At 43.9% G+C, this 61,806-nt stretch overlaps 6 protein-coding genes and 1 pseudogene across 6 annotated transcripts; 1 reads left to right on the top strand and 6 right to left on the bottom strand.

Moving 5' to 3' along the window:
• Positions 1–4,327: 4,327 nt before the first annotated feature.
• LOC139818219 (uncharacterized) lies at positions 4,328–7,870 on the top strand. Its single transcript, XM_071786831.1, has 4 exons — positions 4,328–4,801; positions 4,910–5,234; positions 7,592–7,803; positions 7,862–7,870. Exons 1-4 carry the CDS (start codon positions 4,328–4,330, stop codon positions 7,868–7,870), a joined length of 1,020 nt encoding a protein of 339 aa, XP_071642932.1.
• Positions 7,871–9,222: 1,352 nt separating this feature from the next.
• Positions 9,223–9,825, bottom strand: LOC139818218 (uncharacterized). Its single transcript, XM_071786830.1, has one exon. It carries the CDS (start codon positions 9,823–9,825, stop codon positions 9,223–9,225), a length of 603 nt encoding a protein of 200 aa, XP_071642931.1.
• A 16,370-nt stretch (positions 9,826–26,195) lies between these two features.
• Positions 26,196–27,338, bottom strand: LOC139817506 (uncharacterized; annotated as a pseudogene).
• A 3,335-nt stretch (positions 27,339–30,673) lies between these two features.
• LOC139818217 (uncharacterized) lies at positions 30,674–32,161 on the bottom strand. Its single transcript, XM_071786829.1, has one exon. It carries the CDS (start codon positions 32,159–32,161, stop codon positions 30,674–30,676), a length of 1,488 nt encoding a protein of 495 aa, XP_071642930.1.
• Positions 32,162–32,184: 23 nt separating this feature from the next.
• On the bottom strand, positions 32,185–33,156 carry LOC139818216 (uncharacterized). Its single transcript, XM_071786828.1, has one exon. It carries the CDS (start codon positions 33,154–33,156, stop codon positions 32,185–32,187), a length of 972 nt encoding a protein of 323 aa, XP_071642929.1.
• A 10,705-nt stretch (positions 33,157–43,861) lies between these two features.
• Positions 43,862–45,103, bottom strand: LOC139818215 (uncharacterized). Its single transcript, XM_071786827.1, has one exon. It carries the CDS (start codon positions 45,101–45,103, stop codon positions 43,862–43,864), a length of 1,242 nt encoding a protein of 413 aa, XP_071642928.1.
• A 116-nt stretch (positions 45,104–45,219) lies between these two features.
• Positions 45,220–47,142, bottom strand: LOC139818214 (uncharacterized). The gene has a single exon (XM_071786826.1). It carries the CDS (start codon positions 47,140–47,142, stop codon positions 45,220–45,222), a length of 1,923 nt encoding a protein of 640 aa, XP_071642927.1.
• Positions 47,143–61,806: the final 14,664 nt, after the last annotated feature.

Below are 61,806 nucleotides of genomic sequence, written 5' to 3'. Positions count from 1 at the left end.
GACTCATTGGGAGGGTAGATACGGCGCGGAGGCTATGATTGCGAAACCAAATTTTCATAGCCGAAGCGTCTTTTCGGAGAATTTAGTAGCAATAGAAATGCGAAAACTCGAGGTGAAGTTCGACAAACCAATCTATGTGGGTATGTGCATCCTCGATATATCCAAGACATGTTTGTACGAATTTCATCACGAGTACATGTTACCGTTGTATCGCGACAAGTGTAAAGTCACGTACACCGATACTGACAGTCTCATTTATCACATCGAGTGCGACGATGTGTATGATATCATGAAGCGCCACATTCATAGATTTGACACTAGCGATTACGCGATTGTAATAATACATACGGTATCCCACTCGTCAATAAAAAAGTTCCGGGCTTAATGAAAGACGAAAATAACGGTGCGATAATGACCGAATTCGTCGGGCTTAGAGCAAAGATGTACGCCTTGCGAGTGGACGGTAAGAAAGATACGAAAAAAGCTAAAGGTGTTAAGAGTAACGTCGTAGCCAGGTCGATAACGTTCGACGATTACACGCGGTGTCTGCGCGACGAAATTGAAATGACGCGACAGCAAACCTGCATAAGATCCAAAAAACACGAGGTATACACCGTGTCCGAAACGAAAATAGCTCTAAGTCTATACGATGATAAGCGATACATTATACCCGGTTCTACCGAAACGCTGCCATGGGGACATTATAAAATACCATTGTAAATATATTGTAAATACCATTGTAAATATATTGTAAATACCGCTGTAAATATTTGTAATTACATTTAGATATTTAGGAAAATAAATGACTCATATGTATATATATGTATATTTTTATACTGTAATAAATTTTTACAATACATTATTCTTGTGTATCCATGAATTGTGTGAATTATCAAATCCTAACCACTTTACATAAACCTCATCCCCTCTTTTGCGCAAAACTTTTTCAACGAGATACACGTCGGGATTAGCAACGCGATGTAACTCGTATTCGTAGAAGCCGCCGGCGACGGGTTTTCCGCAGAAATCTTCTAACAGATACGTCACAGGATTAGTTTTCTGCACTTTGACGATTCTAAACACCTCCGTGGTCCAATTTGGCGTGTATCCTTTTTCGAAGATTGTCTTGAATTTACTCACGCGTACCGAATCGCCCACTTTGAATCGCGCGGGAGCAGCGATCTTTACGTGGCTGTACACCGTTGTTAGCAGCTTGTCGGCGATCGCGGGGGTAACATCGATGAGTCGCATGCCGATAGTTCGATGCTTTCGCGCGTTGTAATCCGATACGAGACCTGGCAGCGAGTCGATCCATTTGTAATTTCCATTGCGCGTAAACATTTTCCACATGTCGTTCTTGAGCGTGCGATTGAATCGTTCGACGACCGATGCCTTCATTACGGAATATGTCGAATAGTGATTGATATTATGTTTCTTCAAGAGTTTCTGCACGTTTGCGTTGTAAAATTCTTTTCCCTTGTCAGTCTGCAGATTTTTCGGGCATCTTCCGCCGTCTCGAATTATTTTCGCGATCGCCGCAGTAACCTCGGGTCCGCTCTTGGTCTTGAGCGGTACGGCCCATGCGTGCTTGCTCAGCACGTCGATAACGGTGAGTATGTAGTGGTAGCCTCTGTTAAATCGCGTGTATGGGCGCATCTCGACCACATCCGCCTGCCACAGGTCATCGTATCCGCGCACTATGACGCGTCTTCGAGAAAAATTTCTTCTCGCAGGAGCGTGTAATTCTTCCACAAGCTTCCGTTTCTCAGTTGATTGCTTCTTACCAGCCATGACGATGACGTGCAACTGACGCAGATATCAGATGTACGTTCTTATCTATTCGCGATGATTCGCAATTACATCATGAATCATCTTTTGAAGTTCGTTTAGGGTAGTTTGCACGGTATTCTGGAATGCGGCCATCTTTCTCTCCATTTCATCCTGTCGATCTTTCAAAATTTGCACGCTTTGCTGCACGTAACGTTTATTGGCTGCATCGCCATCATCTACAGGCGGCGCTATCCATCGAATCTTGCGCGATTTCGCGTCAAAGTCGGTGGCGACCATGCAAAGAGCGTTATCGCGCACGTAATTTCTTATTAATCCTCTCCATTGATAGTACGGTTCCGCACCGCCTCTTCCGAGCGATATACCAAACTTGTTGATCGGCATTTCGATGTTGATTGAATGACTCGCTGTCGCGCCACTTAATTTATAATAAGTCCAGCCTCGCGAAGTTCCTCGATAATCGACAGGATTTCGTTATCGTGACCGGTGTGACCCGCTAGGCGCGAAGCTTCGAGCAATCGGAGACGATCTACAAGCTCGTTGGGATCGTCCCAATGAACATAATCGATCTTGTTGTCGTTTAATGTCATGGCACGCGGTATACCTTTTCCAGCTTTTTTACCCGAAATCGACGATGCAATTATATGGTCGATCTTGTTGCCTGTCATGGCACGCGGTATACCTTTTCCAGCTTTTTTACCCGAAATCAACGGCCCGATTATATGTGTGTACTTGTATCCCCCGTTGCCCTTTATTTGAGCGTGGGCATCATAATTGCGTTTATGAGCACTCGTCATCAACAGAATGCTCTTGTATGTTTGCATATCGTCCTCTGTGTAGATATCATGATCGGGATATTTCTTAAAGATTAATTCGAAAAGACCGCGTGTGCCATTGTATCGTATGCCGTCGATAATTATCTTGTCCGCGTAGTTCACGTCAAAACGTTTATTACCGAGCATCATTCCATCGTTGGTGAATTTAACACCGTACGCGATGTCCATACCGCTTTCTTGATCGCCGCTCAGAACTGCCCCGACATACTTTTGGCTCAATGGACCCAATTGATCTCGCAACGTTTCTTGACCCTCAGATGTTTGCAACTGCTGTCGAACGGACGTCACGAGTGGGTCATTCGAGGTTTCGAAAACATCTTTGTTTGCGAGCACTGTGGGTTGTACGGAAGGTGCAGAGGTTATCGGTGGTTCATTCAATGGACCTTTCGATCGCGGACGGGGAGCCTCGAGAAAAAAAAAACGTCGAAGAGACGCTAAAAATCCCCAAGGGTGTAACTACCAATGTACAACTGCAACAATTGGCAAAACGTATGCGCATTCCATATTTTAGAGGTATTTTCATGCGCCACTCGTTACCGATCGGCGGTATACGTCGAAACGAGAGCGGTATTGTGAATTTGGATAATACTGAGGGACCGGGTACTCACTGGGTGGCGTACGCGAAGAGGGGAGATCGTGCCATATATTTCGACAGTTTTGGCAATCTTCGACCACCGAGAGAATTGACGCAGTATCTAGAGAACAATGTAATAGAGTACAATCGCACACCTTATCAGCGATATGATCAGAGCAATTGCGGACAACTGTGTCTGCGTTTTCTACAGTCGGTTGACAATCAATTTAAAGACCGGCGTTACGCTGTTTAATCTCAGTATTTATTCAAACATGTCACTGACATTTACGCTCACCGGCAAGAGCAGCATCCTCGCGGTAAGCTACTTTCCCGCCGTGGATTTGAGCGATGGCGATTACGAGCTCGGTCTAACAGATTTTGAAACCTATCACACGATACCGAATGTAAATTCGTCAAACAATAAATTCTACTATGACGACGACAAGGAGATTACCATTCCCGAAGGATTGTATGAACTGCGTGATATAGACATGTATCTGAAACGCGCTCTTTTATGGGACCAATCCAATAATGTCTCGACAAACGAAGATGAACCGCACCCATTGATTATTATTCATGCTAATAACAATACGATGAAGAGCGAGATCAAGTGCGCTTATCGGATAAATTTCACAAAACCGAACAACATTGGATCGCTGCTGGGATTTTCAGCGAATCGCGTGCTGGAGCCGCGACAATTGCACGAATCGGATGTTCCGCTAAATATCATCAACGTAAACATCATTCGCATAGAGTGTAACGTGACCGCGGGTGCGTACAGCAACGACAAGTACGTGCACGATACACGAGTTTTCACCGAGCGTGCCACCAGGATATAAGATATCGGAAACGCCGGCACAGATCATTTACCTTCCGATCATCGTACGGAGCATTTCGGACTTGACGCTTCGCGTCGTGGATCAGGCCGGTCGATTGATTGATTTTCGTGGAGAAGAGATCACCGTTAGACTGCATGTACGAAGACGACAGCGATAACGTGAGATGCTCGTACTGAACGAAGCTGAGCAGGTGCAACAGACGAGAAACAAAAAGACAATCCGATCGCCAAAGAAGAAACTCACTGCGTCGAACATTGAATTTTTGAAATCATTGGGTTTTGTCGTACGAAATGGCTAATATCTTAAACATTGGAGGTGAACCGATCTTTGACGATAGCGTCGTCAAGATTGAGACACACACGTACAATCCGTACGCCAACACAACGTTTGGACATAACGATGAGATAAGAATACCCATACAACAGCAGGATTTATACACGTTGCCGTGCGAGAGCTTTCTCTACGTTGAAGGACGATTGGTAATAAAGAGAAAAAATGACGAGTCTGTGACAACGCTTGCGAATAATTGCGTGGCGTTCATGTTTGATGAAATTCGATACGAGCTCAACGGTGTGGAGATTGATCGCAACAGAAACGTTGGCATAACCAGTACCATCAAGAACTACGTATCGCTATCGTATAATGATTCTCAACTCATGCGGAATGCTGGCTGGGACGTTACATCGAGCATACCGGAAGGATACTTCAACTTTTGCGTACCGCTCAAGTTGTTGCTGGGCTTTTGCGAAGATTACAAACGCGTGGTTGTTAACGCTCGTCACGAATTAATTTTGATACGAGCGCGTAGCGATAACAATTGCATTGTAGGAAATCCTGCGACGGAGCCGGAAATCGAATTGTTTAAAATACAGTGGCGAATGCCTCACGTTACATTAAACGAGGTCAATAAGCTATCTATGCTACGGGCCTTGGAAAGCGGGCGATATCTTAGTGTCAGTTTCCGTTCGTGGGATCTGTATGAATATCCCATGTTGCAGAGCACGACCAAGCATTCGTGGGCCGTCAAAACGGCGACTCAGCTGGAGAAGCCGCGGTACGTTATCTTTGCGCTGCAGACCGGCCGCAAGAATATCATGTCTCAAAATGTTAGCGTATTCGATGATTGTAATTTGACCAACGTGAAACTTTATCTAAACTCCGAATTTTATCCGTACGATGACATGAATCTGGATTTTGGTAAAAATCGATACGCCGTTCTTTTCGATATGTATGCGCGTTTTCGTAAAACTTATTACGGATACGATTCCTTCGATACGCTTTGCAGCTTGTATACATTCCTAGTGGAAGGACCTTTTGTTGTCATCGATTGCTCGCGACAAAACGAATCTGTCAAGAGCGCCACCGTGGATGTGCGAATAGAATTTGATTGTAAAGAAAATGTACCTGCAAATACTACCGCCTATTGTCTCATCTTGCATGATCGCGTAATCGAATACTGCCCGCTGTCTAATGTAGTGCGCAAACTCATGTAAATTGCAATATCAGCAGATATTGCAATATAAGCAGATATTACAATATAAGAGACACTGATGTACCGCGATAAGATACAGATTGCTCCGTCGTTTCGTCATGATCGTACCGACGTTTGTCGATCTGCAAGGATTCACCGTCGGGATGAAATTTGTCGTGAAAGAGGTGGCGGTTCTGAGAAACGGGACCGTTTTGGCGCATTACATTTTTACATGTCCCATGCCATGGAGTCTCCTCACGAAGTCCGACAGATCATGCGCTTCCTGGTTGATTGCGAATCACCATAGACTACGATGGGAGGACGGAAACGTGTCCTACAGCATGGCGAAACATCTAATTACATCGGCCGTACTTGGAGAGGGCGACGAGACGTCGACTTTTGTGTACGTCAAGGGATGCCAGAAACGAGAATGGCTGGTGGATCTGCTTGAGAATAAAGCGAGAAAACATCTAAAAATTGAGACTTTGGATGCAGATTACGAAGATATCGAATCTTTAAATAATCTAGATGTTACTAATACTGTAAGATGCGAAAAACATGTTAAGAATTGCGCATTACAAAATGTATTAAAAATATTTAACTGGTGGTCGCGACACCAGAAAAAATTATATTTTTTTGAAATAAACTATACATGTATATATATATAAATGTTTTATTTCTTTTTCCTACATACTTTGTGGTATAATATAGATGTTTTAGCTGTTCAAGAGCTGTTTTTTTTAGTTGTTTAAAAGAAGTTTGATAGCGGTTCAATAGCGGTTATACAGATCGCAGTTATACTGATAGCTGTTTTAGTTGTTTGATAGCTGTTCAATAGCGGTTATACAGATCGCAGTTATACTGATAGCTGTTTTTAGTTGTTTGATAGCTGTTCAAGAGCTATTTGATAGCTGTTTTTTAGCTGTTTCATAGCGGTTCAATAGCTGTTTTAGTTGTTTGATAGCTGTTCAAGAGCTGTTTGATAGCTGTTTTTAGCTGTTTTTAGCTGTTTTTAGCTGTTTTTAGCTGTTTCATAGCGGTTCAATAGCTGTTTGATAGCTGTTTGATAGCTGTTTTTAGTTGTTTGATAGCTGTTCAATAGCTGTTTTTAGCTGTTTTTAGCTGTTTCATAGCGGTTCAAGAGCTGTTTGATAGCTGTTTTTAGCTGTTTTTAGCTGTTTCATGGCGGTTCAATAGCTGTTTGATAGCTGTTTCATAGCGGTTCAAGAGCTGTTTGATAGCTGTTTTTAGCTGTTTCATGGCGGTTCAATAGCTGTTTGATAGCTGTTTTTAGCTGTTTAATAGCTGTTCAATAGCAGTATTACAGATTAAACCATTGAAAGTTAATGGTGCGATATCGTTTTCGAGAATATGTCTCGCGGTGACTTCATTGCACACGTGCAAAACTGCACATCGCAGATTTTTCGGAAGGTGCAATTGTATGGATGCTGAGATCATGGTGAAATTAGATATGATAAACAAACGATGTGACAATAGTGAGATGTAGAAGGATGAATTTGATGGTACGCTCAGTAGTCGAGGACTAGAAGTAAGAGCAGTCGGTTGGCGTGCTTGATTGTGCGGCTTATACAGACAATTGGTTCTGGCCATCTTAATGCTACTGTATATCAAGGCCCACCGAATTTAACGTGATATGAGCGAGTATGCAGAACTTTGCAAACCAGTGTTCTATCCTGAAGGGAAACCGATCGTGAAAATCAACGATCCGTTCGTGAGGAATGGGGATCCGCAGACCGTCGATGTAACGAGATATCTGATCCGTCGGGAAATCGGAATCGCCGATCTCCGATCGCATCGGAAGTTTCTCAAATTATATGAATGTCGTGAAATACTAATGTGGCGGGATTTTGATGATCATGAAATGTTTAAAAGAGACATCGTATGAAGCGAAGAGAGAGGCCGCATATATGCGTTTGTAGATTTTTTCCTGGAAAGCATCCGTCGCGAAATCGGAATCGCCAATCGCCAATCGAACTGGATGTTTCTCTATTACCAAATATATTGGGAAAGAATAGAGGACGGTCGAGAAGACGGTGGATAATATAACGTCTAATTGATTTAGACGTGTTAGTGCAACACCGCGGTTTCATCATTAAAGTAAAAATGGATTTCGAAGAATTACAGTTTGAAGGACATGAAATGGAAGTTGAAGCAAACGTTGAAGAAATGGAAGTTGATGATGAAGCATTATTGTCGGACGATTCGTGTTATGATAGTGAAATGTCTGATGAGGATATTCCGGACGAAATTTTCAGAGTGTTGAATCAAGCAGAAGTGAATATGTTACACCCTCTGACAAAGATGTGTTGCATATACTTTTATTTTACTCCAGGACATATGAAGTTTTGTGCGTCATGCATTGTCAGAATACACGGATTGTTCTCGATGTTATACGCTGTTCGCAGACATGCCACATGTCCGTATATCCTCATAGATGGTCTCTTTTGTTCATCTTGTGGAGACACATTATATCTGATTTCACCGTGTAATCTGTGTCCTATGTGTGTTTTTGTGTAAATTTTAACTGTGTAAATAGCCTGTGTAAATAGCCTGCAGTATTTTAGTGTATACATATTATTGTGTAAATTAAGAGACAATGGCCTGAATTCTGAAGGTGACCGAGTTAGGGATTTCTGGTTCAAATCCTGCGGTGGTAAGCAAATTTTCTATGTATAATATAAATTTATTTAAACGCGATTGTGAACGCAAACGGGGGGGGGGACGGGGGCGAGACACCGCGCGAACGAGAAGACGAATGAGGGACGGGAAAGAAACATCTACGAGGGAGAGATAACGCGAGCGTGCCGTGTGACGTCACGCGGACTCCGTGGCGCGGCGAAACGCGAACGCGGGTCCCCTCGCCCCGCGGCGCCCGAAAACGCGAACGCTCCGCGGCGCGGCGAAAACGCGGATCCCCCCCTCGCCCCGCGGCGCGGCGGAAACGCGGTTGCCCCGCGGCGCCGGAAAACGCGGATCCCCTCACCCCGCGGCGCCGGAAAACGCAGACCCCCTCACCCCGCGGCGCCGGAAAACGCGGTTCCTCCCTCCCCCTCCCCCGCGACGCCTGAAAAACGCGGTTCCCCCCCTCCCCCTCCCCCGCGGCGCCGAAACGCGCGGGTCCCCCCTCCCCCTCCCCCGCGGCGCTGAAACGCGCGGTTCCCCCCTCCCCCGCGGTCCCCCCGCCCGCGGTTCCCCCCCGCCCCTCACCACCCCTCATTGCCCCATGGCTTAGAACAAACGTTGCTTACCTACTGTCGAGAGCAATCGATGATCACGAACGGGCCGTTACGGAGAAAAGTCGAACGGTGAGACTCGGCTCGAGATATTCGTATCCGTAATAGCCCTTGCAGAAACGCGCGTACATATCGTACAGAATAGCCCATCTGTGTTTACCAAAGTCCAAATTAAAGTCGTCGTACGGATAGACTTCCGAGTTTAGGTAGAGTTTCACGTTGGTCAATTTGCAGTCGTCGAATCGGCTCGTGTCAGCGGACATGACGTTCTTCCGACCTGTCTGCAGAGCGAAAACGACGTATCGCGGTTTCTCAAGCTGAGTCGCGGTCTTAATGGCCCACGAGTGCTTGGTCGTGTTCTGCAACAGGGGATACTCGTACAGATCCCACGAACGGAAACCCATACTTAGATATCGTCCGTTTTCCAAGGCGCGCAGCATCGACAGCTTGTTAATCTCGCTCAATACCACGTGAGGCATTCGCCACTGTATCTTGAGTAGTTTGAGTAGGCTCCAACGCGACTTCCCACCAGACAATTGTTGTCGGTGCGCGATCGTATCAAGATTAATTCGTAACAAGCGTTGATCATCACGCGTTTGTAATCCTCGCAAAATCCCAGTAACAAGTTGAGCGGTACGCAGAAATTGAAGTATCCATTCGCGTTATTATGTGGTTCCCAGCCGGCGTTTCTCAGGATCACGCTTCTGTCGGACAATACCGTTACGTAGTTCTTGAGCGTGCTGGTTATTCCTACGTTTCTGCAGTGATCAATCTCCACACCGTCGAGCTCGTATCGAATCTCATCGAACATGAACGCGACGTAATTATTCCCCAATACCACGTTATCGGCTTGGTCAGCTGCTCTGGTCACCGTCAATGTTCCTTCGACGTAGAGAAAACTTTCGCATGGCAACGTATATAGATCCTGCTGTTGTATGGGTATTCGTATCTCGTCGCTATACTCGAACGTAGTGTTGGCGTACGGGTTGTACGTGTGAGTCTCGATCTTGACGATGCGATCGTCAAAGACCGGCTCGCCTCCGATGTTAAGAATTTCAGTCATCGTTCAGATGTTTCGTACCGCGAATCCCAGAGATAAAATGTAAAAATTGAACGTTCGATGCATTGAGCTTCTTTCTCGTCTCTGTTTTCGTCTCTGTTTTAACGCTACCGAATGTCGATTTGATGATATCGTCGATCGTCGCAGTTGTAAAGATATTCTTATCTGTCGCGTGCTCCGAGTCGTTCAACACGAGCATGTCACACGTCGGGCGTTATCGCTGTCGCCGTCGTATGTGCAATCTGACGGTGACCTCTTCTCCTCGACAATCGAGCAATCGTCCGTCTTGATCCGTGACGCGTATCGTTAGATTCGTAACGCTTCGCGCGATGATCGGCAGGTAAATGATCTGCGCCGGCGTTTCCGGTATCTTATATCCCGGTGGTACGCTCGGTAAAAATTCGTGTATCGTGTGAACACGTTTGCCGTTGCTGTACGCACCCGCGGTCACGTTACACTCCACGCGGATAATGTTTACGTTGATAATATTAATCGACGCGTCCGACTCGTGCCACTGTTTCGGCTGCAATATACGCTTCGACGAGAATCCAGCAGCGATCCAACGTTGTTCGGTTTGTTAAAGTTCACTCTGAAAGCGCATTTAATCTTGCTCTTCATCGTATTGTAATTTGCGCAGAGCACTATCGGGTATTCCGCGGCCTCGTCTTCGTAGCCGTTCGCGCGAGCGGTCGCCTCTCGCGCGATATTCGCGACCAACGTACGATCATCGTTGGAACGATTTACGCGTCGCGGGCGTTTTCGTGAAATTTCGCGTTTCAAAAACTCATGTATGGCTCGTATCTCGTACGATCCCTCGGGAATCGTAATTTCCGTGTCATCCTCGTCGAAATAAAATTTATTGTTCGAAGAATTCACGTTTGGAATCGTGTGATAAGTCTCAAAACACGTTAGACCGAGCTCATAGTCACCGTCGCTCAGATCGACGGCGGGAAAATAGTGCTCTGCGAGGATGCTGCTCTTCCCGGTCAGCGTGAACGTTATAGATATGTCGGCGGAAACCGTTAACGAATACTGAGTCATCACGGCGCACAGTGGGGCGAACGCCTCATTTGCTTATAACTTCTACATTTTTCAATGAAATAACTTGAAATTTGACATAAATAATATACAATTATTATACATTTAGTGTATGAAATCAAAATTATTTAATTAACAATTTTTCATAAAGCGCATAGATGATTTTTTATATATTTTTTAGTTTTTTTTAATCCGTTCTATTTAAAAAAAATTTTTTTTATTTCATACTTTTTTAGTGCTTCATTAATATGAATAATTAATATGAATAATTTTATTATCGCATATTTTCTTACTGCTTCGTACCCTGATGTTCTAGCGCGTTCTATTTTATGTTCTATTTGATAGTTTTAAACCTCGGGATGTTTAATTTTTGTGAGTTTTATAATAGAAAAGAAACTGTTTTCTTGCTTCTCACATCTATTTCTTGAACTTAATCATCATAATCTACATCATTATCGCTGAAATATAATAGACATTTTGCATCTTCAGTTAATTCTTTCTTTTTATGTCCCATAATTTTTCGCGAATTAGATATTATTGGATCTGAAGATAATTATTAAATTATTAAAAATATCTTCATTATTTTGTATTCGCGACATTTTTCGCGAATTATTTTTTCTATATTTTCTAAAATATTTATGGTTTGCTTCCTGAGCATCTTCAAATAATTGTCCTATTGATACGATAGCATTTTTTATTCCGTAATTCCTCAATTCTCTTTCTTTTATGTCGTTCGGAACATTCTACGAAACTCTTTGATCTATTAAAAGGCATACGCGTACGTGAAGAAGTAGGAATTAAATTCAGTACTTCGTTCGGAAAAGAAAATTCACAATTTAACCAACTTTCATACCTTGTAATAAATTTGTTGTAACTGTAAGAGCTAGCTACTTATTTTGATTTCAAATTCTTCGCGAAAATCATGATTTTTGTTTTCAATGCTTCCAACGCGACTTTGGGTAATTCAGTATTAATACATGATGTTATGTAGCTTATTAAAGCCTCATAATTTGATAAATCAAAATTATTTGCACGCATACAATTAAAAAATTGACGATTCGTTTGGAAATTTTCCATTTTGCGAGCGTGTTAAAGTATAATCTTCTATATATTTTATATAATGTGTATATTTTTCACTGTATTCTGAAAAAGACGCAAAGTGAATTGTATAAAGCAAAACTTTCAAAATAAAAAAATCTTTAATCGACTACTGATCGAGATAAACTGACGAAAAGTTCTTATCTCCGCTGTTTTTATTTCCTCCCCCTCCCCTCCCCTCCCCTCCCCATCCTCGAGGAGAACAAATAATTTAACGTAGAGCAATCTTATTGGCCCATGGATTTACAGAATACGTGACAAGTCGATGAACGAGCCTCGCTCGTCGCTATTATATTATTGACATAATTAATTGTTATAAAATATGGATGTAATTAATCATTACAAAATAGCAATATTTAAACTAATTATATATCCCCCTTCGTCCTTCTTTTATGAGAAAATAATAGATATTTCGTCCATATTCACTCGACATGATCGAACGGCGTCCGCTGAGCTATTCGTGGACGACGTTCGACCATGTCGAGTGAACTTCGACGTCAATTTTCTCATAAAAGGCGGACGAAGGCGGATAAACAACCTTATATGTTCAAAAACTAGACACTTTGCCCTATCAAATGGCGCAGAGCAAACCTTAATCCATTCTAATCCACAAACTTTCTTCCTGTTTGAATATTGAAGTAAGAACTTTTTAATAGTCGAATATGTCGTGTATGTTTATTAATATATAATAGTACTCAAATGACATAAAACTAAAATAAATATGTTTTTTGAACCCTAATAAATAAGTTCTGATATGCATTTAACTCATATTCGCAGTTATGCTTTCGGCGGGAACTTTAGAAAGTAACCTATCGAATTACTAGAATTTCAGTATTCACGAAAATGTCATACTTTATCAGATCATTTTGAGGAAATAACAAGGGATAAAATCAATTATAAGTACATTTATTTATAGTTTAGGATATATATTAACATAAAATCTCATTAAAATTTGAATTATACGTTTTTCATTTTTTCGTCCAATATCCGGTTTTTGATAGATTCGCCCCACTGTGCGGCGCACCGTCAGGCTTTAAATTAGCGTCGATCGTCCGGAGAAATCGCAGGCACAATTGTTCACAGATGCTCTGATCGTATCGCTGATAAGACGTGCAATTGTACTCAATCTTCGTCACGCTCGACCCGAAATATCGCACCAATTTTTTCGGCGGTCGAAGATTGCCGAAACTGTCGAAATATACGACTCGATCTTCCCTCTTCGCGTACGCTACCCAATGAGTACCGGAACCCGCTGCATCGTCCAAATTCACAATACCGCTCTCGTTTCGACGTACACCGCCGATCGGTAACGAATCACGCATGAAGACACCTCTGAAGAACGGTTCGCGCATACGCCTTGCCAGTCGATTCAATTGTACGTTAGTCGTAATACCCGCGGGCATATTTAACGTCTTTTTGACGTTTTTTTTTTTATTTTCGACGCTACTCTTCGCCCGCGTTTGTGCGGGCCGAGATACAGCCCTCGTCCATAATTGTACGGAGCGAGATAAAGTCCGCGACCTTCCACGGCGCGATTGTGACGTTGCATCTCTTCCAGCTGACGCCGCGCGGCTTTGTTATCGTTCACGGCCTTTACGACTCCCGCCGCTCCGCCGGCCAGAGAACCGAGAACTCCCAACAACGGTAGAATCGGCAATACGCCGCCTCGTTTCGCTGTCGGAAGTATCCGTTTTTTCGTTAGCTTTTTCTTCACCGTTTTCGATTTTTTCGTTTTCAAGCCCATTCCGAGCTTCGTCTTAGCCTTCATGGTCGCCCAGACGGCTGTAGCGGCAGCTCTCTCTCTCCGAGAGTCGAATTTCTCGCGGTAATGCGTTTTCGCGTTTCCGCAGCGAGTATCTCGTCCGCCGCGTGTCTCTCGGTGAGATCGCGGTTACGCGAATAGGCTATGTCGTGCTAGCGACACGCCGCGTCTAATGGATTAATGCTTTGGTCGTCTCTCGCCAATCGTTCTTGTAAACGAGTTTCCGGACCGCAAAATTGATAGCTGGGAATGTGTAATTCGAACGGAAGTGCGTTTATCGCGCGATTTAACAGGCCTCCATCATTTTTTTTTTTGTTGACATTCGCCGTAATCCTTTATCATTGGCGCGGGACCGTCGACGTGCGTTCGCTGCCACGGTTGATTGTAATGTTCGTAACAGCGACGATATGTCTAAACCTCCAAATCCGCTCTTATATGTTCCGGAAGCTTGTTTCACACGTAGTGGACGTGATCGCCGCACGTTTGCAGCAGAACGGCTTTCGGCACTAATTGCAGCTGTTCGGCGCTCAAGTCGCAAATATCGGAAAGTCTCGACAGTAGAACGAACATTTTTGCTACTGAGCGATTCGTGATCTATAAATAAGCGTTCGAGTCAGCCAAAAAGTCGGCAGTGTGGAAAAAAATGAGATTCGTGCGACAACCGTTGGCGATTCGCGTGACGAACTGCGACGACAGATCACGGTCGATGGGAGGCAACGCGGAGAAGCGCAGACACGGTACGATGCTGCCGGCTACTATACGCGCGATCATTTGCGGCCCTTTGAATTGCGGTAAAACCAACGTTCTGATTAGCTTGCTGGAAAGTCCGCACGGTGTATGTTTCGAAAACGTGTACGTGTACTTGAAATCGCTGCAACAGCCGAAATATCGATATCTGAAGAATTTATTGACATTGATCGACGAAATCGGCTACTTTACGTTCTCCAATAACAGTGACGTCATTCCACCGAGCGACGCGTGTCCAAACTCGATCTTCATCTTCGATGACGTAGCGTGCGATAAGCGAGACGCTGTGAGAGAGTATTTCTCAATGGGCAGCCACTCGAGCGTCAACTCCTTCTATCTCTGTCAGACGTACGCGAGAATATCTAAACATCTGATACGTAACAACGCGAATCTGCTGATCCTGTTCAAACAGGATGGTACCAATTTGAAACACGTGTACAACGATCACGTGAATACCGACATGTCGTACGATGAATTTTGCGCGTTGTGCCACGATTGTTGGCAACAAAAGTATGGATTCGTAGTGATAGACAAGCACAGCGCGCTTTCAAACGGTCGATACAGAAAAGGATTTAACATGTTCGCGATACCGTAAAAGCGATCAGTCGATGCCGATACCTCGTCGGAGGTGAAATGTTAGCGTTACACAGAGAGATCGACACTCTGATTTTTTTTCCGCGATGGCTGCGATCGACGAGAGCGAGAATATTCGCGAACGCGAGAAGGTCATGAAGAAGATTGCGAAGAAGAGTAATTCGATTCGCAAGAAAATTCGCGCTTTGAAGACCGGTAAGATCGAGAAGGACATTGAGTTGGACACGCACTTTAAACCTCTCATCGGGCCGTTGAAAAAGATCGTTGACAACTCGAGCTTGATCGCGGTGAAAAAAGAGGAGCCGACGGAGAGCGACGCTGACGCGAAAATCGAACCGCTATACGTTACAAAGCGCGGGGAGGAGGAGGAGGAGGAGGAGGAGGAGGATGCTACACCGAAAAGAAAGAGGAAACGATTAGACTCCTGGTCCGATCTGTCATCGAAACCGTGTAAATCTGATCAATCGAAACGATCGATAGTACTACCAATAACCTCTACACCGATAACCTCTACACCGACGCGAACCGTGCAACGTACAAGTCCCGAATTTCTCAAAAACGTGGATGTTCGAAACCACTAACGACTCGATCGGGACGACCGTTCAAAAGCGGTTGCAAACGTCGGAGGGTCGAGAATTGTTTGTAGAAACGTTGCAAGATCACTTGGGTTCACTGAGCCGAATTTACATCGCAGAGGTTTTGGGCGCATGTCCAACAATAGACATAGTGTACGGCGTTTATCTCGGCAAGAATGAATTGATGCTCAGTAATAAACGTTTTGACGTGGACAAAGCGGATAACATTTATATCGACGGCGTACGATACGCCGGCACACCCGGTATTTATGAGTTGATCTTCAGGAAAATACCCGATGACAAGCTCTACACGGAGGACGATAAGATTAAGTACAGGAGCATAATGTTGACAACGAGTGCTCATAAATTCAAACACGATCCTCACGAGCGAGTAAAGGGTAACGTGGGATACAAGTATCAATTTGTAATCTCACCGTTGATATCGACCGGATCCAAGAAGAAAAAATCCGGAAAGGGATTATTCACGCCTCGCGCGATGACGCTAACCGATAATAAGATCGACTACGTGCACTGGGACGACCTCAACGAGCTGGTGGATCGTCTGCGATTGCTCGACGCTTCGCGTCAAGCAGGCAACAATGCCCACGACAACAAGATCATGTCGATCATCGAGGAACTTCGCGAAGCCGGGCTTATTATAAATTAAACGGTGCGACAGCGATCCGTTCAATCAGCGCCGAAATGTCGATCAACAAATTTGGATTGTTTGAGCACAGCGGAGACGCGACGAATGAAATTTCGTACCATCAGTGGAGCGGATTAATGAGAAATTTCGTGCGCAATAACGCTTTGTGTCGCGCCGTCACGGACTTTGACGCAAGGTCGCGCAAGATTTGTCGCGTAGCGCAACCTGAGACTGACGGTGACGCGGTTAACAAACTATACGTTGATCAATTTTTTAAAATGTTAAGCAATCAACGAAAAGAATCAGACGAGAAGCTGACTGCGTTCGAAAAAGATCTGCAAGCGTTACGAACTGCGATAAACAAGATTCGACGTGCGAATATCGTTGAATCAGACGCGACAACGAACAACAATGGACAAACGGTTCAGCAGAAACGACTATCGAAAGGTGACGATTGAAGAGAGGCAACGGTTAATTAACGACGGCGAGGAACGGCAACAAACGATTCGAGAACGGTTGTCGGACGGCTGTCTAACGGTTCAAGAACGGTTTTCGAACGGTTCAAAAACAGCTCAGAAACGATTACGAGCGGTTTAGAAACAGCTGCGAACTACGCGGAGACAGGAAAGGCTACAAACGGCTAAAGAATGTCGACGACGACGACGACGACGACGATGAGTGGTAAGAAGCAGTTAACTGACGACGACGAACGACAACGAACGATTCAGGAACGATTGTCGAACGGCTGTCGAACGATTCACGAATGGTTTAGAAGCGGTTACGAACTGTTCAGAAGCGGTTATGAATTGTTCAGTAACTGCTACGAACGATGCACTAGAAGCAGAAACGGCGACAACGAAACATGAAACCGTTAAAATCGACCGATGCGGATAAAAATATCGAAAAGCGACGGTCGGTGGACGAATTGCACGCACCGGCGAGAAGAAATTTCCCCCGCAGACACGTCATAGTGCGAGAGTACGACGACTGTGGCAGACTGACATCGTTGAAATGCGTCCGTACTCGCGTCCGTACTCGCGTTTCAACGGAGGCTACCACTACATACTCACCGTCATCGATGTGTTGAGCAAGTACGCGTTGGCCGTGCCGCTCAAGGGTAAAGGCGGCAACGAACAGCCGACGCTATCACTGAGATAATTCGACGCAGCGGGAGGTGCCCTAGTAATCTACAAACCGACATGGGGAAGGAATTTTACAACGCCGACGTGCAACGTCTCGTGAGAAAACACGACATCAATCATTATTCCACGTATTCGATGTTGAAGGCGTCGGTCGTCGAGCGATTCAATCGTACGTTAAAGACCAACATGTGGAAGATGTTTACGCTCAACGGAAATTACAAGTGGGTCGACGCGTTGCCGCAACTCGTGTCGGATTACAACGCGCGCAAGCATCGAACCATCGGCATGCGACCCGTCGACGTTACCCCGCGAAAGCCGAAAGACTCTTGGCTACGGTGTACAGCGCGATAAAGATCGCGGATCCGGCAAAATTCAAAGTGGGTGACTCGGTACGCGTTAGCAAATACAAAACAATTTTCGAGAAGGGCTACACATCGAATTGGACCACCGAGGTGTTCAAGATCGTTAAAGTGCAGCGTACCAATCCCGTAACCTATCTACTCGAGGACTATCGTGGAAAGTCCGTCGCTGGGGCGTTCTACGAGCACGAGTTGCATCGCGCGACTTATCCGGACGTATCTCGTGGAGAAAGTACTGCGCAAGAGGGGTGATGAGGTTTACGTTAAATGGCTGGGATTACGCACAATTTATGGATACGCAAGGACAATGTTATTTAATTCGTGCAAACTGTATTTTATTCTTAACATAAAAAATATGCAATATGTAATATGTATTACATGTAAAATGTTTGAAATATGAAATACATATAAAGTACGTAAAAAATATGAAATACACATGTGTAATATCTTTATTAATATTCAATAAAAATTATTCGCCAGTGATGAAATAATAATTCGGTATAGTTGAACGGCCTGACTGGCAAGTTTTATTAGGTATATCACAACGACGTTTCGACCACTATTTTGGGTCCTTTTCAAGTTATTTTAACAATGATAGATCATTGTGCGTCAATCATATAAAATTTGTGGCGGGTCGGAAAAATACGACGGTCTCATGTGAAGGCGCCGAAAAACTAATGATTCATCATTAGTTTTTCGGCCTTCACATGAGACCGTCGTATTTTTCCGACCCGCGACGAATTTTATATGATTGACGCACAATGATCTATCATTGTTAAAATAACTTGAAAAGGACCCAAAATAGTGGTCGAAACGTCGTTGTGATATACCTAATAAAACTTGCCAATCAGGCCGTTCAACTATACCGAATTTTTATTAATATTCTTTCCAATACTGTAATATAATACAATACGTTACGTTATATTACATTCATACATTTGTACGTTATACGACTTACGTTGTACTACTATATTATATATTACGTTACATACATATACTACTGCATACGTTATACTATTACATACATGCATACATACATGTATACATACATGTATACATACATACGTTACAAAGTGTTCGCGAAATCGCTGATTAATCCCGGCGATGGAAGCGGGATGAGAAGGACGCGCGTGGAAGGTGTTAATTAATTATTCTGTAATATAAAATGTAACTCAGAACACAGTCTGAGCCGTCTTTAATACGAGAATAGATATATACAGTCTGACCTGAGAGTGGTGGGCAGTCTTTCGGAGTTTACTAAACATAAGAAGTCTTTGTATATCGTTCGTGAGTGGGCGAGGCAAATTGCCCTCCTCGTGATGATTAGCCCGTGAGCCGGTAAGACACGTGGCGGTCGGCACTCGCGCACATGTGAGCCTGAGTCGTCGTGTTGATGTACCCGAGTAGAGCTGGATGAGCGGTCGCTTTACATGTTAATGCAGTATCTCGGCAGCTGTAATCACTGCGGTGGGCACTTTAATGTGTAGTCACAATCAAAAATGCACAGAGCACACGTCGTGCGTCTGATCACTGCGCGGCCATTTGTACGCCTCTGAATATCGCGAGCAAGACGTTGGCGATGAGCGCGCCCGTGCGTGCGCAAGCTGCCGCGGTGATCGGGCGTCGATACCCGATCGATGCTGCCATCTGATCGGACGGCGCAATGTAAACGGAATCTCGAACACAAAGGTATTCGGTAATGTCCCCACGGTAACGTATCGGTCGAATCGGGTATAACGTATCGCTTATCGTCGTACGGACTCAGAGCGATTTTTGTTTCGGACACGGTGTACACCTCGTGTGACTTCGATCGTATACAGGACTGTTGTCGCGTCATTTCAATTTCGTCTCGCAGACATCTCGTGTAATCGTCGAACGTTATAGTAGGGGAGAGTGGGCTCCCTTGAGCCACGGGGTCCAATGTGACAGTGCGAGTTTTCTGTATTAACGTTCTGCAAAATAGTGACGGTGGGTATAAAAACTTTCGTTTTCAAAACATATAACTTCCATCAAAAAATTATGCCGAAATAAGCATATATACTTTAGTTAAAGGCAGATATGTAATTGGAGCCTTGCAAAGTAAATTTTTACTTGTCATAATTTTTTGATATGTATAGATTTCTAAGGATTCTACAGTTAAAAAAAAATTCATAAGACGTTCGTCGGGATCTAGGTTCAATACCAAAGTGCGCACAAAAACGTTTAATTGTTTTGTATTTGAAATATTTACGATAAATAATATCAATGTTCAGTGGGGTCCAATGTGACGCAGGTTGATGGGGTCCTCTGTGCCACGCTTACAGAACTACACTTTTTCCTATAAAATGAAATAATTTCCATCGATATAATCATCTCCACACTTTTATTTTCTCTTTTTTTCATCCTTTAGTTACAGATCACATGTAATCGAGTCGCTATGAGGCAATATTCGTTGATTTCTACTAAAGTGAGGTTATATCGATGTTCAGTGGGGTCCAATGTAACGCAGGTTGATGGGGTCTTCTGTTCCACGCTTACAGAACTACGCTTATTTTCTCTTTTTTTCACCCTTTAGTTACAGATCACATGTAATCGAGTCGCTGTGGGGCTTTGTTTTCAGTTTTCAATTAGATCTCTTCTACGTGTCACAGAATACCCTACCTTTCACATTACATGTCACAGTGTACCCTACACTATGGCTCAATCGACCCCACGCTTTTGGTCCACTGTGAAAAACGCAACATTTCGAAATATCATTATTTTTGCAAAATATTTCTGAAAATTTACTTCTTAAATTATTTACAAACAAAGTTTATTATATTAAACATCGAATAGTCTCATTTATATTATAATAAAGTTATTAAAAATTATTTTTAATGTGATTTGAAAAAACGTGGTTCAAGGGTGCCCACTCTCCCCTACGCGCTACGACGTTGCTCTTGACTCCTTTCGCTTTTTTACAGTCTTTCTTACAATCCACTCTCAACGCGTACATCTTCGCCCTGAGTCCAACGAATTCGGTCATGATCGCACCGTTATTCTCGTCCTTCATCAAGCCCGGCACTTTTTTGTTCTCGAGCGTTATACTGTACGCGTTGTCGATCGCATAATCGCTCGTGTCGAATCTAACGATATCGCGTTTCACGTTCTCGTACACATCCTCGCACTCTACGTGATATATAAGGCAGTCCGTATCGGTGTACATAATTCTACACATGTCGCCATACAGGGGAGACATACTCGTGATGAAATATGTACAAACAGACTTTCGATACGTCGAGAATGCACATGCCGACGTAAATAGGTTTGTCAAATTTAACTTCGAGTTTTCGCAGTTCAACGGCTATCAGATTTTCCGAAAACACGCTCCTGCTGTGAAAATTTGGTTTCGAGATCAGTGCCTCTGCGTTGTATCGTCCGTCCCACTTTGTCAGTAATTTTACGTCGACGTGATTTCGAACGTTCTCCATCGTTTTCCCGAAAACCGCGTTATTCATCAATTTATATAAATTTTTCTCAAAATCGTTCTTGGCCAGTGTTCTAAATTTTGTATTGAGCTCGATGTAAGTGCGGAGCCACGTAGATTAAGCGAATTGCAATACGCGATGTATCTTTATGACGCAAAGGCCGTGGCGCGTGCACTGCTGTAGGTTGCGATAATGGATGACGTAACGCTTCTTATCGTACAGCGTGGCGAGAAGTTTGTCCTGCCGTTTGCCGGGCGGTTTATCGCGCGTTGGACAGAACGGTAGGTCAGCGTGCGCGTCGTGTATATTCTGCGGATACTCTAGATCGACTTCGAGAATATAACCCGTGGGCGAAGGTGAAGCGATCGCGCTAAACTCGAAATTCGAAACGTCTTTGACCCATCGAAAATCTGCGTAGGGCAGTAGCTGACACATCGCCCAGCCGTACAAGTTGTTTACATCGAAATACATCAGGTATGAGGATGGTTTCAATGAATCGTACGACTGCATATACTTGTTGTTGGCCCGCGCGTATCTGTTTGAACATTGACTCAGACCACCGCGTTCGATGAACATAACCATGTCAATGTCGGTGAGCAGTTTGAAATTTACGCGAGTATGTTTCAACATGGCGTCCCATGTGAAACCTGGCAAAGTGTAGTAGTACGCGGGATCAAGTCCGTAACTCGCTATACAACTGTCGCGGAAATTTTCAAAAACGTCGGCCAATAACAAGACATCGGTCTTTAGATACAGATCGCTGTATTCTCCCAAGGTTCGAACGGAGAACCGTCGCCAGACGTTCGCGGCGCGCTCGTAATCGCTCTCGGATACGGTGTCACCGGTCAAGGAACTGTAAAACGATTCGCGCGGTGGTAAACACGTGTCCTCCAGCTTGTACACACAATCCACGTATTCGTACGGAAATACGCCTTTTCGCGTCAAAAGATCAAAATCCTCGGTCGATAACTGTGAAAATTGAGAACGTACAATTTTTAACTTATCTCTGCATAGAAAAGATGCTAATTTATCGAGGCCGCTACTCAAAAATTTATACGAATCGATAAACCGTAATTTTATGTCGCTTTGCGAATCTGATTTTTCTGTGGTATCTTTAACGTGTTTCGTGAACGAAATGTATTTTTCTTTCGTGATTGGAAGTAAGTCTACACGTCCTTCGTACGCTGTAGCTATTTCCGTGATAATAAAATGCGCGTCGTAACCCGATAAATTATGAAAAATTATTGGAATGTAATGCGAATATGTATAATTTAGATTACAGTTGGAATGCGCGGGACCTCTATAACGACCGGTCAGATGACAATAATCGCGTACTCGCACGTCGTCTGGCTCGAACGGTTTTTCACAAATGTGGCAATGCGTCGCGCTGTGAAATATCTCCCGCTCGTCTCGCGTTAATTCCGTCATGCGAACTTTACCGGATAAGTTAGTCTTTACGTCGTGTGCTAAACGTCTTAGTTCCTCGGCGAACCACGCGACGCAATCCTTATCGCGACGAAACCGATACGCGGATAACGAGTCGTCGTACGAGCACCGTGCAACCGTACACTTCGGGTAGGCAGGCGAGAGCGGGTGAAAGCCCGCAAGAAACGAGTCAGCGGACGCAGCAACCGGAGGAGCGAGCGGAGATGACGACCGCACTCCCGGACAGCGGGCGGAGCGAAAATACTCGCGAGTTCATTGATGTTCGAGCTAAGAAAAAACGGCGCCTGCGCGATGGCGAACGCATACGATGCAAGATGAGAATAAATCTCCCGGCGAGTACGAAGGAGAGACTCGTCGTGAGGAATAGGCGCGAAATCCAGGCGATCTCATTCGGGTTTTCCAGTTTCTATTTAATAAGACCGCATCAGGACCATATGGCTATTTCTTTCTCTAGATATAAGAGTCCGATGCCGAAGAAGGCACTCGGAGATAATATATATATAGAATACCTGTTTATTTTCTTTGATTTTATTTTTGATAACTTTCTCGCCAAAATGGCCATTCAGTTTATTTCGGTTTTAAGACATTCACGTTTATTTAGTTTTGAGATTACATTTACGGTATTATTTTACATAGAATTAAGTTGCGTTGAGAGCCCGTGTGACCAGTTAGATTTAGATTTTTGCGTTTCATTAAAATACAGGCTGAATAGCATAACGGTCGGTAATACGGCAAAGACCGCGCGTGATTGTAGGTTAAGAATTATATCCGGCCGATAGATATAAAACAAAGTTTAGTTGATACTTTGACTCACCGCCGATCAAAAAGGTCTTATATTATTTACCGGTTGTCGATACAGTTTAAGCGATAATGATCGTATAATGATAAGCGCGTTTAATTGAAACGCCGACATAGAGTTACGGCGATAACTCGTATTGGGGGCACGGAGGAACAACCCCCGGACCCGGTACGCGCGTCCATAAGGTGGGCGCCGAGAAAAGACTAAGTTCTTGGGAAAAACCATCTTCTCCGGGAACAACCAGGCCAAAATGTCATTCGAGGACCTGGGACACAGCTCCAGGGGGTTCGCGCCATGACCCGGTGAAAATCCTCGGGAAACGTAACTTCTCCAGGAAAAAAGAGGTCCGACGGACTCGCCAGGACCGAAGGAGCCTCTCCAGGGGGTCGGCGCCATTGTCCGGCGAAATCCCGACGAAACGCACTTTCGCCAGGAACTTATCCATCCGACGGTCTTACCAGGACATGGGACACCCTTCCAGGGGGTCGGCGTCAAGGTCAGACGAGTTCCCCGGAAAACGCATTTTCCCCGGGAACGAACGACGGAATCCGTCGCGAGAGGTCCTGGGACACCTGCCTAGGGGGTCGACGTCGAGCTCCGACGAGATCCCCGGGAAACGCATCATCTCCGCGAACAGTGGCCCGGAACAGCGATACCAGCTCCCGAGAAACCTAGCCAGAGGGTCGGCGTCAACGGCCGACGACATCGACGTCACCCGGACGTCGTCTACAGGAAGAACACCCAAATTCATCATCAGGGGCATCTCCGAGGAGGTGCGCATGGGTCGACGTCGTCCGCGTCGAACAGTTTCCGCGAGTGAAAACCTGGTGCAGCGGTACCGAGGAAGGAAGGTTCTCGCACCGCGTTGCGCGCGGAAATTTCCACGGGAACCTTCTAGAACGGGCATAAGTGAGAGATGCGCAAAAGGGCACGCGAGAAAGTAGTGAAAATCATCGTGTTTTCGCATGATCGCGCCAGATGTGCCGGCCGCGAACAATAGACGATCGAGAAAGTTCCGAGGAGTGGGAACGATCCGGCATAAGTGGGGAGCCCAAGCGAGAGCGACCGCTCGAGGCAGTCTCACGGGTATAGCCGTGGCGAATACACGTATCACACTCTGTACGATCGGCATACGCGTTATACTTTACAACCGAGAACTCCCGCGTACTATCGCGTAAAAATTACTCGTCTTAAATAACAGCGAGGGGCAATTAATTGCCAAATACAATCGAGTGTTAGCAACAATACGCGAGTTGAAATTCGGATACATTGTTAATTAACGGAAGTGCAATTATCGAGTATATAACAACCACGGGCATTGGGTCACGCGGATACGGAATATTGTGCGGACATTATTAATCATTGTATATAACCACCGAATACTCGTTCGTTAAATCAGCGCACGAACATTGTATGATAGAGTGATGGTCACGGCCGAGTGCGTGATCATAGTTTAACAATCACGAGGCACAAAGTCCTCCGATCGGAATAATTATCTGGAATAAAGGCATCGTATCGACTAAACGAATAAGCCGAGATACGCAATTTGAATAATTGTGCAACTTTATTAAAATAAAGCGACATTCACACCGAGGCGAGAAACTCGCGTTGTGAGACACCTTTATGATATTGTGAAACGGCCTGTAATGTTGAAATGATGATCTGGAATTAAAGATTAATTAATTCTGAAACAAATTGTCCTGATTAATTGTAAAAAATTATCGATACTTACCTTCTACTTACCTTGTCCTTCGGCGATGATCCAACGTTGGCCAGCGGCAATCCGGTATGCGATGTAAGGCGAGGATCCGGGGAAGCAGAGCAGCAACAGAGCAGCAATCCATCCGAGGCGGGAATCTGAAAGAAAAGAAGCGAATTAGTACGTAATTAAAACATAATTATCGGGACTTATCCTTATCTGGTATGCGAGGTAAAGCGAGGATCCAGAGACGGATAACGGCAACGGCGATCCATTCCGGACGTCGATCTGCAACAAAACATAAAATAATTATCACATAATTATTTTATAATTACTTACCTCTATCTGGTATGCGATGTAAAGCGAGGATCCAGGGATGAGAAGCAGCAACGGTGATCCAACAGGGACATCAGTCTGAAATAAAATTTAGATAATTAGGATCTCATTATTTTATCCTTACTTACCTCTATCTGGTATGCGATGTAAAGCGAGGATCCAGGGATGAGAAGCAGCAACGGTGATCCATCAAGGACATCCTTCTGAAACAAATAAATCCTATTAGCGTCTTGCGAATAATCGGGGCGTTGATGCGAACACTTACCTTCTCGGCAGTCTAAGGTAAAACCGAGTGGCGACCGTTTGATAGGAATATTATCCGCCGGAATCGGGCTCAACACGTGCCGTCCGGTCACAACCGCACGTAATATCCTATGTTAAATACCCGATGATGTTGAGACGTGTATGTGGACGTTGTCGGATCCGCATCCGTCTTCTCGAGGGTACATTCCAGGTCGGCGTACACGACGAACGGAACTCGTTCCTTCCTGCTGTGATTCTTAAAACTCAGCCACTTGTCGTCCTCGCTCGGTATGGCACAGTTGTTTATTTCTTGACAGTCTACTCGGTGGGCTTCCAATTTCTCGCTCGATCTAAAATAATGTAAACAACTGCAAAAAAAAACACAATTTTTAAATTTTTATATTAAAAATATTTCATAATTTTATTAAAAGAAGTATAGGTACTCACCGATCGCAAAAGTATTTCCGACCATCATGCCTGCTCAATTGCGAGCTAACGAGACGCGATAGGTTCTTTATCCACGCGAAATGTCCCACGTTGTCGTCTCGCGGGTCCTGCACGTACAGCAAATTGACGTGCTTTTCTCTCTTCAGGTCGGTAAGCCGTATCGGGAGAACGTTCGGCGTCTTCTCTCCCTCGATGGTATACACATTGATGGATATATCGTTAAGTCGTTCGAACTTTTTAATCTGTTTCAAAGTCAATGGAAACTCAATGCCATGTAAATTTAATACTGTTGTGTAATGTCGGTACGAGGATTTTCTTTCTGAATTTCTTTCGGCTGGACGTAGAGCAGCCACCACCGACCACGCGAAGCATGCATTGTCCATCGATTGCACGTTGATCACCGCTTTTTTCAATTTAATTTTCTCAGGTAAATTGATGTAACATCCCGCGTGCAAAAGATTGTATTTGTTCACGTTCACAGTCAAATTAAGTATACGCGACAACGCCCACCCTCTGTCGCGTTCCTGAAACTCTTCGAGACGCGATAAAGTAGGCTCGATAACGTGTTGCTCGTACCACTCGCACAGATCGGACGCACAAAAGAGTTCACAGTTTCCCGTGCTGACACTTTTGTTCGCACGTTTGTCAACCATCACAAATTCGCCGTTGAACACAATGTTTATCTTTACACTTGCGTGTCTTTGCATGACGTTCCGCACACGATCGAGCACGACGACTTCAGCATCTTTGAGAAATTTTCGCGGTTCGATGTAATTGATATTTATCACCGCACCGGTCAATACACGGCTTTCGAACGCGGCATCGATCTCTCGTCAAACGAGTCTTTCCGCGTTATCGTCACTATTAGTGCCCGCCGCGTACTTACCACCGATATGTACGAACCGTCTCTGTAATAGAGTCTTTGCACCTTCGAGTCGCGCGATTTTTGCCACTAAAGATTGTCTGTCTACGCGGCTCTCATCTGTGATTGAGAGCCGCGGACGTTTGGAACGACAGTCTTCTTCGAGCTGCTCAATAAATTCCTCGCATCGCCATGTCCATGCAAAATATTCGTCCAAGGTAGCGATTTGGTCGGATCGTTCCAACAGGTTGCGTTCCGTTTTATCGAGATGTTCCATGTTTTGTTTTTTAATACTGTCTTTTTTTCACGCACTATTTTTTTAGATCACGTCACATTCTTCGATGGAGCACTTGCACGTGACTCGATCGCACGCTGAACAATATCGTTTGCAATATTGAACGACATAGTGCGTAAGCATAAAACAATGAGATTGAAAGTAGGGGGCATTAAAGTGATTAAGCTCCCAATTATTATAATCATCTTGGTCACGTTCATAAGTTCTTTCAAGCATCAATAAATAATTAGGATCATTGATAGGGTCAGGGTACATATACATACGTACCGAATTGTTCATCACCACCAATTCAACGTATTTCCCAATACCTGTATGAATCTTAATGTATGTTGCTTCACAATCATCGAGTTTTTGATAAATTTTAGTCACCCAATAGCGATAGTCAACAATAGGTTTAATATAATACGGCACAACGTCAGCACGGCGAGCTGCACGTGATTTTTTCTCGCTAACGCACTCGTCCCGCAGCCGTCGATACACTTTCCGTCTCACGTTAGAATCCCAGTCATAAGGAAAAGCGATATCGATAACGAATCTTTGTCTAGTGATGCCTTGACCGGTTCCGCGTATACCGAGTTCGCGATCGCGAAGAAACTGCACCGGTGATATTCGTCGCACATCCTTCAATTTCACTCCTTGATCTTCTTTACGCAAACCGTTGTCGGTGACATCTATTGTAATATCTTCCATTGCTAAATCCACAGATTTTGGAGACTCTAAAGAATTCTTTTCTTCAATTATCCACACCATTGCGCACGTTATATATAATGCCCCACTCGCGATAATGTTTTTTTTATCACTTCATGCAAATCGGGCACATGTTGCATGGATATATTTGGAACAATGAAGTATTACGACAATCTTTGCAAAATCGACCGTTCATTACCTCGTACGGTTCGGTTACATGCTCTCGATATTCACGTATGTGCTCACCAGTGTCTGGTGCAGCGATCATACACGAATAACACACAGTGATGTGAATCCGGCCCGGTTTTTCGCGCATGCGCCCCCCTCCACTGCGCACACAGAGTGACGCTCGGTCTATCGGTGTGTCGGCAGCGCTCGGCAGTGCCGAGCGGGAGTGAGAATATTACTCCCTCCTTGTCGCTCTCACTTAGCTCGTAGACACGTATTTTTTTGTTTGGCCTACAATTAATATTTCCGAGTGTAATATTTGTAAGAAATTGAATTTGTCGGTAACTGTTACTTGTAAGTTAATTAATATCTTGAAAATATTTAATTTTATATATACGTACGGGGTATTTTCGTTAACAAATATATTTATATAAAAACTATATTTTATATATTTATTTATGTCGAATAATGATACACATTTAATAATGATTCACATTATTTAGTTGCACATTTCGGGCCGATTCCCGAGGCGACGCCGACGTCTTTTATACCCCCATTACCGCTCGAGGCTCAGCGGCCGAGCCGCCGATCGCTCACGTGACGCGTAATCTCAGGCGAAGTATTCTCGCTATTTGTAGAATAAATTTCAATCTACTTTTGTTTTATATGATTCACGCTTGTTGAAGTATAAAAAATTGAAATTTGTACATGTAATATGTGTATATAATGTATGTGAGGTACAAGAGGGTGGCAGTGTGGTCTTGTGGTAAAGCGCCAGACTCGTAATCCCGAGGACCCGGGTTCGAGTCCACCTGACCACAGGAATTTTATATTCCAAACTGCACCCCCCGCACGAGTGGGGCTCGTGCGGAGAAACTGGGCTAATTTTCGGAGGAAAAATGGATGGTGGTTTTTTCATTTATCAGCTCTTCTATATTTGCGATCAGGTCTGTGTTGGTCTTGTTTAAAAATTAAATTTAAAATTGGTCGTCAAGCTTGGGGAGCTTGGGAGTTTTTTTTTTTAAATAAGCTAGGGAGTTGGATATTACCGAGCCCCTAAGAATTAAAGCGTATATCTAAGCTTAGAAATGTTTCAAAAAACAAAATGTGCAGTTTTAGATAGGTAATTTATTTGGCCATTTATATATAATAGTAATAATCTTCAAAGTTAAACACAAATTAAAATATTAACAATTTTCCAAAAAATGAGAAAACGCGGTATTACCGAACAGGTCTGATAATATCGTGCCTATAAAAATTACTTTGGCTTTAGCCAGTGACATGAAGTAGAAACAATAACAAAATGTTTTTTTTTTATATTTATGCATTAATATTGTTCGAGAGCGCGCGGTAGCGCGAGATAGCGCGCGGTAGAGGACGACCACAAAAGAAACGGAGAGGAACAGCAAGTACAGAAATACAAAGTTTAATGTTCAATATGTACACTTATTTACACGAGTTTCCTTTTCAGGCAAAATGCCGTGAGCGCGCACAGAGTCTAGCACGGCGAAAGCGGCGATATAGCAATTAAGCACGCGAGTGCGTAAAGCGGTGATGAGCGGTAAAGCAAAGCGGTTGTATAGAAATACTAGCGGTGTTCTATGATCTGCGAGCGAAATCGATTCCGCGGCGCAGCGGCGGTCCTTTTAACACCTCCGAGGCGAAACTCCCTCCCTGCAGACTTCTCAGAATTTCGGGAGGGTGATTGGCCGTCGGAGTCCTGCGTCATGGAGCTGACGTCACCGGTTTCACGTGGCGACCCGACGGGGTCGTCACCTGTTTTCGAGTGCTTTGTGTATAGCATGGATCGTTCCTTTGTTCTAGCGTTGTTGTTTGACTTTATTATTGATAACAATGTTAAAGTTTCTAGAAAGCTAATCCCGAAAGATCCATGCTATACCGAATATTTCCGTGACAATTCTTGAGCGGCATTTCACGCAAATATTAATTTACTCAATTTACTGCAAGCGTGCATGTGCTGACATGCAGCCGAACGCGACTTCGTCGCGATGCTAAATTTTGCGATCTCAAACATTCCCGCCCGCCTCGTCATGCTTGACGAAACAAGACGGTGTGTTCGATGGCTCGCTCGATGAGGCGCCTGACGTCGCGGTCGACAGAATCGATATGCGATCGATTTCGGCGCGTGGTGCAGGCGAGCACCAGCTGCGTGGTGCGCCTGCGCAGTGTCACAACGTGCGACGATCCCGAGCGAGACACATAAATATTCGCGATATGTGCGTAACGCGAGTTCGGTGATATGTGAAACGTGAAGTGAAGTGATGCGCGAAAGTAATTTCACGACGTGAACTTTGGATAGTGGCAGAAGGCCAACGGAGATAATTAAACATTGGCGGAGGGCCGATAACGACAGTTAAACATGGGCTGAGGGCCGGTAACGACAATTAAACATAGGCTGAGGGCCGAGACCGACAATTAAGCGACCGTAAATGTCGAGTGGCTCACGCATCCGTCGGCGGCGGCTGGTCCTTGATCCAGGGAAGTAGCACGAGCTTGCACAGCGGGCGCACGAGCTCTGAGGTGGATGTCCGAATTGTTGCAACGCGGACCACGCCGTCGTCCCCTGGGTGCAGTCTCACGATCCGGGCGAGAGGCCATCGACTCGGTGGAGTGTTCTCGGAGCGTACGAGGCACAAGGCTCCCACGTCCGGAACGTCCTCGGTTTTGTGCCACTTCGGCCGGGCTGTCATCCCGTGGATATATTCACGCGACCATCGAGACCAGAAGTGATCGCGCATTTTTTGAATGTGCTGCCACCGGGATAGTGTGCCGTCGGCAGTCTCCTCGAGTGAAGGCTCGGGCACGGCCAGCAGCGGGGCGCCGATCAGGAAATGCCCCGGTGTGAGTGCGGAAATATCGTCCGGGTCGTCAGATAAAGCCTGGAGCGGTCGTGAATTCAGGCAGGCTTCGACTTGTGCGAGGAACGTGGACATTTCCTCGAAAGTGAGTGTGCTCTCTCCGATAACTCGTCGCAGGTGATGTTTCGTGGATTTCACCGCTGCCTCCCAAAGTCCGCCGAAGTGTGGTGCGGCAGGCGGATTGAAGTGCCATTTCACACCTTTGGAGGTGACAGAATGGGCGATGCGACGGCCGTCGGCGGATGACGCGCGGAACATGTCTTGGAGAACTCGGTCAGCGCCGACGAAGTTGGTGCCACAGTCCGAGTAAATCTCCTCGCAGAGGCCTCGACGTGCTGTGAAGCGACGGAATGCAGCCAGAAATGCATCCGTCGTATAATCGGAGACCACGTCGAGATGCACGGCCTTGGAGCTGAGGCAAACGAACACGGCGATGAAGGCCTTGTAGGCCTTGTGCCCTCGTCCTCGGCTCGTGCGGATGAGAATGGGGCCGGCGTAGTCCAAGCCGGTCCGGAGGAACGGGCGCGCTGGTGTGACTCGTCTTCGAAGAAGATTTCCCATGGGCGGCTGCGGTGTGGCCGCTCGCCATCGCGTGCACGTGACGCACCGATGCAGCATCTGCTTGACCACGGTCCGACCTCGAGGGATCCAGAATCGAAGGCGGAGGAGCCCGAGAGTGAGCTGCACTCCCCCGTGCAGCGTTCGACGGTGGCAGGAGTCGATCAGCAATCGAGTGAGCCACGAAGATGGTGGGACGATCATTGAGTGCTTCTCATCGTGAGGTAGCGGAGCGTGCTTCAGGCGTCCTCCTGCTCGTAACACGCCGTGGTCATCCAGGAATGGATTTAAGTGCACCAGTGAGCTCCTCAGTGGTGCAGTGCGGTTGAAGGCGACTGCGGTGACTTCGGCGGCGTAGTGCAACCCTTGCACCACGCGGAGCCACAGAAACAGTGCCTCATCTATCTCGTCAGGTTGAAGCGTGAGCGTCGTGCGGGCGACGGAGTGTCGCCAGCGAGAGCACCAGGCCGTGACTCTCAGTAGCCGGTGCAGGGATGAGAACCTGAGTAGCATGTCAAAGCTCGACTTCAACCTTCTCAGGCTTGCACCACGACTCGTTGTTCGGGCATCTGGTCTGCGGGTAGTTCGGAGTCCTCGTTCGGCCAGTGAGAGGGGTCCTCCTGGAGCCAGGCTGGACCCGTCCACCACAAGGGGTGGTGCAGTAGCTCACTTGGTGCGATCCCCCTGGAGGCGCAGTCGGCTGGATTGTCCCGCCCTGGGACGTGTCGCCATTGAGCGTCGGGAATCTGCGTCTGGATGTGAGCTACGCGGCTTGCGACGAAGGTCTTCCAGCGGGAGGAGTGCCCTCGAATCCACTGCAGTGTGGTCTTAGAGTCTGACCAGAGAAAGACAGGTGCTGTGGACAGACTTAAAGTGTTGCGATAGTGCTTTGCGAGATTCGAAAGTGACGCGGCGGCACACAGTTCGAGGCGCGCCAGTGTCACTTGCTTCACCGGTGCCACTTTGCTCTTGGCGGCCAGGATGTGTACAGCCTGGAAGTTGTCTGAGGAGACGCGGAGGTACACGACGGCGGCATATCCTCGTTCGGATGCGTCGGCGAAGCCGTGTAGTTCCAAGTGCTGGTTCTCGGTGCCAGTGCCGAGCCAGCGATTCACGCGGAGGCCTTCGAGCAAAGGGAGTTCCTTGAAGAGGAGCTTCCAGCGGTGAGCGTCGGCGGAAGGGAGCGGAGTATCCCAATCCAGCTGCTGCAGCCATGCAGACTGAATTAATATCTTGGCGCGGATTATGACTGGCGCGAGCCATCCCAGTGGGTCGAAGAGACGTGCGGTTTCCGCGAGGACGCGTCGTTTCGTGTACTGAGTGATCGTGCGCGGGTGTATCGCGAACGCGAAGCTGTCCTCGCTCGGGTACCAGAGGAGACCTAACGTGGTCTGACTTTCGTTCTGCCAAGAGTGCGGTTCTTGGAACAGACGGTGTTCCCGGGGAATGCCTTCTAAAGCTTCCTCGCAATTGGACGACCACTTCCGAAGCGGAAACCCGCCCGCCATGCAAAGTTCGCGAAGTTCAGTCTGTAACGCGATCGCGCCGGGTATTGTGTCCGTCCCCGTCTGGACATCGTCGACGTAACGGTCCTCGAGTGCCAGTGCGACGGCGCCCTGCGGATATCGCGCTTTTTCGTCGTTGGCCAACTGAATGAGTGACCGGATCGCGAGAAACGGTGAACACGCGAGGCCGTACGTCACCGTGTTCAGAAGTAGTTCGCGCAGTAGCTCGGTCACCTTTCGTCTCCATAAGATTCGCTGGAATCCGCGGTCTTCAGGGTGCACGAGGATTTGGCGATACATCTGTTTGATGTCCGACACAAGTGCTACGCGGTACCGGCGCCAACGCGAGATCACGTCGGCGAGCGCGGGCAAGAGATTAGCTCCAACGTGTAAGTGAGAGTTCAACGATTCACCGGACTTCGTGCGTTGCGAGCCGTTGAACACCACTCTGAGCTTGGTGGTGGAGCTGGCCTCCTTGAATACTCCGTGGTGTGGTAAGTAACACTTCCCGGTGGTGTTGTCTTCGGAACTGCTCACCTCCGTCATATGTTGCAGGTCTTCATATTCCTGCATAAAGGCTCGGTAGAGCTCACCGAACCGCGAGTCCTGGTCGCATCGTCGCTCCATGGTGGACAGCAGGCGCTCCGCCGGCTTGCGAGTTTCAGCCAGGCTCGTTGGAATTTTCCGGAACGGGAGTCTTACGACGTACCGTCCGGTGGCCGTACGTTCGTGGGTGCGCACGAAGATCTCCTCGCATTCTTCCTCTTCGGGCGTGAGAGCGGCGGGAGCGGAGACGTCGGTTTCCTGCTCCCAAAAGCGGCGCACTAGATCGACTAGCTCGTGGTCGGCAGTGCATTGAAGAGAGCTGCGGTGCCCTTCTGTTGCACCACAGCCCCCCGAGAGGATCCAACCGAGGACCGTCTTCTGCGCGATGGGCGCTTCAGGACCGCCCTTGCGGATACCATCTTCGAAGATGATGGAGCAGACTTCCGCTCCGAGGAGTATCTCGACTGGATCGTTATCCAGGGACTGCGGGTCGGCCAGAGGAAGTCCCTGAATGTGTGGCCACGCTGGAGCGCGCCTCGTAGTCGAGCCCTGATATAGCGAGAGACGCGGCAGAACGAACGCGACGGCGGAGATTGTGGACCCGGTCGTGATGGAGGTGATGCTCACCGTCACCTTCCCGCGGGTCGATCCCGATTTTGAGCCGCCGATCCCGAAGATTGACACGGCGGAGTACGATCGTTTAAGGCGGAGCTGCTGAGCCAGAGATTCTGAGATAATCGAAACTTCAGATCCCTGATCGATTAGAGCTCTCACGGCGTGAGGATCTCCAAGGCGGTCGGCGACTATCACCCGCGCGGTTGCCAGAAGAACGGCCTTGCTATCTTCGTCTTGACGCACTGCGGATTTCGGCTCCACGGGTTTCGGCGCGGGGACTTGAGCCTCGTGGAGCATCGTGTGGTGCCGAGATTTGCACGTTAGGCACGTTTTTGACGATTGGCACTTCGCGATCATGTGATTACCGAGGCAGTTGTAGCACAGCCGATTAGTCTCGACGAAAGATTTACGCTCATTGGCCGGCTTGGCCTTGAAATCGTTGCAAGTCATTAGGGTGTGCTTTCCCTTGCACAACGCACACTGTGGATCGAAGCTACGTTTCGCGGCGTGAGTTTTCGCGGATCGTGTCTCTGTGGCTTTCGACGCGGGTTTCGGTTTCGCGGCATTAAGTGTTAGTATGCGCTTGGTCATAAAGTCCGTGAGTGCCGTGTGATCCGGTGGATTGATGGAGTCGCAGATGGAGGACTCCCACTCGAGACGCGTACGCGGATCAAAGAGCTCGACTACGAGGTGGTTGAAGAGGTCCATCCCGTGGGACTCGATAGGCCGGCCGATGCTCTCCTGCGCGTTAACAGCGGCCGTCGCGGCGTTGGAAATTCGGCTAAGTTCATCGGCGGTATCTCCCTTTATCTTAGCGACGGCGGTGAACGTTGCAAAGTTGGAGCGTATCAACTCCCTTTTATTTTCGTAATGCTTGTCTAAGATCGCCCATGCGCGTTCGTAATTGTCTCCGGTTACGTTTAACGATCGAATTAATTTTTCAGCTGTGCCTTTCACGCACGACCGAAGGTAGTGGAAGCGCTCGACGTTTGAAATGGCTGAGTTTTTGCCGATGACCGACTGGAAGAGGTCACGAAACGACGGCCAGTCTTCATACGTGCCTGAGAAATCGCGCAGCGTAATGCGGGGCAACGAGGTCTTAGGAGAGTGTTCGTTGTTCTGCTCCGGCCCGGCTGGCACTCTGGGCGTCGCGGGTTTTAATTTATTCGCGAGACCGGTAAGCAGACTATGCTGATGCACGTAAGTGTTCTCAACAGTGTCGACAAAATCTGTTTTTGCGTACTCACTCTCGTTGTAGAGTTGCCCGTAACATGCCCGAATGAGATCATGGTTTGACTCGAATTTTGCCCACAGGTCGTCGAGAATGCAGATGCGGGTGCTCACAGCGTCGAGGGTGAGCTTATCTGCACCCAGCTTCCGTAGGTTGTCCATGGAACGGAAGATGCGGCCGTGGATGTCGTGCTGGCTGCTCAGCAAGGCGCTCTGGTCCATGCTCATGACTGCGGTCGTTCTTTGCGGAAGCACTCCCGAATTCGCGGTTGCCGGTATGATCCGGCTCGAAGGACCAAAATGTTCGAGAGCGCGCGGTAGCGCGAGATAGCGCGCGGTAGAGGACGACCACAAAAGAAACGGAGAGAAACAGCAAGTACAGAAATACAAAGTTTAATGTTCAATATGTACACTTATTTACACGAGTTTCCTTTTCAGGCAAAATGCCGTGAGCGCGCACAGAGTCTAGCACGGCGAAAGCGGCGATATAGCAATTAAGCACGCGAGTGCGTAAAGCGGTGATAAGCGGTAAAGCAAAGCGGTTGTATAGAAATACTAGCGGTGTTCTATGATCTGCGAGCGAAATCGATTCCGCGGCGCAGCGGCGCGGCGGTCCTTTTAACACCTCCGAGGCGAAACTCCCTCCCTGCAGATTTCTCAGAATTTCGGGAGGGTGATTGGCCGTCGGAGTCCTGCGTCATGGAGCTGACGTCACCGGTTTCACGTGGCGACCCGACGGGGTCGTCACCTGTTTTCGAGTGCTTTGTGTATAGCATGGATCGTTCCTTTGTTCTAGCGTTGTTGTTTGACTTTATTATTGATAACAATGTTAAAGTTTCTAGAAAGCTAATCCCGAAAGATCCATGCTATACCGAATATTTCCGTGACAATTCTTGAGCGGCATTTCACGCAAATATTAATTTACTCAATTTACTGCAAGCGTGCATGTGCTGACATGCAGCCGAACGCGACTTCGTCGCGATGCTAAATTTTGCGATCTCAAACAAATATCGTCTAGTAAGTACCTACATATAAAAATAAGTGAATGTGTTAACAAATAACGATCATTATAAATTCAAATCAAAACTTAAGCAATGATTTTTTCTGTAAGCACCTTACATTGTAAACTAAACAGTCTTGGTAACTCTTAACACACAGTTATCGTTATACCTATTGTCTATGAATTACAAAAACAACTTTAAAATTTTATCAGTCTCCAAAATTCAATCAGTCTCAAAATTTCAACTTTGGGCGCGAAATTATCAAACTCAATCATTTCACTTTACAACCTTAAAATATATATTAAAGAAACGTGTGTTTTTAAAATCATTTTGCAATCTAATTTTATAGTGTTTTAGCCTATCACATGCGTCAAATTTAATTCTGTAATGTAAATATTATATTATTCACCTCTTATCGAAACTACCAGCAAAATTACAGTGAATAAGCAGAAAATCTTGCAGAGCGCAGTGTCTTCACATGGATGGCCGGAACGAACTAACAGCGCATTCGCGAGGGGTATTTCTATATATATACACATATACATTTTCCAAACTACTGCGCGCCGATTAATTAAATCGAGTCGATTTAATTCCGGGGAGGGAAGGGTTTTTAATTCTAACAATTATGGTGTTTTAAGTCCGAAAATTTAATCGGCGCGCAGTAGTTTGGAAAATTTATGTGTATATATATAGTATATAATATATATGTATACACAAACTAATATAAGGCTGCCAAAAAGACCTAGGCTTGGATCGCATGGCTTTGTTTCTAATTGATATAAATCTTAAATTGTATATAAAATAGAGGTAGAAAAGACTGAAGAATATAATAAAATTAGAAACAGCCCAATATCTTAAAATTTGCGGAAGTTAGAGCAACCACAAACATTTCATCAAAAATTCTAAATTTTATTAGAAAAGAGCAGTTTTACCAATCATCGCCAAATTCAATCCTACCTTCTTTACATGATACTCTATCGATTAAAAAAAATGCATCCCGATATCTCAAAAATTACGAAAGTTAGAGCATAAACGGACAACAAAAGCGTCACACACACACGGACATTTTGTACAGAAGTGATTTTTCGACGTTTTAGATTAGAACATTCTAACACTTTGCCAAAGATACCTGAAAACAAATTTTTTTTACGAAAGCAAAAAGTTTAATATATTTGCAACTTATATTTTATTATATATCATAATGTATATTTAATAATAATAAAATTAAAGATACGCTGAAAGAAGGAAAAGGGAGCTGAAATAATTTCAAGAAAACAAATAATGACTCAAAATAGGTGTTCGAGAGCGCGCGGTAGCGCGAGAAAGCGCGAGGTAGAAGACGACCACAAAAAAAAGGGAACAAATACCAAATTGTGAAATAAACAAATATATTCGAAAATGTCTAAAATATACAATTATTTACAGTTCTTTTCCTTTTAGCCAAGGAAGCCGTGAAGCGCGCACAGAAGCTACGGCGAGCGACGCGGCGAAAGCGTGTTCGAAGCGCGGAATAGCGAAAAGCGGTGTGCAAAGCGGAGTACGAAAAGCAGTTTTACTATGATCTGCGAGCGAAATCGGTTCCGCGGCGCAGCGGCGGTCTTTTTAACACCTCCGAGGCGAAACTCCCTCCCTGCAGATTTCCCAGAGTTTCGGGAGGGTGATTGGCCGTCGGAGTTCCGCGTCATGGAGCCGACGTCACCGGTTTCACGTGGCGACCCGACGGGGTCGTCACCTGTTTTCGAGTGCTTTGTGTATAGCATGGATCGTTCCTTTGTTCTAGCGTTGTTGTTTGACTTTATTATCGATAACAATGTTAAAGTTTCTAGAAAGCTAATCCCGAAAGATCCATGCTATACCGAATATTCCCGTGACAACTCTTATGCAACATTTTACGCGAATATTAATTTACTGCAAGCGTGCATGTGCTGACATGCAGCCGAACGCGACTTCGTCGCGATGCTAATTGTTGCGATCTCAAACAATAGGATATTTAATTCGGCAGAATTATTAAAGAAAACCAACATTTGTTGCAAGGGTAAGGAAAACTGCCAAAAACCTTACCAGTTTTCATTTAAAAAAAAAAATACATTTCTAAAGTACAAAATAAACATATTTTATAAATATTGTAATAAATTAAAATAAGTAGAAAAATTTTCAAATTAATACAGAAAAATAGCACATTTAGTAATAAAATAAAATTATTTGTAATCAACATGTTACAATTTTTTAAAACATGTTCAATAACAGAAATAAAAAATAACTTAAAAAATAAAATATTGCATCTTTGGCTTTTATCACACACATTACTATTTTGTCACATTTTTATCACATATTTTATTAAAAATATATAGATAATATATGAAAAATAAACTCTGAAAAACAAAATAAACATTTAATATGTGTATAGTAATTAAACGCTGAAAAATAAAATAAAAATTAATAATAATGTGCAGCATGTGCAGAAAGAAAATATAGGTTAGATGGGCTAGATGTAAAAATTCAAAAGTATTATGCAAAATAATACAAAAAATATTAAGCATTATCAGATGTGCATTGGTTTTTATATAAATTTTGCGTATTATGCAGTTCAAAATGCCTCACGTCAGGTTCAAACTTCATACAATTAATGTTTTTAGCTTGAAGACTTGATCGAATTACACAAATTGAAGAAAGAGTATTATTACACAATCGATTTCTTTTCTTACTTTTTACATCTGTAACAATAGAAAATATTCTTTCAGCCTCGGCATTGGAATGAGGAAAACAAAGGACTACTTCAATTAATAATTCTAAATTTGGAAACAACTTTTTCCCGTCAAAATGTTTACATTGTAATATATTATTCCACATTTCATCTATTTGTAAAGAAGCTAACTGTATTTTTTGTTGTTCGTCAAAACTTGATGGTAATATGTCCCACTCAAAAGCTAAATCTGATATGTTAACATGTTCTACTTGCTTAGCAATATGAGTTAAATATTTAATTTTATTTCTACCTTCTTTATAAAGAGCAATTTTAGGATCTAGAAAACTTAACTTTTTAAAAAATTCATTGTTATAAGGTAGACGCTTTAGCATTTCTCGAACTGCCGTAACATAGAAGTCCAAACATTTTAATTTAATTTCTTGCGCGCATTCCAAAGATAATGTTTCTAAAAAACTATCACATTCCGGTCCTATACGTATGTTATCTATATGTTGTACATTATTATCTAAATCTGAAATTGAAATATTTTCTAAATTGTCGTACTTTAAAAAATTGTCGGCTAATTGACGAATTACTTGTTGACTGCTTTCGTATAATTTATGGATTAAAATGTTACGCGATTAAAATAGTGCGTTAAAATTATTAAAATAATTTAATGCGTATTTGAGAAACAACAAATATGCTTTAATGGAATTATCATTTAAATATTGTAATATATTTTCCGCGGATTTTAATTTATCTTCTACTGTTGCTAACAAAAAATAACTTTTCAAGACTTCCCAATTTTCTAAGAGTCTAACAACGCACTTTTGTAAACAAAGCCATCTAGTTTCTGACAATTTTAATATTTTTTTTCGTTCAATTTGAAAAAAATCTTGGAATTCACCCAATATTGCACATCTCTTCGCACTGCCCGAAATATAAGTGGCAACTCCTCTAATCAAATCTTCACAAGAAGAAGGTAACTTTTTGCAAACTTTACTGGCTACAATCGCGGATGAATGGCAAATACAATTCAGTGTTATTAAATTTGGAACTTCTTCTTTAAGACGACTCATAAAAGAATTTTTGCGTCCAATCATAACTGACGCATTATCGGATGCCATTCCAACAATATTTTTTATAGGAATATGTTTTTCTTCTAAGCATTTTTTTAATTCTTCAAAAATTTTATTCGCGGAACAATCTCTTGCATCTAAAGATAATAATTCTAATAATTGAGTTGTAATTTTTTTATTCGAAGGTGATACATATCGAACAAGAAGGCACATTAATTTAGTATCTGAGATATCCGTACTCTCATCTATTAGAATAGAAAATTTACAAGTTTTTAAATGGTTTACTACTGTCTCAATTTCCCGTTTTGCAGTGACATTTTTAACAATATTTGCGCACTTATTTCGGGTTAGTGAAAAATCTTGCAGAACTTTGGGATCTTTAAAAATGTCTTTTAGCAAAGGTGATAAATGATCCGCGCATTGAAAGGCTATATTATGCTCGAAAAAAAAAGTTGCTAGTTTAATTTCTGCGCGTTTGACGTTATCTTTATGTGACAAACTATTTTCCGTATCAATATTATCAGCAGTCTTATAATTACAAGATTTTATGTTCTCGATATGTCTGACCGTTTGTGAATGTTCAACTAAATTTGTTCTGCAACATCTGATAGTTTTATTGCATGCAATGCAAAGCGCTTTATTTTCTGCAGAATGAGGAGCTAACCATCCTTTAAAGATATTTTCATCTAGCCAAGCATTTTGAAATTCTCTACTTCTACGTTTCTTAATAGCTCCTTGACCAACAGAATCCATCATGCAGCATGCACAAATATATAAATAAGTGTTATATTTACTAACTTACCTTGTGTAGGTTACATATCTAACCTCTAACCTCCTTCGACGAACCCGTCACTTTCACGCCAAGACCCGAGACTTTTGCGCCCAACGGTCGCATTATAGACAGTCGAGCGCGCGAGCTAAGTGAGAGCGACAAGGAGAGAGTAATATTCTCCCTCTCGCTCGGCACTGCCGAGCGCTGCCGACACACCGATAGACCGAGCGTCACTCTGTGTGCGCAGTGGAGGGGGGCGCATGCGCGAAAAACCGGGCCGGATTCACATCACTGATAACACAGGTTATCTGAACCGTATCTATATATATAAAATAGAATGTCTGTATGTATGTATGTATGTTCGTATGTATGTATGTCGTGTATGTTCTTTATACACTCTCAAACTATTCGACCGAATTTTTACCAAAAGTATATAAAATAAGGGTAGAATTTTCCGGGGAGTGTTATAGAGTGCATAGTTTTTTGTTACCGATCTTTTTGGGAACCGGTATCCGAAATTTTTCCAATTTTTCGGGAAATATTATAATTGACCGAATTTTAAAGAATTGTATATGAATCAGGGGTAGAATTTGTCGAGGAGTACCATAAAATGTATAATTTTTTGTTATCGATCTTTTGGGAAACCGGTATCAAAAATTTTTCCAATTTTTTGAAAAATAATTGACCGATGAAAGTATAAAATAGGGGTAGAATTTTTTGGGGAGTGTTACAGAGTGTATAGTTTTTCGTTACCGATTTTTTTGGGAACCGGTATCCGAAATTTTTTCAATTTTTCGGTAAATAATTGTCCGAATGTTTTGTAGGAAATGTTTTGATTCTGATGTAATTCCTGACATAAACGTAAAAAGTGTGTCGGGTGGCTGATTTAAAAGCGGTAACTTAACTTTTCCGTTTGAACAACACATTCCAGATGCTTGAGTTTTAAACTTTTATTATGGGATTGATAGTTATGGGGTTGGGGGCCGGGGGAGGCGGTTTTTAGTCGGTGAATAAGTCCGGCATAACCCTGGGGACCGGCCTTAGGGTATGTGTAAACATTTTCTTTTTCCAACAAAAAAAAAGCAAGATCTTAAAATTTGCAAAAGTTCCGTAGAAGAATTAACTAACCGATAAAACAAAATGGAAATAATAAATATCTACAATTAGTAGAAATCATTTTAGTAAAAACATTAATTATTTAATTGATTTTTGCTTGATAAGCTATTGTCTGATAAAGGAATTTTTTCGATTAAGGATATTGAAATACAAATGAAGTCGTTTGAAGAAAAACGACTCCCGGGCGAAGCCCAGGTAACCAGCTAGTCTAAAATAAAAATAAATTGCGCAACACTTCGTACGTCCATCTAACGCTAAAAATTCGGGACGCGACACTATTTTTTTCATAACTTCTTTACGGTTATCGTCTTCATCGCTGTTATAAGTGCTGTCCGGTGACAACGGACAATCCTCGTCGGATGAATCTACATCCATCATTGCCTCGAAATTATTGTCTATCTCTATTTTTGTTCACTGTTTTTGAAAAAAATGTTTTCTTTACACCGCCCACTTGACACAAAAACTTCAGCCCCGAGTATCAACTTTTAAGAGCCGTGATAATGTTTTTTTCTTATCGTATGCACATCGGGCACATATTACACGGAAATATCATATACAATGCTTCATGACATCTTGAACATCTTCATGACATCTTCCGCGTCTCTCAACGAAGTGTTTTAGGCGAGCGTACATGCCGAAATCAAGGTCCGATAGAGCAACCATGCACGGAGCACATAGTGCAAGTGCACCACCCGTTGCATAATAAAAATATATTACGCAATGTCTCGTACGTAAATTTAGTGCAACGATTTCCCAACGCAGCACTATTCTATCAATGACTTCTTCATGATTGTCGTCTTCATCACTGAAATAATCACTGTCGTCCGTTAACGCGCGATCCTCGTCTACATCCATATCGAAATTATTGCCATCTCCTTTATCGTGAAAAATATTCCTCTGTATTGAATACTTTACACAAAAAAAACTTTACCCCCCGAGTATAAATGTTGGCGGTTTGCGTTGCGAAAGCTAGCCGAAGACTGATCCGCAAGATGTGAATCCATAATCATCCTGGCGACAATAGATGCTATGCGTTTGTATAATTGTCGTTAGACATATTTTGTTTATACATTCCAGCAGCCGGACATCGGCGCTCGCTTTTTGTAATATGCCGCGCCATAACCGAATACCGCCGCGACAGTTAAATCGTAATCGGCAGCGGCTCTTCCTAGAAAAAACATGAAGAGGACTCCGCAACGGTTAAATCGTCGCCGGTGACAAATTTTATCAATTGTTTACCTCGGTTATTTTATCTTCAAACCGCCGTCGGACCATCGACGCTCGCTTTTGTAGTGTGAGACGCCGTAACCGAATGGCGGGTCGCAAGTTATAGAAGGGTGAGATCATTGCAGAGACAAATGTCTAACTCGCTATTTTGTTTACAGTCGCCGATAAAATTCCAGCAGCCGAACGGCGCCCGTTAGCCTTTGCAATACCCCGCGCCGGAAACGCGAACACCTACCCCCCCGCAGACCCCCTCGACCTAGAACGCGGATACCTACCCCTCCTCGGCGGACCACCATTGGCGTAGAACGCGGACACCTCCCCCTCCCCCCCTCGGCGGTACCCCTTGTCAACGATATGTTCATCAATATTTAATAAACAACATCCGAGCGACGCGGTTGCGAACGAAGGTCTTCCATCGATGCGGGGAAGAGCGGATCTAACACAGGGCCACCCGGGCATCGGACCAGGCGTACTCGGCGTCGATTTCTATGTGTCCCTGCAGGACCCGGCGGACGTACGCGAGCAGATTCGCGAGAAGTACCGCAGCGCAGAGCTCTAAACGGGGAAGGGAAATAGCGCGCAATGGAGCCACCTTAGATTTCGCACAAAGTATCGCGACCCCGGTCTCCGCCGGAGCGACCGTACGCAAGTACACGACAGCCCCATATCCCTGCTCGCTCGCATCGCAAAAGCCATGCAATTCGTGCCGAAAGTTCGCGCCCGAGGGAAAGGTACGGGGTATTCGCAGGGGGGCCAACGCGTCGAACTCGGATTTATATCGTTCCCACTGATGGCGAACATCTGATGGGGGTTCGTCGTCCCACTCGAGCTTCAAGGTCCACAACCGTTGGATCAATCGTTTTGCGGTAAAGGTCAACGGCGCCAAGAATCCTAATGGATCAAATATGCGTGCTACCTCCGACAGTATCGTTCGCTTAGTGCATCCTCGCGTCAGAGGGTTTAGCTGAAACCCGAAACTGTCCGACTGCGAGTGCCAACGAAGACCCAGAACCTTAAGCGCTTGATTGTCGGCCGACTCGAAGGAAAGCGTCCTCTGACTACAGATTTCCGGATCGAGGCCACCCAACGCGGCGGGGTGGCTACTCGCCCACTTCCGCAACTCAAATCCAGCACTTCGAAAGAGCTCGAGCAATTGATCGCGGAGCGCAACAGCTCGCTCGACGGTGCGGACACTGACGACGACGTCGTCCACGTAGAGAGACTCGATCAGCGCCGCGTACACCAACGGGTACTTACTCCGATTGTCGTGGGCCAATTTGAGCAAACAATAAATCGCCAGAAACGGAGAGGCCGTGGTACCGAATGTGACCGTCGTGAGTATGTAATCGAGGATCGGTTCCGATTCCGAAAAGCGCCAGACGATGCGCTGATAATTGCGATGCTCCGGGTGGATCCGAATCTGCCGGAACATTTGCTTTACGTCCGCGGTAATGGCCACGGGCTCCGCGCGAAAGAGAAGTAGAACCGCGACTATGTCGGGCTGCAATTTCGGGCCACTGAGCAAGGTATCGTTTAAGGATAGCCCGTTCGGGCATTTCGACGAAGCATCGAAAACTACGCGAAGTTTTGTGGTCGCGCTGTCCAGCTTGTAAACCCCGTGATGGGGCAAATAGTACACGCGACCGTCCGCGGGAAAAGGATCGCTCGCCAGTTCCATGTGGCCGCTATCTAAATAGTCCTGCATAAACGCGTTATAGCCCTCTCGAAACTCCCCATTAGACCTGAAACGACGCTCGAGTGCGCGCAGTCGATTGACGGCTATCGGTCGCGAATCTACGAACGTAGGGGGGTCCGATATGAGACAACAAAGCGACCCGAAGGGTCGCGATAGGTGGTTTGGTCGAATATCTCCCTGCAACGCCGATCCTGTTCGGAGCAAGGAATAGATTCGGGAACCTCCTCCAATTTCCAGAACTGCCCCACCGCGGCGTCAATCGACTCGATAGTGGTGGCGAAGGAGTGCACGGATTGCGTGTGAAGTGAAGGAGAGACCGCGCCCATCAAAACCCAGCCGAATGCTGTGTTAAAGGCGTCCGGTTCCCCGATTTTACCGGTACGCCGACCGTCGCGCAACACGGACACAAAGGATTCCGCCCCCAGCAGAATATCGATGGAGCCGGGCAAATAAAATTCCGGATCTGCGAGGGGCAGCCCTCGCAGGTGATTCCACGGTTTGGAATCGACACGGCTACCAGGCAACGGCGAGGTGATGCGAGGGAGGACGGTGGCTTCCACCGGAAATCGAATGTCGGGCTTATTTCGCACCCGGATTACGAATGAGGTGAGGCCTCTCGTAGTGGCGGCCCTCGTTTCGCCGACGCCCATCACCGTCGCACGATGCCTTGCCCGAGCGAAGCCGCCCCGCTGAAGGCAGCTTTCCGTGACGAAATTCGCCTGACTCGCGCTATCGAGCAATATACGAACCGGGAAGGCGCTGCCGTGAGCGTCGAGCGCCTCCGCACGAACCGTCGAGAGCAGGACTACTCGATTCGAAACGCTCGCCAGAGAGACGATCGGGTTATCGCCCGTATCCGCCGGAGCCGCGGGGCTGTCCGCGACTGGAGTGACCGCCGAGGCGGCCTCGAGCGATGGGACGCTGGCCTGCCCGAAGTGCAGGAGCGAGTGATGCTTTGCCTGACAATGCCGGCAGGTAAACGGGCTAGAGCAATTCCTCAAGTTATGTCCCGCGCGGAGGCAGTTTAGGCAGAGTCCCGATTCGCGAGCGAAATTGTGCCGCTCCCGGACCGAGAGCTGCAGGAACACGGGGCACTTAGCCAGCAAATGCTGCTCCGTACACTTAGGGCACGCGGCGTTTTGGACGACGAGCGAAGTGGTCGACGCGGCCTTCTTTTTACTCGGTTGCGCCGAAGAGCCCGACGCCGACGCGAGAACCGTGCAGTATCCCGCTAGAAATCTCGTTAATTGATCATACCGCGGCGATTCCACGGTCATGTGGGCCGCTTCGAACTTCTCCCGGAGCGTGGGAGTGAGCTTTTCGAGTAAATGATTAAGCAGCATAAAGTCCCACGCGTCGACCGGATAATCCAGCATACTCAGGGCGCGCGTGTTTTCGGTGAACACGTCCAGTAACGCGCGGAGGAATTCGGCGGAATCCGCAACCAACGGTTTGGCGTGTACGAACGAACGCCAGTACTGCGTCGCTAATTTGCGCCTATTCTGGTAGCGCTCCCGAAGCGCATCATACGCGATCTCGTAATTTTCCGCGGTCAATGGCAGGTTTCTCACCACGCCGAGAGCCTCCCCCGATAGCGAGGCCAACAAATATTGATATTTCTCGATCGCGGACACACTGCGATTTTCGTGGATCGCCTGGTTATACAGCGCGATAAAAGACGGCCATTTGTCAAGATCACCGTTGAATTGAGGAAGGGCGATCTTCGGTAATTTAATCGCGGAGTGATGCGCCGGCGGCGCGCCCCGCGCGGAGTCGTCGGTCTCCCGCGCGGGAACGAAGCTTTCGTAACGCCCTATTACCGCGAACCGCATTGTGTCAAAGTCATTACGTATCACGTCTTCTTGGGCGAATTCTTCATCCGTAGCGTCTTGGATTATTTGGAGGTGGGCCTCCTCAAAATCCTGAACTAATTGCGCTACCGCCGGATACCGAACAAGGAATGTTGGCCTCATGGCCACGTTGTCTACCGCGAGCATCGAATATTGATGCACTTCCTGCATGCGCCGAATGCACAGCTCGCGGCGCCGCGCGCTGCTGCCTCGAGTCATCTTGAAACCGGAGTACAAGATGTACTTGTCTCAAATTGAAGCCGCTCGTGAACGCGCGACGCTATGCTCGTCAGCCGGTAGCGAAAATATATACACAACGCACGAAACGAAGCAACGAGTTCGAAAGTCGAGAGAATTCAGGGGGTGGCAGCCAGCACAACAAACGCAAGAAGTATGTCTCGCTCCGGAATGCGGAGACCAAATAAGCATGAGCGAAAGCCGCGCCGCTCGCCAAGGTCGAGGGGGGGCGGACGACTCGAGTTCGAAAACAAAAGTTGATGGCGATGAAAATTCACGAATAGTCGATCGCCTTTCGCAATTAATTTTTCAAATGCAAAATCCGCAACGATTATGCTAAGATTAGCTCGAGAGATCGGAGTAATGGCGTGCGCGCGAAAACAACGAATACGCGGATATATTCGCCGCGACGTGCCGTGCGACGTGCGGGCAAGATATATCACGCGAAAGGCACACCCCGATTATCCGATTTCAATGTCCCGATGGACCGCGAGATCAATGTTCGATTAATGAACCAAACTAGGTGGTCGAGTGATAGCACGCGCGCAAGCAATTACTCCTACGCGGATATCTTCGTCGCCACGTGCCGAGTGCGACGAAGGACGAGAGATATCACGCAGGGCAAGGGGGCACGCGCCGATCACACGATGCAAGAAAATTCGAATGATGGCCCGCACGCAGGCGAGACCACAATAACGCACGCCGATTAGTCGAATGCAATGACAAACGCTCAAGCGGAGTTCCGATGAATCGCGCGAAAGGTCGGCGGAAGCTTCTAGACGCGAGAAAGAAAGATCCGGCTCGAAGGACCAATGCTCCGGGGGGTGTTAATCGCCCCGGATTTGCGATCGGTCGATGAGATTTCGCGGTTCGAAGGACCAGAGGGGCAATCCCCTCACAAGTTTAATTAGGCGAATAAAGCGAAAGCAAGCGAAAAGCGACTCACCGTATCGTTGCCCGATGGTCTTGTGGTGGCCTCGTGGCGTCCGGTCCTCCCTGTGGTGATGGAGAGCGGAAGGCGTGCAGCAGGCTAGGATGTGCAGGCACTCACGTGCCGAGGCAGGCAGGCAGGCAAAACGTGCAATACGGCAAGCAGGCGATATAGCAGGCACATGTGCAAGAGGCAAGCACTCAAGCCCGAGATTACTGAGACGACTTGTCGAGCTCCGAAATTGCGAATTCACTCGGTTACTCCGAACTGTGCGAGCGCAAGGCGAGTGTGTGTTCTCGAGTCCACGTTTGAACAGCGAATCCTCCCACGGTACTCCTCGGCTCGCGCACCTGCGAATAGCGGCCGGAGCGAGTACTCATGGTTCCAAATAATTGCGGGCCACCCGTGGGCGGGCAGCACGAGTCGGGTGAGTCGCGCGAGTGTTGCTATCTGTCGCGATCCGCCAACGTCTCGCGCGAGTCACGAAAAACACGATTTCGTACGTTACTTGTACGCGCAACTTATCAACTAATATGTACAACAATTACTAATGACACGGACATCTAATATGTACAGGCGAGCGCCAAACAATAATAGTAATTAATAAATAAAAACTTATTTTTAATCTTAAAAATTAAAAACACAATATTAGTTATCTGTTGTTCAATACTCTCTATCTCATCGTTCCATGCAACTACTTGAATTCTTCTTCCACTACCGTTATTGATATAAAATTTAAAAAATCTGTTTTGTTTTTGATCACCTACAGACCGAGGAGCCTCTATGCCGTCAACATATCCTATTACTTCACTATAATATCAATTATATTGCACGTCTCGTTCTCGATGATAATATTGCAGTCATGCTTGTCATGCCTAACATCACAACGTTTAACGCCTAGTAATTTTTGAATAGATAGCGCTCTCCGCCATTTTATCTCTAGGATGATTTCCTTCTATCTTCATATTGTTTCGTTGTGCCGAAGCATCAATACGTTTTTCGAGTAGAGTCCTCAAAAACGTTCTAGTATATTAAATCTATTATATCTTTTAGAATGCCAAACCACGACAAGAAGAAACGGTCGAGATCACGGTCCAAAGACGACCATCGACATAAGCAAAGGCGTGAAAAAAAATTCACTGATATGCAAAACCAGTTAAATAACCTAAGAAAGGCTATCGAGACGTTGGTACAAGTTAAAAAAAAAAACAGACCAGCAAATCAGTCTGTAGAGATTGAGACTGATAATACTAAGATAACCGGTAAGTAAAGCTCCATACGAGCGATTTCTCAGTAGGGAGGTTCCTTTTATCTAAGGAGGTTATGTCTCAATCATTCCATACGAATATTGAGAGTCAGCGTCCACACGACAATGACAGGGTATTTTTGTGAATTAGTTCAATAAGAACCGACATTTTCACAATAAACACAATAAGTGTTGCCCAATTAACTCCTCCTTGTCTCCATTCTGCCGTAGCTACCACAGATGTCGAGGAGATGAAAGACTCAAATACTGAGGTAATCGGCGGAAGTATTCAGGAGAAACAATCGTCTGAGGATATTTCTGAGGAGCCAACATTAAGAGATAATGTTTTGGAAGTATTAGGAATGGACTCAAATGAATCTAAATTCAAAGACGTTAATTATCATCCAGAACTAAAAAACACATGGTCAAAATGGATGAAACAAGGTCAGAGAAGGCCAAAGAAAAACAAAGAAATTATAAAACTCTACAACCGTAAAGAAGATTTGTACACAGAAGCACCAAAAATGAATTTGGAAATCGTCCCACTCCTCTCAAAAATGGCCAAAAAGAGAGACGAACATTTTTTTAGAGACGCAAAACTGCGTTGGCACAGGACTAGCCGCCTTAGGAGTCTCATAGATTCTCCAGAAGAAGGACTAGATGAAGATATCTTCACAAACTACTTAAGCCATGCTGATCAAATCCTGACAGATGTCTTCCATCAACAGTCGGTGGCTTGGAAATCGTTCATTACCCCACAGCTTAATAAGAATATTAAACCCACTGTCGACGCGATGATTTCTGATGAGTGGGTTTATGGCAATAACCTTAAGGAAAAAGTCAAGGACGCAAAAGAGATCGAAAAGCCTTGCGCAGAAATGAAGGATAAAGTCCAACAGAAAAATTCGTCAAAATCGAACCGGGGAAACTACAAGTACCCACCTGCGAATTATCGACAGATGAGCTACCAACAAAAACATCGACAGTTCAGATTCAAGAAGAGAATCCCCCAAAAGTCGACACAGAGTTAATCCAAAAAGAACTCTCAGACGACGAGCCAGTCATCATCCAAGAAATAAGCCAGGTAGACAAGCAGAGATGGGCGGCAGTAAATACTTTCGTCTCCAAATTACACATTCAATTACATCAATTACATCAATTACACATTTACCACTTTTACCATTTGTAATTGAAATCCATTTAATTATCCATTGCTTTCAGCATTTGTAATTAAGATCCATTTAATTATCCATTGTTTTCAGCATTTGTAATTAAGTTCCATTTAATTACTCATTATTTTGAACATTTGTAATCGATGCTGACAGTAATTGGTGCTCAAAGTAATTAAATTATACTCATGTAATGTAATTACATTCATATAACTTAATTATATTTATGTAATTTAATTACATTTATGTAATTTAATTACAATTATGTAATTTAATTACATTTATGTAATTTAATTACATTTATGTAATTTAATTATATTTATGTAATTTAATTACTTATTTATAATTAAACTAACTATTCTCGAAGATCAGCTTGTTCCAACAATTTTAAGAGTAAATTCAGACATTTCGCGATAGAGTGATCGAATTTAACCTGTGTGAAGTTAGCACCCCATTTTTTAAATTTTGAAATTCCAAAGTTGTTCCGGGTTGTTCTAGACTTGTTCTAAATTGTTCCAGAAAGTCAAATTTTTAAAATAAAAATGTTCATAGAAAATTAATAAAAACAATTTTTTGACCTGGCACCCCATTTTTCGAAAATCAAACTTTTTAAGGTTGTTCCTGTTTCAGGTTGTTTTAGTTGTTCTAAACATTGTTCCAAAATATTAGTTTGATTGGTCAAAACTTTAAGAGATATTAAAAAAAGAAAAATTTTGGAAATAACAGTTTTTGGCCATTTATTCGTAAACAAAATGACATAAAACTGTTGATTTAGAACATATTTATAACCGCGTAGAACAACTCAGAACAAAATTTTTAAGACCAGAACAAGAACCTAAAGGGCACTTTACTTTTCATCGGAAAATTTTGTTTTTCCAATTCCTTAGTTAAAAATCTTGTTCTAAGCTTTCCGCGTTAAAACTCTCGTATTCTCTACTGGAACAACTCAGAACAAACAAAAATTTTAAGACCAGAACTAAAACCTAAAGGGCACTTTACTCTTTATCGAAAAAATTTATTTTTCGAATTTCTGACCGAACAGCTGACTGCCACAAACAATATACTGCTATTCTACAAAATATTTTCTTTAGAACATATCAGCATTAATGCAAACCAAAAAGCAGAGACATATAAATGCACCAATACTTAAACAATGTAATAATTACATTGTTTAAGTATTGGTGCCAAATGATGAATAAAAATTCAAGTTTTTACAAGGTACAAAACTATGGTAGTAATTTTCAAGCTCACAGAAGTATCTCATTAAAATTCTATCTATTTTTAGTATTCAGAAGCTGAAATATACATGACATTAAATTAATATTACAAATATATCTTAATAATCACATTTTCCGACCTCTTGATTCCTTTGTTTCCATGTAACCATAAATTCTGGTTACCACCTAACTAGGATTTCTGCGTGTCGTTTTCCGGTTAAAAATTAATCAGTTTCTGCGCTGCGTTAGCCTTAAATAGGACTCGCTTCTCGAAATGCGCATCAGTCAGTCGGTTGAATTTTGGAATATCTATCATTGTGGCATAACTGAATAGTCGCTCTACTGGTGCCGACGACGGCAACGGCGTGTTATATCGCAAGAAAAGCTTCCAAATTAGCGGAAAATCTTTCAAGCTTTCAAGACTCGGGTCATGTTATAAATCTACAGATCTCGACTTCAGCTTCTCCATGTTGGTAAAAGATTTCCGGCTGCTCAGTTGCAGCGGAGACTGGACCAAAATCGAAATAGTCGTCATCGACCATACGCTCAGCCTCGAGTACAGGATCTCGAGCGCGAGCTTTTTCGTCAGATACGACTTTGAGAACAAGATCACGCACTTTTTGTTGAGTGGCTTGGTCCAAACACGTCAGCCAACGTGTTCTGAATTTTGGATGAGTCACTGCCGCTATTGCAGCGAGTTTTCCGGCTCCCTTAATTTTGAAAAAGTTTTTGAATCGAAATTCGAGCGAGCTTTTTATAGCCTCAAGCAAAAGCTGGCATATCGCGATCGTGTTTTTGCTTAGCAAGTAGTCAACTTTTCTTCTTAAAGAAACTAATGTGGGTAAAAGGTACCCGTAAAAACTTTCACCCTGCAAGTAACTTTCACCCTGCAAGATATCGATCGCTTTTGCTAACGGTTTCGTACATTCGATGTATTCTTCGAGGTATTCAAAGTCCGAGTGCCTGAGTGGATTTCTCAACTGAACAATTTGGTTCATATCGCGATGAAGTATTTTGTCTTTGAGCTGAATTAATCTTTTTAAAGAGTCGTAGAGTGAATTCCACCGAGTTATTACGGGTCTGAGCAATGCTTTGCCTAAGTATAACTTCAAAGCCTCATTTGTTTTCGGCGATCTCAGTGATTTCCATAACCAATTGCATCGGTCGAGAGCGTCCATATGTACGTCAGCGAGATTTTGTGATTCTTGGATCGCCTTGATAATATCCGTCGTCGCTATGAGTTGCAAAGTGTGACTAGCACAACGAATATGAAAAGGCAAGCGATTATGGAGCTCTTCAGTATAATCAAAAACTTCGTTCTCGAGTGGTTCTTCCGGCAGAACATCTTCATCGGTACTGATACTTTCGGAACTGTCTCCATTAGCACTATTATCGTCGCGATGTTCAGCTTTAAAAAAACAAAATGTTGCGTAATAAAATATTGTGACGAACATGTTATTGTTATAAGTAGAGGATTTGGTGCAAATTTTGACGACTCGAAAAACTGAGAGTACTACTCCGGTCGTAGATCTAATTGAATTTACATTGATATTTGATTTACGTCAGAATTCGATAAATTTGCGATCGACATTTGCCAGAAACAAAGTCTGCATTTTACGATATCTGGTTAATTACGAATTTCTGAACTTGATAAATGGTGAATATGACCCATGTGAGCGACGATGGAAATAACCAACATTTTTTTTATTAACCTAACCTCACAGTCGTGACTAATTACACTGTTCAACAAAAAATGAACTAATTCAGTTTTTTCGCCATAGACCCCATATTTAACCATAAATATCTTATTAACCATAGCCGACACGAAAAACTCCTGAGGGCTGAAAGTCCTAACAACATACTTAATTTTGATTGCAATAAAACTTCTCCAGCACGTTACATATTGTTGTTATAATATGACAAAATACGTGAAAATAGCCATTTTTGCAACTTTAACTGCAAATTTCTCAAAATTGTAACGTGATAGAGCATTTTGAAGACCGGATTCGTATTCAGCATCCAAAAAACTATAGGAAACGACTAGTCTCGTCCTGGTGTTTTTTTTTTTAACAGTGTTATCATCTTCTGTGGTAGTTTATTCAAATTTTACACTGCACCGAGCGATCAGACTGCCCATATTTATTACATGATTTTGAAAAACAAAAATAATCTAAAATTGCTCCAACTTCTCTGTATTTAAAAAAATATCCTGAATAACATACCAGAAAGAAAGACGTCATCGACGTCTATTCCAAAAACTTTGAAAGCTTTAACGAAATTCGATCCGTTATCGGTAACTGTCGCTATGATGTTATCGTTATTCAAGCCAAAGGAGGCATGGATTTCGACAAGTACATCTGCAATCGTTGTGTGTGAATGAGTACCGGGGAAACGCATACACGCAATAGCCGCCGATTTACGTTCGAGAGTTCCTTCATCGATCTATTAAACCAATAAATAAATAAGTGATTTTGTCATTTCATCAGATAACCAATAATATTTACAAATAGTTACACGTTAGTGCAAAATTCTCCGCCCTTAAATTGAGTATTAAGATAAACTTTTTGAGGTTAGTACTAAAAGACCCTAGTTCACGAGAAAATGAAGATATAACGACTCTAATTACACCGGTATCCTTAGGGTAGTTCTCGCAGAAAATACAAAAACGAAGATTTTTTGGTAAATTTGCGATGAAATGAAAGATAAATAATATCAAAATGTGTTTCGACAGTTTTAAATAGTTCTACAGCTTGAGACATATATCAGTACATAACCATTGTTAATTTTACATAATGACAGTTTTTTCTGCGACTGTTAAACGTTTCTGTTTTGCAGATTAAATAAACGAGTAAAAAAACTATGCTTTTGATGCACTAGAAATTTTTAAAAATACGAAAAACCAGGATGGTTTAACGTGCCCAATTATAATAATAAAAGAGCCGAAAAAAACAATACTTGCTACACCAAACTAAAACGTAAGTACAACCTCAATAAATATATACAATGATACAATGTTAAATAAGCCACAAAATTGCGATATTTTTATTATTTATAAATTGCAGCAAACGCTTACGAAAAAAATAATTCGCAGAATAACGAATGCTGTTTCTGTAACTTTTATTAGCGATAAAATTCATTTGTTCAAATTTAACGTACCAGAGTTAGAAATAGATATATGTTTTCCCATTTGATATATGTATGCATTGTCTACCTTAAAATGGGACGACCTAGATCTCGGACTTAAAGGATTTATATTAAGAATGCAAATACCCAGTGGACTGTAACGCCGATAAATCGCCGGTTCATTCCCGTCCAAATATCCGCCGTTGTGCAAAAATGTTTGTTTGTGGAAATCGCGTTTCGAATTTTGGTCAAATTCTCTGTGCATATAGCGTCGATTTTCGAGCCGAGTGTACGCCTAGACATGTGTTTCACGGAAGCATCACCTGCTTTTATTTTCAAATCTAGAAATTAGAGTATATCATATTGTGTAGTTTTTAGTATTAGAAGCATTATTTCATATGTTTGACGCTTCTATAAAACTCTTTTGCAGACTAATGCATTTTGTGTTTACCATCAAACATTCTGCGAAATGCTGGCATCTCCACAGTTTACAACGGCGCTCCACTTTCTAGAATATAATACGAAATGTCCCGATCAAACTGCTCTTGGTTGAACGAACATGTGCGTTTACAAGCCGGTGGTTCCTTATTATTCAATCGCTGCCGTTTAATTTTCGTATAATCTTTGTATTGGCCGTACAACGCAGCATGTCGTCTCTACAAATTCATAACACGGAATATTATATCCCTTTTAGGCAATCCAGTACACGTAAGTATAGTGGTTTCGTTTAACATTAAAGCATAAATAATGTTAACATACTCTTAAGTGTGTTGTATAGTTTGACGATACTGTGAGCCTACCAGTTATAGCTTTGGTAGGTACACACGTCTTGCAGACAGCTACAATATTACCGTCAGGCGTGGATTGTTCGAAATTTGCTTTAACATATTTGCCGTCCAAATAGGGCCTTTTTGCACACTCTATGCGAAAAGCTTTTTCTTCTTCGGGGATATTCTCAGGAACGTTTGTAGGCAAATACTCGTCAATTGACAACTGACTCAAGGAAGCTATATAATTATCGTAATTTCCGGGCAATGGTTGATTAATATCTCCTAGATCATTAACGTTGACTGGAGCACCCTCTGGAGTCGCCATGTTTGATATCTATCATATTTGCATTTTATAGTTTAAACAAAAAGTATGTGTCAAAATGTCAACAAATTTGAAAACATGTAGAATTTCAAGCTTAGCAATGGGGTAGGTGGAGTCTATTCGGCATTTCCATTTAACAATGGCCTAGTTTACATCGATCTCTTGATACGCGTATCAAATAGTATATATTTCAGCTGGTCAGCCAATAATCAAACTAATTTATTAATTTATTACTAATTTATTTACTTATTAAATAGTAAAATACTAATTTATTAGTTATTTACTATTTAATACGCGTATCAAGTGATCGATGTAAACTGCTGCGTCCCGCCGCACGCCCGGGCTGCTGCCTGCGCCGCGCGCGTTCCGTCGCACGTTCGTGGCAGACAGCTGACCACCACAGTGTATAAAGAATTTCTCTTTGTACCATCAAAGAAACAACACTTCAAGGTTATTCTACAAATTTTTTCAGAATTATTTAATCATATTTACAGTCAAACAGATAATCTAATTTTACAACAATAAACATAAAAAATGAGACTAATTAATTTTAAAAACTGTATAATAAACAAAATTATCGATTAATTTTATATAAGAATTAAAGAAAATTTTGAATGTTTGATAAGCAAATTTGTTTTACTGCACTATTAATATGTTTTTAGTATTATTACTATTAAACTCAATGTTCTTGATATGGTTGATGTTTTCAGATTTTTATTTACGGCAATATATTAAAATCCTCAGCGAATCTAATTTTTGGATTTTACTGTAACGCCAAATATCCTTAAATGTTAAAGAGTGTTAATGATTATACTTATAACATTAATTTTTCCATCTTGAAGCTGAGATATGTAGTATCAAAAATATCTATAGTACAGGCAATTTGTATCTATGGAGTGAAACGTACATAATTTTTACCTGGTACTTCTAAGGGCTGATTTCACCGCCTCCGATTAACTTGATCTTCCGATTAAACTCACTCTTTGTCTCTTTCTAAGGGGAGAATTAGAAAGAGATGAAGAGTGAGTTTAATCGGAGGATCAAGTTAATTAATTGGAGGCGGTGAAATCGATCGTAAATAAGAAACGGAGTTCGAGATATAACACTTACCTGACAAATTGTAAAATGTTCCGCAGTATCACACGAGATTGGATAAAATTTCCGTATCGCGATTTCAATCAATCGAACGTATCAAAAAGTATTGAAAATGCAGCGCGCAACATATAAAATAAATAGTTCGATTATTTTGGAGTAGCTTGCAGTCGATCTGGAATGTTATTGATCGAGGTGAGTACTACATTGTACTGTAAAGGTGGCGTTCCATGACACATATTTTCCGCATAAAAGCCATCGCATACAAATTTGCATAGGTTGCATAAACATAGCATAAGACCGCTGGACCAATGAATATTTTATGTAAATCAATATGGCGACTTTATGCTGGATACTCATTGGTTTAACGGGTTTATGCTACGGTTATGCTAAGCTATGCCTTTTGTGTTTGATGGCCTTAACGCGTAACCAATCAGAAGCATTGCGCGTTTTCTGTTGCGCTTCTGATTGATTACGCGATATGTTAGGGTCAAAGGACATAACATGGCGTAGCGATATATACGACTGTCATAATCGTGGACGTAAGTAACGCACAATCTTTGGCATATTCTGACAGTCAGTCAGAATATGCCAAAGCTTATGCGTTATACAGAGTCTACAATGCGAGTCGCAAGCCATAAGTCGCAAGAAATTGACCAATTACAGTCAAATTTGAAAAAAATAATCGTCTGTGATTGGTCAGTTTCCTACGACCTACGACCCATGACTCGCATTGTAGATCCCGCATTACTTTTGTCCACGACTAATCACGATATACGACCGTCGTATATCGCTACACTTACGCGGAAAATATGTGCTATGGGACGTCAGCCTAACAAAGAATCTTTAGACAAAACTCGCGCGACGGTAGGTAGAGCTAGTGTAGCAGAAGCGGAAGGAAGGGAACTTGAAAGAGACTCAAGCCAAAAATTGACCTTCGCTTGACGTGGACAAAATAAGTTTTTTTGCATTATGTACACTTTTACGTTCTCTTTGTCGTTAACTTGATTCAAATAGAAATTACACGAATGTAATTAAGTTACGGGAATGTAATTAAATTATGTAAATGTAAATAAATTACATAAATGTAATTAAATTCCGTGAATGTAATTTAATTATATAAATGTAATTTAATTACTTTGATCGTCAATTACTTTGAGCAACCGTTACAAATGCTCAAACAAATGAGTAATTCAATGATGTTTAATTACAAATGCTCAAACAAATGAGTAATTCAATGATGTTTAATTACAAATGCTCAAACAAATGAGTAATTCAATGATGTTTAATTACAAATGTTCAAAATAATGTATAATTAAATCCCATTTAATTATTCATTGTTTTGAGCATTTGTAATTCGGTAATAAACAATTACAAATTCGCCCATATCTGTAGACAAGACAGCAGGACGTCTGCGGTTTTTTGTAGATAGATGGAGACAAATTACTTCCGATAAATACGTATTAAGTTACTTAGAGGGATATTGAATCTCATTTACTGAAAAACCTTTTCAAGAAACTTTGCCAGAAGAAAAATTATTTTCTGGGGAAGAGCAAAAACTAATGCAAGTAGAAATTGACAAATTATTACGAAAGGTGCTATTGAGGAGTGTCAATATTGTGAAGGTCAATTCCTTTCTTCATACTTCCTTGTTCCAAAGCCTGACGGGTCCAACCAATTTATTCTTAATTTAAAAGAGTTGAATAAATTCATTAAACCTCCACATTTCAAATTAGAAGATATCAGATCCGCGCTGAGTCTAGTATCTCCGGGAGATTATATGGGCTCCTTGGACTTAAAAGATGCCTACTTTATAGTACCTATTTATAAAAAACATAAAAAATTTCTCAGATTTAAATTTAAGCAAAAATTTTTCCAATTTACGTGTCTTCCATTTGGCCTATGTACCAGTCCATATATTTTTACTAAAATAATGAAACCCATACTTAATAAACTGAGATTAGATGGAATGTTACTGGTACTATATTTAGATAATTTTTTTTATTCATAGTTCAAAAAACCTATGTGAAGCAAACATCAAAGAAACTATTAAATTTCTGCAAAGTTTAGGATTTATAATAAACTTCGAAAAAAGTTCATTAGCTGCTAGCCAGAGATGTAAATATCTAGGGTTCATCATAGATTCAGTACATTTTACTCTAAATTTAACTGATAAGAAGAAGAAGCAGATAATTGAGTTTGCAAATGAAATTATGGACAAAGTAATAAAATTAGAAAATTCGCAAAATTTCTAAGAATTTTAACGGCAGCTTGTCCAGCAGTAGCCTACGGTTTTATTTACTGCAAAAGATTGGAGAGACAGAAATTTCTAGCGTTAAAATTCAATGATGGTAACTATGAAGGAAGGATTTATATAAAGAATTTTACTTTATATACCCCAAGGGGCCTTAAAGGGCGTTTTGAAGGGACGTACCCAACCCTAACCTCCAATTCATCCATTACCTTACTGTTTCCTCCTTTGGACCAACGGTTTAACGTCTCTTCCGAAAGACGGAGCCCAGTTTTCTCCGCACCTTGCACGGAGGGGCGCGGTTTTTTCGGAAAAAACTTTTCCATGATTCATGGCTCTAGTGGACTCAAACCTGGTTCCTCAGATTACGAGTCTGGCGCTCTACCACTTGACCACACCGCCGCCCTTGGAAGGATTTATATAAAAGAATTTATAATGGAGGATCTTAATTGGTGGAAAACAAACGCAACAATCGGGATGAATCCAATAAGAAATCAAAATTTCTCTATGGAAATATATTCTGACTCTTCATTATCAGGCTGGAAATGTTACTGTAATGATATAAGCACTTTCGGGTTTTGGAGTGAGGAAGAAAAGAAGAAACATATAAATTATCTCGAGTTACTTGCAGCCTTTTTTGCTCTAAAATGTTTTGCCTCAAACCTATCTCAAAGCGAAATACTTCTTCGACTAGATAATACTACAGCTATATCATACGTAAATAGAGCGGGAGGTGTGCAATATCCACACCTTGCAACCGCACGCGCCGAGTCGATCAACCGTTACCGACACGGTGATCATAACCGCCATCCCGAGCCAGACGTGGGAGCAGCCGGAGGACGAGCCGGACTTCGCCAGCCCATCCAGCGAGGAAGGCGATGCGGCCGACGAAAGGGGGACATTCCCAGACTAATTTTAAGAAGTATTAAGACGTTCCGAGGACGGAGTTGAGTAGTGTATATAGGCGGGTTCAGTCCCGGGAGCTCCGAGGGGGGGTGAGGGAGGGAGGGTATCGGACCGAGGGGGGTGAGGGAGGGGGGTATCGGATCGCGCCGGAAGCTCCGAGGGGGGTGAGGGAGGGGGGGTATCGGATTTCGCGGGGGGTGAGGGGAAGGGGGGAGGAGCGGGGTATCGGGGATGACTCACCGTGATGACTCACCGGGATGAGTCGCCGGGATTACTCACCGGGATGATTCACTCGCGCCGCGGGTTCGCGGTCGCGGTCGCGGTCGCACCGCGGGGGCCGCGCGAGGACCGCGCGAGGGTCCGCGGGAGCCGCGTGGGGGTCCGCGGGGGCCGCGGTCGCGCCGCGGGGGCCGCGCGAGGGTCCGCGGGGGGCCGCGGGAGTTTAAGACCAAAAAAAGCCGAGCAACAAATTCTTTTAGTTAATTTTTTAACCATCGAAGTCGTTCGATCGAAGATCAGACTAAACAATCGAACCTGTCTGGACACGTTCGACGTAAACAACATATTTCTAGGAAAAGGGGGGCGGTTATCGCGTAGACTAAACAATCTATCTACGCAGTACGTGAAAGACAAAGGAAAAACATGACGTCATCGGGACGATGATCGACCCGATAACGCATCGAACCTGTCGGAACATGTTCGTCGTAAACGACATATGATAAAAGTTAGGTATAGGGAAGGACATGCACGCAAAAGAAAAATACATCGTTCGTTTTAGGGTGTAAAAAAAGCCTGTTTATTTAACTCTTCTTTTACATAATATATCTTACGTGCTAAAAAACTAAAGCTGCGAGCTCACAATCGATGAGCTGATTCGTATTGAACGCATCGCTAGCGTATATTACATTCGACGCTTCCTTGGGATCCTTCACAGTGGACGCGATATCGGAGAACTGCGCAAACTTTGCATCGACCGTCGCAAGTATTCTGATCAAACGATCGAATCTCGCCTCGATGCACCGATCGAGATCGAACATACGATGCAACGTCGATTCGGTCATTCTCAAGCATACGGTTGCAGATTCGAGACGTATGAGTTTGATGTTATTAACCGTACAAACTCTCACCGTTAGCGGTCCAACGTTTATAAAACTATGGATATCTTTGAAGTCATTGCGAAAGAAATTCTGAATATTTTGCCGTTGCTCGTATAGTGCCTTCCACGTTTCGAGAGACAACAGCAGTTCCTTTCCTCGATGATCTCCAACGGCGATCTCCACGTAGCTCGGTGGACCCACGTTGATACCAATTTCGAGGAATTTGTATCCCGTAGCTGTCAGCGCGTATCGTCTGCTGAGTATACGAACCGCGCGACGATCCAACGAAATGCTGGATAAAAGAAATGAAATTAGTTTTTTATATTTTTCATAAGTATTACAATATGCAAAGATATAAAAACTGGGGGGAAACTCTATATGTTAATTTTCTCTCAAACGAAACTTACCTATTGCATCTGGCCTCATACGTTTGAGTTTCAACGTTGTGAATCGGCACGTAATAATTCACGGCAT

The sequence above is a fragment of the Temnothorax longispinosus genome, chromosome 8 (genome assembly GCF_030848805.1).
Source record: "Temnothorax longispinosus isolate EJ_2023e chromosome 8, Tlon_JGU_v1, whole genome shotgun sequence".
NCBI classification, from domain to species: domain Eukaryota; kingdom Metazoa; phylum Arthropoda; class Insecta; order Hymenoptera; family Formicidae; genus Temnothorax; species Temnothorax longispinosus.
This window is presented reverse-complemented; position numbering and strand designations above follow the sequence as displayed.

Bases quoted from the DNA above. Each gene is read 5' to 3' on its own strand.
- LOC139818216 (XM_071786828.1), bottom strand. From the start codon at position 33,156: ATGGCGGGCGGGTTTCCGCTTCGGAAGTGGTCGTCCAATTGCGAGGAA.
- LOC139818214 (XM_071786826.1), bottom strand. From the start codon at position 47,142: ATGCAGGAAGTGCATCAATATTCGATGCTCGCGGTAGACAACGTGGCC.
- LOC139818219 (XM_071786831.1), top strand. From the start codon at position 4,328: ATGGCTAATATCTTAAACATTGGAGGTGAACCGATCTTTGACGATAGC. The intron at 4,802-4,909 runs GTTGTTAACGCT...TTTAAAATACAG, and splicing joins GCGAAGATTACAAACGCGTG to TGGCGAATGCCTCACGTTAC. The intron at 5,235-7,591 runs GTAAAAATCGAT...TAATTGATTTAG, and splicing joins TGACATGAATCTGGATTTTG to ACGTGTTAGTGCAACACCGC.
- LOC139818217 (XM_071786829.1), bottom strand. From the start codon at position 32,161: ATGCTACTCAGGTTCTCATCCCTGCACCGGCTACTGAGAGTCACGGCC.
- LOC139818218 (XM_071786830.1), bottom strand. From the start codon at position 9,825: ATGACTGAAATTCTTAACATCGGAGGCGAGCCGGTCTTTGACGATCGC.
- LOC139818215 (XM_071786827.1), bottom strand. From the start codon at position 45,103: ATGGAACTGGCGAGCGATCCTTTTCCCGCGGACGGTCGCGTGTACTAT.